General features: G+C 41.2%; 1 protein-coding gene across 2 annotated transcripts; it reads right to left on the reverse strand.

The window, feature by feature from the left end:
• Nucleotides 1-20660: 20660 nt before the first annotated feature.
• On the reverse strand, nt 20661-53974 carry LOC147633728 (uncharacterized). Of its 2 annotated transcripts, XM_086804747.1 has the most exons (4): nt 53867-53974; nt 53431-53781; nt 21465-21874; nt 20661-21375 (listed from the first exon to the last, which is right to left on the reverse strand). In XM_086804747.1, the coding sequence occupies exons 2-4, from the start codon at nt 53593-53595 to the stop codon at nt 20934-20936; spliced, it is 1017 nt and encodes a 338-aa protein (XP_086660873.1). In that variant the 5' UTR covers nt 53596-53781; nt 53867-53974; the 3' UTR covers nt 20661-20933. The 2 variants fall into 2 exon arrangements, with proteins under 2 accessions (XP_086660873.1, XP_086660872.1); XM_086804746.1 differs by having other exon boundaries at nt 53431-53943.
• Nucleotides 53975-72089: the final 18115 nt, after the last annotated feature.

Below are 72089 nucleotides of genomic sequence, written 5' to 3' on the forward strand. Positions count from 1 at the left end.
TCATGTATATCTACTTCATAGAACACTCAAATATATATAAAAGTATAAAAAACACATGTGAAGAAGCATGCAGGAATAGGTCATACTCAACAACATTGACAAGAATCCTGCCAAAAAAAGGAACATCATTGAAGGCCAAATTCTTCAAGTGATGAGTGTCGCCTCAATAAATTAAATGAGGAACTGAGAATCACAATGTCGTTTTGTTGATTTTGTCTATGTTCCTCCAGATCCTTCCTTCTCTTCTCCCCTATTATTAACATCTCTTAGTTTTCCAACTTACACAAATAAGATGTAACTTTGCTTATGATTGCAAAAAAAGCTCATAAAATATAAAAATGCAATCACTAAATAAAAAACCCCCACCCCGTTAGGAATTCTCGCTAATCACTAACCTTCTCATTTACTAACTAGCCTTTCTCATTCCTTCCGGAGGAACAAGGACCATTGAACGTCACTCAACATCAAAAGCCATCAACAAAACTTGTCAATTCTCCCCACACAAAGGTCTTAAACGAGATCAACGAGGACGCGATCGACATCAGGAAGGGGGGAATGTTAACCCATTCCTAGGGTTAACAAAAACTACCACCATTATCTTACATCAAAGAGTCAAGGTGGACACACCAAAAGGGCATACATTCAAGATATGAAGCAATGGTGTCCAAATCTACAACTTTGATAGGCGCCCGTAATGGTCCGATGGAATACTTATGGCGATTTTCGCTTCAAGAGAGTGTGGAAGGAAGCTAGGATGAAGTCCCAAGTGATGTACTTCATGGATATATTATGAGAGTAGTCATTGTAGTAGAATTACTCCTCTTATGAGCCTAAAGTTCCTGGTCGGCCATAGTTTAAGTGAGTGTGAACACTTATGGCCTAAAGTTCTTGGTCGGCCATAGTTTAAGTGAGTGTGAACACTTATGGCCATGTATATAAGTGAATATCTCTCATAATATAAAGAACTCTCCCATTGTGCAATAGAGTCATGCTCTTGTTAATTGTCTTGCTAATCTCTCTCTAATCCATGCTAGTGAGTGTATGTAAGTGAACTAAGGTGAGAAGAGGGACGAGTACACGTAGTGTAACGTAGCGGTGTGACAACGTCGCGGGAGGCGCGGTGGAATTTCTTCTCAAGTTACGAGCTCGGCCATTGGAAATATCCCTACAATGGTTGTTGCTTGCTAGGTAATCTTCTTGTTGGCAAAGGGGGTTTGGGTGAGCCATAACACTCCATTTCTAGAAAGTTGTTGGTGTATTCATAAGTTTAAAATAGCAACATTAAGAATTTATAATGCCCATACATTAGTTTAATTAAAGCATCCAATTATGCAAGAAAATTATATACTTTCATCCCCATGACAAGAATAAATTGTGTGCAAAAACATTATGTTTATATATCAAATTTAATTAAAGATTTGAATTTAAGGAAAATTTAAAGAATTAAAATTAAATTCATTTAGATTTTTAATGCTTTTCTTTAAGTATCCAAGGATAGGTTTATTGATGATAGAGGCTTGAGCACTTGATTTATATTGTTTCTCTTTTGTTGAAAAGGATAAAATCTTTTGATTTAGAGCTGTAGGATTTTATTTATAAAGTTATCTATGGTTTCCCTTTAGGTGGATGTAGTAAAGGTGTTAGCCTTTGTGAGAATGGTCAAGGTTTTGATATTAATACTGAAACAAATGAGAGTGTGGGTAAAGAAGGAGAAGACTTGGTTTTACCGGTTAATTCTCTGTGAGATCCAAGGTAAGTGATAAATAAAAAATTTATCAAATTAATGAAAAAATTAAGGTGCCCATGTGTAAAGAGGTAGGTTGATTTTTTAACCATAAAACCACAGGAGGGGGGAGGAGGCATGGAGGAAAACTCATGTTTTAGTGTGATAGAACCCTTAGTACACATGTTAAAATCATGAGATTTTGTGTAAATGCTACTCCCTACACATGGAGATACTAACAAGGGACACATGGCATCTCACTAGACTCACTTTTCACACAGGTATAAAGGCATCTTATCTCCATGCTCACTTATGCAAAATTCAAAGTTTTCTAACTACAAATATATTGCCCAAATGGATGTTGCAAAGACATCACAATATGGACTAATTGTCACAAACTAAGGTACATCACATGTCCACTATGAAATTCTCTTGATAGTGACAAGTAATTGGTCATTCTAATGTGTTATAGGTGTGAAGAAACCCACACCTAACTTGTATGCACTCCTTTAAGCTCTAAAATATCCAAAACACTCCCACAATAAGAAAATTTATACATTATTTACTTAGTTTTCAAATCATTACCCATAAACTACTTGTCATTTCCAAATATTTCTAATTATTTTATGAACCAAAAAATGTTCATGGTTATTATGGCTTTTATGTAGAACAACAAATAACCAATCAACTCTAAGGTTTTGTTACCATATACAACCTCAAATTCACAAGCTCTTCTTAACCAATCCTTAAATGCTAGACCACAAAGGGGGGCGGGAACGAAGTGAGAGGGTGGCTTCGCCATGAGACTTTTGCAGAGGCCCTACTCTGGGAAGAGCGTGGGAGAGGAAGGCTTGCTTCTTTTCAGTGGTGCTAACTTTGTAGGGGAGGGATAGGACTTGCACAACCCTCTACCATATTCAAAATCATACTCTAGCAAATAATATCTAAATAATTGACTTAAGAACTACACATAACATGCTCTCTTTTAATCCAATGAATTAAACTAATACTTAAGAACTACACATAACATGCTCTCTTTTAATCCAATGAATTAAACTAATACTTAAAACCAATGCTCTAATACCATATGAAACATCCCAAGTAAGAGTCCACTTACATGTGTGTCCGTCTAAGACCGATACTTAAGAACTACACATAACATGCTCTCTTTTAACCCAATGAATTAAACTAATACTTAAAACCAACGCTCTAATACCATGTGAAACATCCCAAGTGAGAGTCCACTTACATGTGTGTCCATCTAAGACCGATACTCATAGCTAAATGCCCAAGAAGCACATCCAAGATAAGTTGAATGCTTGAACCAACTACAAACACACACATCCAATCAACACATGAATATGTGAATAAGAGAACATAAAGGGGTTTGACTTGCTCAAAACCACACACACACACACACACTATGGTAAGCCACCCTTGAGGTAGAGGTTAAGGTATCCCCGACAACTTGCACCCTCAAGGCATGTGTGTCCCACACACTATTGCTCACGAGACTGTCACTGGTGGTAACTAGCTAGTGGGGATCACAAGCTAGGTTCCTTAGGAGGCCAGACTCCTAAGGTAGAGTCCATAAGAGAAATCTACATAAATGAGCCACAAACCTAACTATATAGCCTTATGACCTATAATAAGAACCATGCCCAATCGACCTCTAATACTAGCCATTTTATGTCCTAACATGGACATAACAATAAGGTGTAAGACAAGCTCAATTCCTAAAGCACAAGGATTTATGCAAGATTTTCCTTCTCATGCATCAGAACAAGACTGTAAAGATTTTTGTAAATCATACAAGCGAGAAAGTTTGATAATGATGATGATAGTGTCAACCCTACAAATAATTCAATGCATTTTATGTTTCAATTTGTAGTAGAGAAAGGGTTAAACCTTGATACTTTTACCAAACCTATTTAGCATAATTTTATTAAAGAGCTCAGTAAGATGGCCAAGCTTAACACCTTCTAAGGGGGTCTCCCATTGAGCTAAATGATAAGTTTGACACCTTTAAAAAAATATGCACATTTAAGATAAGGGTTAATGACAATGGATATCTCTTCAAGAGATTAATGATAGCCTTGTTGAAGCTCTTTAAAAGATTAAGATGGAGATTATTAACAAATGGAATTTAGACTATGGAGATTGACAAGTGGAGTTTAGATTATGGAGTGGGAAGTCTTCAAGAGATAAAGGTGGAGGTTAACAATAATAATGGAGTTTAGGCTATCAAGATTTGAGAGAGAGAGAGAGAGAGAGAGAGAGAGAGAGAGAGAGAGAGAGAGAGAGAGAGAGAGAGAGAACAATTCGATAGGACATGGGTACCTTTACTTTACGTCAATTATGGCTTACGGCGGCAGTGGGATACAGATTCAATTTAACAAAGGAAATCATCATGTTTATTGTAAATTACGCATCATTCTACCTCCTCCACTCTGGTTTAGCATGTTAGGACTCCATTTTCTCATTAGATTACGTCCATTTTTAAATTCCTTTTATTAAGTAAAATATTAGCCCCATGTATCTCTAAAGTTCTATAGATATGCCTAATACAATATCAACCTCTATCAGGCCTTTATAAAATTTTACCTATATGTCTTATAAAATAACCATGTCCTTATACTCGTTTACATTGACTTGTAATTATATGTAATGTTGAGCTATGTGAGGTGGCATTAGAAGATCTTTAAGAGTACTTTAACTATCAATGTAAAAAAATAACCCTATGTTACGAGTGTTGTGTGGATTACATTGTAAAAATGATTCCTTTAGTTTATCTTGTTGATGGGAGACCATGATACAACTAAATGGGGAAGTTTGTCAACCCTTTACTATTAGTGGATCTTTTTTATGGGAGGCCACCCTATAGCTAAATTGGGAAGTTTGTCAACACTTTACTATTAGTGATTCCTTTAGTGGATCTTTTTGATGAGAGACCACCATAAAACTAAATGGGGAAGTTTGTCAACACTTTGATATCAATGTTTTACTATTAGTGTAGAGAATAATGTTGCACCATACAGTTAATGAGAAAGGAAAAAGTGTACATCGAAACAGTCTCACAAGCATTAGACATTCACTAGTTCTAAGGTAGTTAGTAGAGCCCAAGCCTACCTTGCCTTTGCCCCACCCCCCCAACATACACACACATTATTTACCTCTTTTTGTAAATATACATGTTTAAACTTTGAATTCAAAAATCCCATTATAACACGATAACATAAAATTTAATAGTCTGAGAGAATATTCTTGACATGATGTTAAAAGTTTAAGTTGGGTAATATCAATGCTAAAAATAAAGTGCTTCTAAGAAAGCACATGCAAATAGGTGCATGCTTGCTTCTTAAAAAAGCACATCTATTAGTTTAAAAATATAAGTATTATTTTCAAACTATGATTCATCAAGTTCATGTAGTGAAAGTGGTAGAGCTCATGAGTTATAAAGCCTCAACCTAGGTTTAAATTCCTATACTCTTAATTTTATGTGTGAGAGTGTGGGTTTCATTAATAAGTGAATGATTGGATACAAGGTTTTTGGGATTAGTCTCCCATAAATCTCATGCTTGTTGGTCTAACTAATAGAATAAGTACAAAAGGAGCCATCTGTAAGTTAAACAATCAATTAATCTATTCTTGCATGTTTACAGCATGTAAGTCCCTTAATTTAAAAAAATCAACAAGAACCATACACTTAGAAAATATAGCTACAAAATCCCATATAGATATTTTGTTTATTCTTTTTAAAAAATTTCTAAAGATATATAATAAGCCATTATGTAGGGATTGACAAGATCATGGTATATGGAGAAATCTCTCACCACTTACTTACAATGATGTACAAATAAATCAACCATGGCAAAATCATATGAAATCATATAAAAGCATGAATAAAATAACACCAGATAAAGCATTGGGTGCAATCTCTCTCTCTCTCTCTCTCTCTCTCTCTCTCTCTCTCACACACACACACACACACACACACAACACAATAACCCCCTCTTCCCTTTCAAACTATATTTAAATGACCATGTGTAAATAAATCAAACATGGAAAAAACATACACATAAAAGCATGAAGAAAATAACATAAGACAAAGAATTGGGTGCAATCCCCCTCTACCCCACAACAACCCCTTCCACCTCGACGTGAGTGGCTCCACTTTCCACATTCGGGTATTTCTTCTAAAATAGCATAAGGATCCATAACTAGCTTTCCTTACAAAATTGGGCTTATTTTTTTATAAAAATAACCATAATTCTGGCAACCTGGTTGCAACCATAAATAATTGCACTCACATGTGCACAAAATATAACACGCCCTAATTATACAAAATGGGTGGCATACATAATAACAAAATGATGCTTGGCCAAATAAATGAAGTAACTGTGCATGATAAATATGTAGTGCTATGTATAACACTGCACCCATATGATGCCCTAGTCGGCTTTGCTAGTGCTCACCACATGTTACTCAACAATGCCAACCATGTTAGGTACATATGATCAATTGGACTGCTCATTCACAATCAGTCCCAAGTTGATTCCCAACATGCTAGCATATGATAGAGGCACAAACATAAACACCAATAACACTAGCATAACGAAATCACCTACAATACTAATAACACTAGCAATTATGTTTCCACTCTTATTGATCTAGTGGTTAACATTATATTTTGTTCTTCTTTTGTTCTCGTATTATGCCCTTAATAATAATTTTGCATTAAAGGATTTCCATTCTTACAAATAATATTAATAAAAGGTTTCCCATTCTTATAAATAATAATAATAAAAGTAAGACCAATAACTACTTGAAATCACAATTCAATGACAAAAGCTTACTTCAAGTAGCATCACACATTCTCGGGGGGTTCACTATATGTAAACTCTCTATATCATGTGCATTCAAGGCCTATTAAAAAAACCCCTTATCTGTAAATTTTTCATGAATAAAACACACCCTTTTTCTATTTAATATATAAATACCCCCTTTCAATGGTACCCTTCTGTATATAAAAAATGTGTATAAAAAGGATTTAAAAAATCCCTTATGTTGAAACTACATGCTACGCTTACATATTTATGAGTGACCTCCCCCCGAGCACACATTACATGGTAAGAGTCATTCTAATTTTAGCATTGTACTTGTATACATGTGACTTATGGTTTCCATTATGCATATATTGATTAGGAATGCAACACATCTTGAAGGCTCATGGTCCTTACTTTGTAAATGAGGGATGTTTGGCAATATGGTCTTTACACAAGGCATGGAGTGATCTCATTCACAAACTTGATGTGGTTTCCAAAAGGCAATGTCTAATGGATGTGAAATAAATGTTGCTAATCCCATGAGACAATTAGTCGAATGGTGGTATGGAGGATAGAGGTAAGGAATGAGGAGAAGATGTTGAAGTCCATACACAATGAGTCAATAGCGGCATACAGAGCAAGGTGTCTTGCCATGAAAGCATGCTATGGGAACTCAGCATCAAGAAAATACCATGCAAATTGGTGGATGACCTAACAAAGAATTTTGGTAACAAATGGAAATGTATAGAACATGATGCTAATGTTTAATAAATGTAGAGAAGAATGTTGTAAATACATTGCTAATTCAAAGTAAAGAGAAATCCAATGATTCTTTTAGCTTGTTTTATAGGTAAGATTTTTGTATGGTAAGAATGGTTTTTCACATTAAGCTTATGTATCAAAGCGAACAACATTTAAGTGTACATATCAATATTCTTGCCTTGGTTAATCATGAAATTTTTTTTTAAAAGCAATGATGGTCAATCATGATAACAAAATTTTTAAAGCAATGCATGATAATAATTTTTTTAATAAACACTTGAGATAATTTATTTTTTGATATTATTGAAATCACTTCTCACAAAAAATGTTACTAGCAACGGAAGTAGCACTTCTTGCGCGAGGCAAGATCCCACACTCGGGGCCTCGCCCACGGTTATTTTGACAGGAGACTAATCCATCGGTTCTTCCAAAAACCGAACCTGAAAAAACTTTCCTTATCCGGAAAGCACGGGTGATTCCTCCAGGATAACTTTTCTCTAATGTAGTCAAAAGCCTTAACTAACTGAACTGATCTAACCAAACCCATAAGTTCCTTAGTCAGATCAGGAAAAAGATTGTACTTGGATCATAGAGACCAACGCTTTTTTCCTCATTGAGAGGCACAGCCGTTGATTCTTTTCCATAGAACAATTTTTGACCGGGATTTACTTTATCTAACGTACCATAACAGAATTGAGTCTCAGCTTAGGGATCCATCAGTGCAGCCTAGCCCCATCCAGTCCCCTGGGTTAGCCAACCGCCCAACCACTGTAGTGATGGGATCCAATTAGGAATTTGGTTAGGTTTTGTCCCGGGTACCAGGGAAAAGAGTTCCCAGTCCCCTAGCTGGATACTCATGCAAACTTAAAACTAGTCACACCACCTACACACCCAATATGAAATTACCTTTTTCACTAATTCAACTGTCTTTAAAACAATCTTTTAATGAAACCATAATATCACTGATCAATAACCTCTAATTATCCAGTTAAATCCTAATTTCCAATTCATTCTTTCATCGGTGTACCTATGGCATCATTGGCAACCAGAACGCTCACCACCTGTCCACTCAGGGGCCTTTTCGATAGTTCCTAGCTCATAGTAACCGGCAATATATTCACATAACAAAATGGAATCTCCGTTGAAGATCAGCAAGATCAACCAACGGATCCATATAAAAGAGCCATGGACTCATCAGTTGAGGACCAGCAAGATCGTTCAACCAGATCCATGCCCGAAATTCAAAAATACTCCTTGTTCCAAATATCTTCCCCGACGTACGTGTGGGTATCTTCGGCGACCCAAAGCCCGAGCACCGTATGGTCAACACCCTCTAGGATCCTTCGCAGGTCACCTAGCGCTTCACTCATAGGTCGCTTCCTTGGTCCCTCGCCCACCGTACCGGAAGCTCACCATTTGGTCAAGACCTCGGCCGACTTTGCTACGCGAGACGTCCTCCATCGACTCTCTGTCAGGAGTTGCAACTTTAACATATAGGTGTCCATGACCTCATTCAAAATGGTCAAAATGCTTCCCTAGCATTCTTGACATAAAACAGTCATTTTAAAAACAGATTTCGCATACAGATACAGTCCCAACAAAATTTCATCTTTTCTCATCATTCCACAATTTATCTTCATCGATCCCTATCACATTACATCATTCCCATATCAGATCACGTCATCCACACATCAATCCATATCATCCATATATCCATCCACATTATCCATACATCCATCCATACTATCCATACATCCATCCACATCATCCACATCACCCATACATCCATCCACATCAATCTACATCATTCACACGTCAAACCGCATCATCCATTCATCCATCTATATCAATCCACATCATTCACACATTAAACCACATCATCCATACATCCATCGACCCATATATCCATCCACATCACCCATACATCCATCCACATCAATCTACATCATTCACACATCAAACCACATCATCCATTCATTCATTTACATCAACCCACATCATTCACACATCAAACCACATTATCCATTCATCCATCTACATCAATCCACATCATTCACACATCAAACCACATCATCTATACATCCATCCACATTAATCTACATCATTCACACATCAAACCACATCATCCATTCATCCATCTACATCAATCCACATCATTCACACATCAAACCACATCATCTATACATCCATCCACATTAATCTACATCATTCACACATCAAACCACATCATCCATTTATCCATTTACATCAACCCACATCATTCACACATCAAACCACATCATCCATACATCCATCTACATTGATCTACATCATTCACATATCAAACCACATCATCCATTCATCCATCTACATCAATCCACATCATTCACACATCAAACCACATCATCCATACATCCATCTACATTGATCTACATCATTCACACATCAAACCACATCATCCATTCATCCATGTACATCAATCCACATCATTCACACATCAAACCACATCATCTATACATCCATCCACATTAATCTACATCATTCACACATCAAACCACGTCATCCATTCATCCGATTCACATGCCGTCATTTATTAACATCCCTTATCATTCATTCATATCACGATTCACATGCCATCACATTCCTTCACATCTTATACCATTCATTCACATCCTAATTCACAGGACATCACATCCATTCATCCGTTTACATTTATCTAATTCATATCACTTCCATCCATCCATTTACATCTATCTGATTCCTATCACATCTCATCACATCTATTTATAGAATGTAAGAGAATTCTAATTTTTTGATATAAAGATTCTTTACGCATCTAATTAGGCATAAAGACAACTTTAGTAGGAATAACACTTTTATAAAAATCCTTTTATGCATCTATTTATGCATAAATTTAATTTTAAGGAAAATAACACTTTCGAATTAAAAATAAACCTTTTATGCATTTTACTATGCATAAATTCCATTTTAATGAGAATAACACTTTCAAAATAAAAATAAATCTTTTATGCATCTATCTATGCATAAATTCAATTTCAATAAAAATAATACTTTCGAAATAAAAATAAATCAAAAATGATGAAAATAACTCTTTTGAATTAAAGATAAAATACTTTATGCATCTTTCTATGCATAAAATCAAAATTGATGAAAATAACTCTTTTGAATTAAAAATAAAATTCTTTATGCATCTTTCTATGCATAAAATTAAAATTGATAAGAATAACTTTTTTGAATTAAAAATAAATAAAAAATGATTAAAAGAATCTTTTGAATTAAAAATAAAAATCTTTATGCATCTTTCTATGCATAAAATCAAAATTGATGAAAATAACTCTTTTGAATTAAAAATAAAATTCTGTATGCATATTTCTATGCATAAAATCAAAATTTATAAGAATAACTCTTTTGCATTAAAAGTAAAATTCTTTACGCATCTATTTATGGATAAAATCAACATTGATGAAAATAACTCTTTTGAATTAAAAATAAAATTCTTTATGTATCTTTCTATGCATAAAATTAAAATTGATAAGAATAACTCTTTTGGAATAAAAATAAAATTCTTTATGCATCTATTTAAGCATAAAATAAAAATTGATGAAAATAACTCTTTTGAATTTAAAATAAAATTCTTTATGCGTCTTTCTATGCATAAAATCAAAATTGATAAGAATAACTCTTTTGGAATAAAAATTAAATTCTTTATATATAAAATCAAAATTGATGAAAAGAACTCTTTTGAATTAAAAATAAAATTCTTTATGCATCTTTCTATGCATAAAATCAAAATTGATAAGAATAACTCCTTTGGAATAAAAATAAAATTCTTTATGCATATGCATAAAATCAAAATTGATGAAAATAACTCTTTTGAATTAAAAATAAAATTCTTTATGCATCTTTCTATGCATAAAATCAAAATTGATAAGAATAACTGTTTTGGAATAAAAATAAAATTCTTTATGCATCTATTTATGCATAAAATCAAAATTGATTAAAATAACTCTTTTGAATTAAAAATAAAATTCTTTATGCATCTTTCTATGCATAAAATCAAAATTGATAAGAATAACTCTTTTGGAATAAAAATAAAATTCTTTATGCATCTATTTATGTATAAAATCAAAATTGATGAAAATAACTCTTTTGAATTAAACATAAATTCTTTATGCATCTTTCTATGCATAAAATCAAAATTGGTAAGAATAACTCTTTTGGAATAAAAATAAAAATCTTTATGCATCTATTTATGCATAAAATCAAAATTGATAAAAATAACTCTTTTGAATAAAAAATAAAAAATTTTATGCATCTTTCTATGCATAAAATTAGAATTGATAAGAATAACTCTTTTGGAATAAAAATAAAATTCTTTATGAATCTATTTATGCATAAAATCAAAATTGATAAAAATAACTCTTTTGAATTAAAAATAAAATTCTTTATGCTTCTTTCTATGCATAAAATCAAAATTGATAAAAGTCACACTTTTATAATAAAAATAAATTTCTTTTATGCATCTAATTATGCATAAAAATCCAATTATGATAAAAGTAACACTTTTATAATCAAAATAAAAATTTCAATATGCATCCTTCTATGCATAGAAATTAATTCTAAATAAAATAACACTTTTATAATAAAATAATTCTAGTATTCATTTTTCTATACTTAGAATGAAAAATAACACTTTAAGAATACATATACGATGGGGATTACTCTTTTTGAATAATAAAAGGTAAAACTTGTTTTACACCATTTTTAGAAAATTTTGCCATAACCTCCTTTGTATGGCTGACCATTTTTTAATTTTTAACTCTCTAAAATCAACTAGAATTTCACCAAGAGTATTTAAATCATTCTAATGTAAATAATTTTTACTTATTTAAGAAAAACACATTATGAAAAACTTGATTCTATCCATTAATCATTCATCTAGGATAAAGAAGGGTTGGATTTACTAAAGAAGAGAGGGGAATTCCTTTTCAATGAGGCATAACATCATTATTCACTTTAAAGAAGACAAAAATCATAAAAACCATAAAATAAAATAGAAAAGAGAAGAATCTCCAACTTACAAAAGGAGAATTTGAGAGCTTTCCTTTGTGTTAATGGTTTGGGGAATCTACTCTTGTTTGAATTAAGAGTGGCCACCAATCTTTAGAAGAGGGAAAGGTCAAAAACTAATGAATTATGAGTAAATTCACAGTTTTTGGCTCGTGGGAGGAGTAGAGTAACAGTGCAAAAACACTATTAAGCTTCAACAAAAGGGGAAGGCTTCTATTTATAGGAAAAGTGAGCTCTAACCAAGCAAACTGATTCTAAAATTTTCCAGATCAGTTTGGTCAAATTTTGACCATTTTTAGGTCAGTTTAGCTCTTTTTTTGGATCTAGTTAAAACAGGAGAGAGGAGAGATAAAAATATCTCATTATTTGGGAGTTTAAAACTCTCACACACATGTGAAATAGGAACCTCCTTCATGAGGGGAATTCCCCCATACTGAGGTGTCAAAAATGCATCATTTCTTCTAAATATCTCTCTTTTTTAACTATTAACCTTGTCCTTAGTCAACTCTTTCCACACGAGCTACAACTTTGTGGATTCCCCGCACCATCGAGCTAGCACACTACATACTCATATTGTCACCAATGTGACTACCTCAATGTTGCTAATATCTCCCTCAAGCATAGGTATAGCACTGTCAAGCCCCCCACATGCACCACACATCCCCTAGACACACAAAAGGTGATGGTCTACGGCATCTTGCTCTGACTTAGTGCGCGCTAGTAGGCCTCCCATTGTTCCAACTAAGGGAATCAAACACGTCATAGTAGAGCTGAAACTCAACATGGTATCCACAACAGCACGTGTCATGTTGATGAGAGTAGTGCACAAAAACCATGGCTCTTGCATCGCTCAGAATATCTTTGGCCAATCTTGAGATGAGGGTGTGCCTCCACAAATTGAGTTAGACCCACATTAAGGTAGCAATCCCATGTTTGATGAATACACCCTTTGAGACTCTTTTTCCCAACACTGACGAGGATCTACAATTCTCCTCCCAAATTTTCTCTAGTAGTGCCTTGGTACTATCGTTAATCAAAAGATTACACAGAGGAGCACGACCACTAGAAGCCCACAATACACGACCACTAGAAGCCCACAATAACCTAGCATCATCTGTATCTAGACTTTGCCTCCTCAAGAACCACCTCTAAGAGTGCGTGGTGCTATGCAAAGAATGCAAGATATAGCTCTTATCTCGCTTGCCACATGTAGGGTCTACATATGCCACTAACAATAGTGCGACGAGCGGCCAATGCACCCAAAGTATTCCTCTTCTTGATGGATGCACATGAGTAGCAAACACATGAGTATTCCTCTTCTTGATGGATGCACATGAGTAGCAAACAATAGTGCGACGAGCGGCCAATGCATCCAAAGTATTCCTCTTCTTGATGTGGATGCACATGAGTAGCAAACACAATTGAGAATCTCAGTGCCTGCTCTCAACTCTCACTAATCCTAGCAATAACCCTACACTCATGATGGTCAATGAAGGATGTAAGAACAACATATTGTGACAAGGATTAAGATCTTGTAAAAAGTTACGAATGATCTTGGACACACAACGATGTATGGCTAGCTTGTCCATGATGGCTTTTACATCCACACTCTCACTAGGAGGAGGAGGAGGAGGAGGAGGAGGAGGAGAGGGAGTCTCACATGGTTCATCCAAACCAAGGGAGGCAATAGTAGGGAGAGGTGGAGGAGGCTCATGTGGAGGAGGTGAGGATGGAGTTGGCCGCCAATATTAGAGACTCGTGCTCTGCACTTTCTTTTCTTCTCGGCAACCTATCCTCTTCCTCTCATCTTCTTGAGCTGCCTCATGAGTGCGGGTTTCCTATTCCTATCAAATTTATTACTCTTACGACTTTGTAAGCCTATTCTCTAAAATACTATGAAGACTAGACATCAAGCTATATGTTATAAGAAAGAACACTCTCCTCTCTTGCATTGTATATTGTATATTCTAATTTATAAGATAAGATTTTACTTATTCAATTCGATGATTATGGATTGATATGTACATGATATCTTTGGTTAGATTTTTAAAATGGGTAAGAAATTTGATATAGATTTTTTTAAAATTATATATTTTAAAATAATATTTCTTAAAAATTAAATATATTTATTTTAACTATAAAATAGTATATATTTATTTTACATATACTATTTTATTTTTAAATAAAAAATATTAAAAAATTAGCAAAAAGAAAAATAACATACCTTAAACTAAATATATATTACATAAAATAACAAATGGATAATTTTAAAAAATATTTTTAATAATTCATATAGGTATAATAATATTTTTTATTCAAATATATTTTACTTTAAAAAATTCAATATTGTAAGAGGATTTTACATAAATATACATGGATTATATCTAAATTAAATGTATATATTTTATATACATGTGAAATTATGAATGGATGCACTCATGCATGGGGTGATGACGACATGGTAACTCAAGTAAAGGACATGGTAGGGTGGATTGCTGACGTGTCATACACGCATATGAAATGTGGCAATAACTCAAGATGATGTGATATATCCACATGGTGGATGTTTTGATGACATGCACTAATGAGAGTGAGAGATGGTAGCTCTCCTTCCTTGATGATGTGTCAATGCATGTAACATGGCATCAAATGAGATGGCATGCCATGTCATCAATAATGAGGTGACATGCCATGTCATCAATAATGAGGTGACATGCCATGTCATCAATGATGAGGTGGCATAATGAAGTACATTGAGATGGCACATTGAGGTGGAAAATGTCATGTGTAGATGGCATAGTGCAGTAGTATATTGAGATGGCACATTGAGGTGGAATGCATGTCATGTGTAGGTGACATGTCAGACATATAAGCACATGTCATGTGTAGATGGCACATTGAGGTGGAATGCATGTCATGTGTAGGTGACATGTCAGACATATAAGCACATGTATGGCCATCCTAGGGGTCTCACCTACCCTTCCCATGCTAATTTCAAATTTGCAATAACCAGAACTTTCTAACCCTACCCATGCTAGGCTTGCCCTACCCTCAAGTACACCAAACTTGACATACATAACCACCAACTTATCTCGACCCTTGTTCTCCACTTGTTGTGCATATGCAATATGTGCATATTGAGGGACAGTATCCCAAGGAAAAAGCTCCACAATTGGTTGTATTTTGTGACCGCATGTGAAACACATAGTCATCCTCCTTGTTGTTAGCTGCCACCACAAGCTTTTAAGATGCAAGTGATGGTCACTACATTTGGAGCAGTCCACCTAATCTTTATAGTAAAGTTTAGACATCCTATTCAAACTATTATAGAATATGGGCCTACAAGATTAAGTTTACAGCATCCATTCACTGTGTTTGTGTCATCCATGGTCTCCCCCTCTTCTGGAACCAATCTTTTCAAGTAGCATGATGTTGAAGCCTTGAATTAGTGTAACACTACACATACATACTTAGTGTTTTAGAAAGTCAATGCGTATATCCACAATCTTGATCAACAAAAAAATAAGATTGCAATCAAAGTATTCTAAGAAAACTTTACATACCATGTCAATGAGTGTATGCTATGCTTAGTGACAATTGTAGTAGTGTAGCTCTACGAGGAAGGTCTTAGATACCCTTGGACTTTGGCAATCTCTATTAGAAGGTCCTCAAATACCCTTGTACTTCAGTAAGAAATGGCAAGCATCCATATATATCATAATAGTGCAGCTCGAGCAAAAGGATACCCTTGGACTTCTGCTCAAGCAATGACAAGCATCCATACAAATTTTCAAAGCAGTACCAAAAAACATACAAAACAACCAGATCATAGTTCGAGATACTAAGTACCCTCTTTTGATTGACCTGATCTGCAAACAAATATATGTTGGGATAATACATTCGTGGATATATAATCCACTGCGAAAGTATACTCGATTTGCCTGCATATGTGTCTGTCAATGTCAGCACATTTGATGGTTGCTATATCGCACAAAAACTCCAAAATTGTAGCGTACCTCTACAAGTACAACAAAAAAGTGTAACTTTATTGAAATAGAGAGTACATATTGTTGACATCTTTCACAAAAAGCACAAACTTCTAAAATGTGGAAAAGTAACATTTCTTAAAACTACTTTTTGAATGAGAGATCTTACCAACTAGGGATCAAAAATTTGAAAGGTTTCCATATCAAAAGCTTCTTTGCTAGCATCTTTTGCCCGACTTCTTCCACTCCTTCTATGACATTTGGAATCCCATAAAGCATATCGTCTCTAGGTTAGCCTTTGCTGGAAAAAATTCTCAAACATGTATCTAGGTTTTTATCAAGTCTATTTTGTAGGATGTTCTTGATGAAAGTTAAGCTACTAAACAGACGCTCATCTTCAACTGAGCCAAGAATCATAGTTTGACATATGAAATATTTTGAGATACGCTGTTTCAAATAAATGTTTAGATCTAGTTTAGTGCATAATCTTGTCAATGCACCGGGCTTTGAGGGCTCCTCCACTTGACTATATTGTCCCCACATTGTTTGGCCAAAAATACCATATTTGTTTTAGGACCGATATGCCCTTCAAAATTGGCACCATGTATCTCTAAAGCCTTTCCAAAATGATTTGAGAGAATTTGAACTCTCTCCTTGAAGTCAACTATGAGAATGGTTTTATCTTTTGTATTTTTCCAGTGTAGCGGGTGAACAATGGCCATAGCTTCAAGCACTTTATCCCTTGGAAATCTCTCTCGAATAGTTGAATGAGCTTGTTCTTTACTTCAATGCAAAGGATGCCTTTGTTGTCATATTGTAGGTAGCTCTTCTCATTACCAATATCTAGAAGCATTTTCCACTCAGCAAATTGTTCTGAAGCAAAGCTTGAACATTCTCCATGTAATTTGTTTTGTTGAATACATGCCGACTTCCTTGCAGTTATGTACTCCATGATGTAGCATTCCCTTTGCTGAGATATCTTAATCAGATGGTTCATCTCTCGCAGCATAGGAAGTAAACCACCCAATAAAAGTAATGTCTTTCCATAACTTAAAAGATCCAAAAAAGTTGTGGCTTTTTCTCTTCCTTTACCCTTGTTTCCAACAAGCTCATTTACCACTCCAATCACCGCCTGTATTCGTCTTACAAGCGCTGCATAGGACCAATAAGAGAGATCCACCTGGTATCAATTTGTTTCTTCAACTTTTTACCTTGGTTGATATCTTCTGCAAACATTTTGAATGTGTTGGACTCTTTGAGAAAAAAGTGTAGGCTTTGCAAACCAACTCCTCCACCTTCTACACCCCATCAAAATTAGAAAGCATTTTATATGCCAAATTTGTGCGATGTGACATGCAATGAATCCCCAATGAATAAAATGCATGCTATACATGTGACAAAACCTGAGGGCTCGTCACCTTCACACTTTAATGGTTGAATAATAGGATACTTTGCTACCCACTCTGCCCGAAATGCCAGCCCAATGTCCCACTAACCACGCTTCCTCTTCCCACTCTTTGAAGTAGTAGTTTTCTTCATATCCATTGAACTTGTTTCAATGACAAGAGAGCCATCCCTGGAACTGCATTGCTTACCATGTTGAGATTGCGGCTCATCTTGCATAAACTCTTTTTGTTGTTCAATGGTTGTAGATAATAAAGCAGATTGAGAAAGAGTGTCGATAACAGATGGGCTTGGGTTTTCTAGGGTAGCACAACCCATATTTTTGGTTGGAAAAAAGTCTGACACATATCACTTCCCTCTTGATACTGCAGCCTCTTTCTTTTTCGAGTCCATGAGATGAGGCTTTTTTTCCTTTCAATATCTGTACAGTTTATTGTAAACATACTCAAAAATTATGTCAAGACCCAAAAATTCACAGAACATCGTAGTGGAAACCTTACCAAACACATCTCTGAATGTGTTGAGCCTCCAAGATGGCAAGTTAACCAGCATTCCCTTGAACACGTTAATGAGACTGCAGACTGCAAGCCAAGTAGAAAGAATAGGTTGTAAAGGAGGCTAGTAAGGCCTTACACCAAGTAGAAAGAACACATTGTGAATTAGGCTAGTAAGGCCTCTACTTGAAAAAAGCCTACACTAGATGAAATATAACACAAAGCTTTAGCCTCAAAGGAAGTCAAAAGGAAACAAGTGCTAACTAATGACAATCCTGCCATCCAAGCACATGCAAGGGTGACAATCGGGTCACCATCTAAAGTAGCATCCAAAGAAGATCTAATAAAGAAAGGGCTTCAAATTGGTCATTTGTGAGTGATCATGTCAAATATACATCTACACCTAATGGATCAACCATGTGTCCTAGAAGACCCAAGAGACTCCCTAACCCAGTGTTGGAAAAATGTCTCATTGAGAAGATTCAAGAGTTGGTCAAAAAGGTCCAAGCGGACTAAACCATGTGGTTGAGCAAGTGCTGTACACATCTAAACCACCATTGAAACCCATCTTATAATCAAAATCCACACCCATGATTCCGATTGCATCTCAATTAGCAGAAACTAACCCCTTTATTACTTTCCTAGAGGTGAAAGCCACTAATCTAAGAATTGGAACCTCACGTATGAAGCTAGATACGTTATACTTGATGCCACCATTGAGGACTCTGAGAGGGGATTTGATTTGATACCCATGAGATAAGATATGCACTTTCCTTTCCTTGTGTGATTGGTGTGTGTGATTGGTGATGACTTCTTATGCTATGCGTTATATATATATATATATATTATTACTATTATCATTATTATAAATAATATATGTAGAGGACACTTGTTCGAGTGGCTCGGTTCATCACAAGCCACACTTACCGAAGAGGTAGTGGGTTCGAGTCTTGACACGATAGGGTTGTGTCTGAGTGGTGTAGCCTCAGGGTTTCTGAATGAATATATATATATAAGGAACTACTTCAAGAACTCTCCAGTCATTTGTGATACGGACGAGTATCTACTCTCTCCGCCACTAAGTGGGATCGTGCTCCTACTGCAGATCAAAAAGACGATAAAGCGGTAGACAATGTTGAGTGCCTTGTCTAAAATCTTCGGGTCCACAATCCCAGCTCACGCCCCTTATACCTTGTGTAGAACACCCCCCTTGACTGCCAACTCGCTCTTCTGCTCTCCAACCACTTGGCAAGAGCTTCACTTCATAATTTTAAAAAAGAAAAGGAGTTTTTCAAGACAAACTGCGTTAAATTGAGCGCCACGTGCTTTATTTGCCAAATGGATCAATGTGATGAATGCCTAGCGAAGGATCAATGTGCTTTATTTGCCAAATGGATCAATGTGATGAATGCCTAGCGAAGGGCCTACGTTTGGAGGAAACTTTTGAGAGAGAGAGGGGTCAATTTTCTTGGTAAACCACTAGGGAACTTCCTTGCATGCAACACACGGTAAATTATTATGATACTAGTAGCAAGGTGGTGAAAGGCTAGAGAAGGTGATGAAATCAGAAGTAGGTGCACTAAGAGCTGAAGAAAGATTAGAGCGCAGATAAAACTCCTCCTAATAATTTTAGTCAAACGGAAATTTGTACTCACTAGTCAAACTAGAAATATGTAACGTCTCTCACACCACCAAGTTGCATCATCATTTGGCCATTGTCTTGTCTTAAACTTTGTATTATCATTTGGGCCATTCTCGTCTTTAAACTGGGTATCATCTGCCTGTAATATAATGAAAAAATGATTTGTGGAAAGGATCCTCTAGCAATTATGGTCCTATATATCATCATTAAAGCTAACTAGAAACGAGACTTACCTTCAATGCAAAGTATGATCGATCAAACCCTCGACCAAGAGTATGTCAAAAAAGTGTGTAGCACTATCCCATCATCGTGCCTACCTGTATGGATCAATTTGCCTTTAAGGACTCACCTCCCATTTGTGTCTCAGCAATTTGTCCTCACATTCTGACAATGGGCGTAAAGGCCAAACTAAAGATTTCATTTACTGTTATGCTTCACCACCACCTCTAGCCTGTCATAATAATAAGGTTTCAAATGAAGGTTTGAGCTTTGGCTCTCATAAACCGTCTCTAAAAATTTATATCAACACTTTGTCTCACTATCACCTTGTCTTCCTAGATCTGGAGATAGAAAAATTTTGAAATCAAACTTCTAAAAAAAATCCACAGTTCAATTTAGCATTTGAATAGGCAAGGGCTACAGACATCTTACAGTGAGCAAAACCATTGGATTGACAACCGTCCTACACAACTAGAATATCTACTTAAAAACTATAGCATGCAAGAGCCAAAATAATCAGAGCCTGCGTATTAGTGAGATACAAAAAGGGATACTTTTGTCCTGTATATTATCCAATAAAAATGCATTCACAATAATCATAAAACTACCAACAAACCTTAACATGTACAAGGTCCAGGAGTAAAAACTGAAATCTTGGTCATCAGTAAGGACACCCAGCCTCCGGCTTTTCATCAGATAATGACAAAATTATGAAAGGTCAAAGTCACAGTGCTTGCAAGTGCAGAATTTAGCACCCAAATGGGAGATCTTCTGTAGCCTGCACACGTGAAGGCAGCTAGGTGCTTCTTAACTTGCTCCCAAAAACCTCTTGACGCCTGCCTTCTGTTCTGCAGTAAGCCTGCTGGGGAACTTCACATCAAATTTGATCCTCAGGTTCCCTTTCTTTCCTGGCTCTTTGGCTATGGGCATGCCTTCCTTGGGTACAACTTTTTCATAGCCTGGAGTGATAATCTCATTGCAAGGTATGGTCAAGGTTCTACCATCAAGAGTATTTAATGTCACAGTGGTACCTGTAAGTGCCTCTGCCAATGGGATCTTCTGAGTGACAATCAAATCGTTCCCATCCCGCTTGTAGACGTTGTGAGGTCTCTCGTCAATCACAAAAACTAAGTCTGCAGGAACAACATTAGGCTGTTCATTGCCTTTCTCAGGAAATGTTATCTTGGTACCCTTCTTCCACCCAGGCTTGACTTCAATTGGCAGTATCTCCTCCACTGGCATTGTTTTCCTGCAGAGTGGGCCAAAAAACACACAAACTCCCACATTAACTAAAACTATTTCATCATGAGACAGACCAATGTAACTCTAAGCACTTACCCACTAGCATCAGCAATGTTCCTAGATATCTTCATCTTCCTGGTAGATCCAGTATATAGCTCCTCTAATGTACAGGGAAGCTTGTTTTCAACTGCAGCTGCTTTCCTTGGACCTGCAGGAGGCCCAGAGTCATTAAATGAACGGAGAACACTCTCTGTGCCACCAAAACCTCCGAACATGCTGTCACTAAAGGGGTTTCGCACACCCCTCCCACCCATGCTGAATGGGGTGGATCCACCAAAGAACTCTGCAAAGATGTCCTGAGCATTCCTTGGGTTGAATCTGAAGACATTTGGTCCGTCACCGCTGGTAAAACCTGCACCACCTGCGGTAGGGGGAGGCACCTGCCCTTTCAATCCTTCTTCCCCATACTGATCATATATGGCACGTTTCTGAGGGTCGCTGAGAACCTGAAGATGGATATAAAGAGAACCATTACAACTCTGCAATTCTTTCTTAAATCACCAATATTACATACCAGAGTGCATCGCGATAAAAACATGACAAAACAGTGCAATGATAGACTAGTGTAACAACACTGTTCCTCACCATAGCTATAGCCTATGACTATAGACTTCACAGCAACAGCCACAAAAGCAGGATACAACGCATGCACCATTAAAATAACAGAACAAGAAGAAACTGGAAAGATTCCTTTACTTGGTAAGAAGGCACGTGTTCAGATCACAGCACACGAGTAATAAAGTAGACTTCTTTTGTATCATCCACAAAAGAGTGGAAATTTACAAATGGATGTTTGACAGAAATGACTGAAGAAATCAATGCCATACAGCTGAAGCCCTAACATGTACATGAGCGGCCCAAATGACACAGGGCATGCTCTCATCAAATCCACAGATACTGACAACATATAAAAGCATGCAAAATAAAAACTACCTACAACCTGGCCCCTTAACTAATCAAAGCAGGGGTCTGCGATCTAAGCTAACTGGCCTATCACTTTACTAATGTTGCGGTAGCAAGCCAAAGATGGGCCCACAACTCAGTCTAGTAGATGGGGATTATGCTCGAGCACAGAGGCTGGTTGCCAAGTGACCTCTCCATCTGGAAGTCATGAAATTCCTCATTATCTTTTAGCACCTTGTCCCTTTACCCAACAATCTTTTCTGGGATATATTCTGTTTGGCCTGGTTCATCCATGGGGGGCAGCACTTCTGCAGTAATTGGAATCTCTGCTCCAACATGCCTATCAAGTATAAATACATGAAACACAATGTGAATCTTGGTGGAAGAAGGCAGGTCCAAGTGAGATGCTGATTCTCCAACCTTCTTTTAAGATTTTCTAGGGACCATAAAACCTATAAAGCCAACCTTGCATTGGTGTTGCCCTTCAGAGAAGCATACCTGTGTTTATGGAATATGAAATATAGCCACTCTCTCTTTTTAAACTCCATGTGCCTTCTTCTCTGATCTGCACCTTCCTTCATCCTTGTTTGGACCTTTTCTAATTGGCCTAGGCCAATTGTAGCCCAGCATGCATTCTTTCCAATTTATTCTAAGCAGTTTGGTTCATCATAAGCTGATCCTTTAGTGTCGAATGAAACCTTAATTGGTATCCATAAAGTGCCTCAAAAGGTGGCATGCCAGTAGAAGTATGCTTGGTGGGATTATAACAAAATGAAAACACAACCATTTTCCCCATGAACTTTGTGTCTCCAAACAGGTATTCTTCCAGCCATCTATTAACTCTCTCAGCTTGGCCATCAGTTTAAGAATGGTAGGCAGTGCTGTGAGTAAGTTTAGTGTCCGTTTGAGAGAATAGCTCCTTCCAAAACCCACTCATAGATTTGGCATCTCTATCACTTGTGGTTTCCTGTAGAATGCCACGTAATTTGAAAATCTGTTCCGTGTATTAAGCTAAAACCTGTGAAGCGCTATTAAGTGATCTTGGTTGGCAAAAATGGGCCACTTTGGTCATTCTATCAATATGTTGTTCCACTCCTTAAAGTGGGCACAAGGTGGCTTTAAATAACCAAATGGAGTGCCCAGAGTTTAGGCTGTCCATGTTAGACATCATCAGCCCCTTCATGTTGGCTTCCTTTGTGGTGTCCTATTTTAGCCTTTAGGGCTGACCATGTTAGCTAGAGGGGATGGTCACGACTCACCCCTCACATCTATTCCCACTTTTCCCCCATTTTATGAAGTCATTAGGTTTTATTCCTGGTTGTGAGGAGTTGGTTGGCTGCCCCTATTTGGGCATATATATAGCCGGGCCTTCCCTCCCTCACATTCATTGCTTTGTGCCTCTTGCATGCCTTAGTGCCTCTGCATATTGGCTTGCTGCAGTCCCTCACATACGAGGTCATCTTCCCTCTTGCTCGAGACTTGTACCAGCATGTGTTTCTTGTTTGGTGATATTGAGAGCAGGTATATACATGTGTTTCTCTCTCTCTCTCTCTCTCTCCCCTGTGTTTCCACTTTCCCATCTTCCGCTGTGCATTCCTTCACGGTATCAGAGCACCGGTGACTTGCATCATTAGTTCCTCCCTCCTCTTTCTTGCGTTTTTTTTTTCCTCAGATCTGCTGCTGGTCAGTTTGCCCTCTTCCAGGTGCTTCACTGCTGCAGTTTTGTGGTCGATCTTCATCAGCATCTATCCCTAGGACTCCTGTAGTGTTGTCGGCCTGCTCTGTGCAGGGCCGCAGCAGTATATTTGCTGTGTTTTTTCTCCTACAGGCTCGTTTTCTTATGTTGGTTGGTTGATCTGAGGCTTGGTGGTACCTTCCAAGATCTGCGTTTTCAGAATCTTCCTTATCTACTGCCCCTTTTACTTCTGCGTTTTCAGATTTGCAGCCCTGTTTTCCTGCATTTTCTGGATTGTTCCTGCTGGTAGCTCTACCTTCAGCTGGGCTTCCGTCATTTGGACCCGAAGGTACCTTCTCTTCAGCGTTTTTTCCTCATCTAAGGTGTGGAAACTGGTCGCGGCCTGTATTTTCAGGTTTGCAGCCTCTCTGTTGGCTGCGCGTTTTCTTCTCCAATGGACACATATCACTTACAGAGGGGGTTTTGTGTGGATTGTGGCTTTGGTGACAGTTTGGTACCTAAGGAGGACACTGAATTTTCTGATTTCAGTCAGCATTTTGCTGATTTTGGAGCATCTATACCTGCGTTTTATTCCTGGCCTACACAGTTCCCCGGTTTCTTCATGTTCCTTGCCTTCTATTGACGATGGAGTGCTGTTTTTTGAAGAATAATAGTGTTTTCGCTGCATTTTGCTTCCCAAAGGAGTTTTCTACACTCAAAGGGGGCCCATCTCTAGCTACTTCACTTGAGGATCAATTTCGGGAGCTGTTTTGTATCTGTGGAGACTTTCTTCTACAACTGGAGTTTGCAAATTTTGGAGGAGAGTAGTTCTTTCTTGACGAGAGTAATGATCTTTTCAAAGATCCTAAGCAGAGTTTATTTTGTCCAGGCCCATGTTCTTTGCAGTGTTTGCAAAGCAAGGAGGTGTTTTGCCTATGAGGTGTGATCCTTTCACAGGGATCATTTGTTTGTTGTTGATTCTTGGAATCTAATCCTATGGAAGAGTCTTCTTCTCTCAGTGATGCTTTTGAGGACTTTGTTACCACTCCAGTTTATATTCCTACTTCCCTTCCTCATTGTGAGGAGTCTACCTTTGCCTCTCTTTGTGATGCTTATGAGGATGCCCCTCCCTCTGCTAGTCCTGCATGCGGCGTTCAGGGATGTTTTGGAGGATGGACTTTCGGACCCGGTGGGATGCTTTGAATCTGTGGTTGCTAGCCGTACCTAGGTCACAGTGGTACTTCCAAAGTTTTCTGGATTTGGATCAGAATCAAGTTGGGCTTGTACCAGTCCGACGATGTCATTTTTCAGAGGGGGATGTGGAGTCCTTTCATCTCGCGATGCCCACCTCAATGGAGTGTGCTTGTGTACAGCATTGGGCAACTCATGGTACGGAGTTTGGGCAAATGGACCCCATCTTTTTTACATAGTCTTTACATCTTGCGATTCCGAGCTTTCAAGAGGATGCTTCTTTTCAACGTTTGGCAACTCTTGTTATAGAGTTTGGGCAGATGGACTCAGAGGGTTCTAGTGAGGAGCAGCCTACTTCTCCCAGGATTGATTATCTACAAGATCTAATCTTGGTTGGTTATGAGGTTGTACAGACCTTCTCCAAGCTGAAAATATGACATTCAACTTCGGGGAGTATTCTTACACTTGGAAGTGGAACCATTATTTGGAGCAGCACGTCGCAACCTACATGATTGTTTTCTTCCAGAGGAGCGGTGTACCTGGCATCTTGTTCTGTTGCTTTTGTAGCTAAGTTGTTGAGGAGATTGCTTGTGGAGCTTTCTTGGTACCTGTTGCTGCAGTATTTCGTCTTTGATCGAGGACCGCGTCTCTGGCTTCTTGGAGTTCACTCAGCATCTAGTGCTGAGAGGGGGTGCTAGACATCACCATCCCCTTGTTGTTGGCTTCCTTTGTGGTGTCCTATTTTAGCCTTTAGGGTTGACCATGTCAGCTAGAGGGGCTAGTCACCACTCACATCATATTCCCACTTTTTCCCTATTTTATGAAGCACGTGGAGTACTTTAGGTACGGTGCAGTATGGTATGTCTACGGTACGAGTACATAAAGTATGCATCAAGATAAATACTTTAAGTACGTTCACGTTTTTTACTATGTATGTATATATGTATGTATGTAAAATAAGAAATATCTAGCATCCATACAAAGATAGCATGAAAGACAATGGTAATACTGAAATGAAAACTTATCTATTAACTATTAAGTAATGACCATTGACTAAAATAATTAAAATAACAGGCCAAATAAGCGTTATACGTTGAACCTCATATTTGGTACGAAGACCTTATCCGTACGAGGTACGGTACGTATGGAGTGGTACGAAAAGTACTGAAGGTACACATTGAATGAGTACGGGTACAGAATGCAACTATGTTATGGAGTCATTAGGTTTTATTCCTAGTCCCGAGGAGCTGGTCGGTTGCCCCTATTTGGGCATATATATAGCCGGGCCTTCCCTCCCTCACATTCATTGCTTTGTGCCTCTTACATGCCTTAGTGCCTCTACATATTGGCTTGTTGCAATCCCTCACATACGAGGTCATCTTCTTCTCTTACTCGAGACTTGTACCAGCATGTGTTTCTTGTTTGGTGATATTGGGCGCAGGTATATACCTGCGTTTCTCTCTCTCTCTCTCTCTCTCTCTCTCCCCACTTTCCCATCTTCCGCAGTGCATTCTTGGCCTTTGCGCCCCGAGCACAACCCAGTGGGCGGTCCAGACTTTAATGAAGTCTAAACACCCAAAGATTATTAAACCTTTAAACCAGTGGGTTAGATAAGATACTTACCACACGTTCACATGCCACAAACCATGTCCGAATACAGACATGGGTGGGCGTCCCTTGTCCATAAATTGGACACATCATAGCGAGCAACCACACGAAAACGAGTCACACAAAGTCGGTTTTAAGCAAGCAGAGATGCGTGCACATGCATTATGCAATGGATATATCTCCCGTTCTTGGAAGCTGTATATAGCAAGTCTTCCTCAGCACATAATTCTTTTAGTGGGAAGCCTAAAACTGGGCTCCCTAACACTCAGTTCACGTCTTGTCTACAAAATAGCTTGGTACGAAATAGGGGAAAGCCACTTGGGCAGCCAAATGGTGAAATCCTTAGTACGAGCGACACGAGCCTCCCTGGCCTCTTGTACCTTGGCACAGAATAGGGGAGAGCCACTTGGGCGGCCAAACGCTAACAGCAACAGGGAGAGAGAGAGTTAGAGAGAGCAGACAATGTTCAAGCGAGAGAGTGTACTACACGACTCAATGATGTGATTGTTATTATTTTGATTCAATGAAGTACTCGTACTAGGTTACAAAGGTTGCCTCAGTGACATTATTACTTATGTCATCACACACACAAATATTTAGATATTATTATAACCCCTATAAGAGGTGGTTCACACACATATACTACTACACTCGTAAGAGTGGGTTTACACACAAGTAAGACCTTGATTCCCAACAGTGTTCACACACACAAAACACTCAGAGAGAGTGTAAACACACACTAATACTCATAGGTAGTGTCCACACACAAGAGACTCCGATTCCCAACAATCCCTCCAAAACACTCGTAGAGTGTGAACACACACTAATACTCATAGGGAGTGTCCACACACAAGAGACTCCGATTTCCAACAATCCCTCCTCCACAGTTAGGGTGGTGTTATGAGGAATAGCCTTCATACTTAAGGTGATTTGGGCTCACTAACACCACGTGATACAAAAGATCACAGTGGCCATACTTGACATGATACAACACATCACAGTCAAGCCTGCACATGGAGCTTGACCACACACAAGTTTCTTCAGCTTCCAGAATCAACCCCCAACCCATAAACATGGATAACATAGGAAACGAGCCTTTTATAAAATAAGGTGTTGCAAACATATAAGAGAGAAGCTAGAGCTCCCCCGACCGCGCACTTGCTCTTGAAATATCATCATCATGGTGGAGTGTGTGTGTGTGTGTGTGTGTGTGTGTGTGTAAGAGAGAGAGAGAGAGAGAGAGAGAGAGAGAGAGAGGCAGTAGAGCTCATGTATGAGAGAGAGATTGCATAACTGGAATGGTACTTGTGTGTGAATGAAGGACCCAAGTACATGCTTCTACAAGCACCAAGGCCTTATCTTTTGACACTATATAAGAGGGTGTTCACACCAATAAGTGTTAGCATATTCATCCCAATATGCTACCCATGTGTTTGCCCATATTATATCCCTTTTATGGCCCTTGGTTGTGGGTTGGCCACCTGTATTTTTCATACATTTTTTCCTTTTTTCCTAGTATTTTTCCCAGGTCAGGTGAGCATGCTTCTTACCTATAAATAGGTGGGCTGGCCTCTCCCCTTTTCATTCATTGATCATTCTGAGTTGTGTGGTTCATGTGTTGACACACTCTCTCTTGTATCCTTCAGTTATAATCTTATGAGAAACTTCGGTCTCTTGCTTGGGATTGCTTTCACCGTAGTATATTTAGCTTATTAGCTTCATATCTCTCTCTCTTGCACTCAGTTCAGCACACTCTAGTGCTCATCTTGCTTCTGCTCTGTGCACACTCTTTCATGGTATCATCGCTCTAGGTTCTGTGTTTTTCTGCTGCCCTGTCTACAGCCCTTTCTCCTCCTTGTTTTTTCAGATTTGCAGCTCTCTAGTTGCTGCGTTTTCTGGACAGTTGCTGCTGATTACTCTATCTTCACCTGGGCTTCATCGCTTTCAGCCTGAAGGTATCCTCTCTGCAGCATTTTTCTCATCTGAGGTGTGGAAGCTAGTCAGCCTGTATTTTCAGGTTTACAATCCCTTTGTTGGCTGCGTTTTCCAAGGCCCTAAAGTTAGAAAAGCAAAACAAGAACTTCTGACTAAAGTTGAGTAATATTTTATTACTAAAAAACAAAAGAGCAAAAGCATAGACAAGATTTTTAGCAAAACGCAAGGGTTCCCCAAGGTATAAAAAGGCTTGAACCTCTCCCTTCTCTTCATGGTTGAAGGTTGGAGTTCTTCATCTCCATCACCAACATCAGGATCAAGGAGGTGTGAAGATTGTCATCTTCAGGGTTATCACCGTCAAAGTAAGGGGCTCCATCTCCAACCTCGTAGCATGGAGTTTTTCTTTTTCTGCCGCCACCTTTCCATGCAGCCTAACGCAGCCATCTTCTGGTGCTACCCCTCGCTGGCTGCAATATCTGAGCAAGTCAACCGCCTGCCTGCCTTCTGTGCACCACCAGCCAGCATCGTTTATCATCAGCACTGCTGCCTTAAACTTCCGCCACTTGTGCCTGTTGCTGTGCGCTATTATCTGCTGTTGCCCGGCTGTGCTACCGCAGCTGGCGCCTGCTGTTTTGGTCGGCACTCCCTGAACTGCCGGGCTGTGCCACGTGAAGCACCTTTAGTACCAGAACAGCCAGCACTACTGGCTGCGCCAGCCAGCACAGCCACCTGACTAGGCCGCCGGCACTCAGCCTCCACCACCTCCTGTCATGGCCCTGTGAAAATGGAACAGCACAAGTGTGGGCATGGTGGTTGCTGAGTCAAAATATTGAATGATTCACATGGGGGGTGCCCGAACAGAGTTAATGATGTGTGGACATCCCTAGGTGTGAAGGGGGGGACTAGAACATTAGAATTCTAATGTTTTATTGAAAGTTGCCCCTAGGCCTTCGTGGCCCCTAGGGAACTTTAATATTTATTAAAGTTGGGGCCCTAGGATTATTATGGGGAGGGGGCAACTCCACTTTTGGAGTGCATGCCTCTCTCTCCTCTCTCTCTCTCTAGCTTTTGGAAAAACGTGGAGCATACGTGCTAGTTCTCATGCATGGAAAGCAAGAGGAGGAGTCAACTGCTGAAGGGTGTTGCTGCTGTTTTCTCTGTGCAAACCAGCCGTACAGCTCTGTACGGACAGGCTGCTGCAGGTACACGCTCTGGTAAAGGCTGCGCACAAGAGCTGCTGCGGGTATATCTGCTGGTACAGGCTGCGCACAGGTGCAGAACTGCTGCTGCAGGCTCTGTTGCAGGTACAGCTGTACGGACAGGACTGAAGCACTCTGACAGAAGCCGTACAGCAAGTACAGTCACCTGTACGACTGCTGACAGGTGGCTGTACAGCAGGTACAGTCGGGTACAGCTGGGAGCAAGCACATCATTACAGCTGCAGGCAGCGTGTTTTCTGATACAGATAGAGCCATACAGTTGCAGGCGGCGCTCTCCTTGGTACAGTGCAGAATTTTCAGGTCTGTACAGTCAAGTACAGCACTGAGGTGGATGCAAAGAGGAAGGTACAGACAAGTACATACACACGTGTGAAGCGGGGTTGTTGAAACAAGTGCCTGCAAGTACCAATTGGTACCGTTACTTCCTCCAGTGCAGATCCACGAGCTGATTTTGGTAAGCTCTGTATTTGTTCATCTATCTCTCTCTATTGCTTTATGTCTGTTTGCAGATTTGAGCAATCTGGCCCCTTGTGAGAGGAGGGGTATGGCAGATTGAAAAGGGTGGAGACAGAGGTTGAACAGTGAATGTATGTATGAGCTGAGATGTTTAATCATGTGCTTGAGATATGCCAGATGTATGCTCATGGTTGCCCTGCTTAGTGGTCTTGGCTGATCAGAGGGAGGCACAGTGTGTTGCTTTGAGACACAGATCTGTGTGCGTGAATCCTCTATGCTAAGAGGGATTGTGGGCTGTCAGATTGGACATACAGGTGTAATCTCTTGGTTGATTTTGTTGTACTCAGCCTTTCATACTTTTGAAATTGAATAAAGAAATACCGCAAGGGGCGCCAAGCTTTGGGGCCAACAGGTGTCGCTTTGTTTTCAGATTTGGGCACTCTAGCTTCAATCTGTCTTGTTTTCACATCTAGACTACAAGTGGACGGGTGACTGCTAGTCTACCGCACTCTGGTTCTATCAGAGGCCGGTTTCAAAGTTCCGTTGCCGGGACCAATCATCAACTTTCTAAAGGGGGTGAGCTCGTGGTTGCCTTGAAGAAAGCCATAGCTGAAAATTTCAGCAAACATGTCTGATACAGAGGATGAGTACTTCTATCATGAAGAAGAAGAGCAAGAGACTTCTCCTGAGAGAGATGTATCTGAGGATAATCTTGCAGGAGAACAGGCTGCAGATATTGAGCATTATGAGGATGTAACACAGCCAGAAGATGTACTTGGTAAAGAGGATGATGATGCTCGGTTCAAAGATCGTTTGGCTAGTGTTATGGATGTATTTATGCAGCTCACACAGAGTGAGAGATTTGCTGAATTTATGAGATCCCGCACAGAGCCCGAGAAAAAGAAGAAGAAGGTTCGTTCTAAGAATCTTCCACAGGGTCATAGTGGTGCCATCCCACAGGAACCATCTCTTGGCCAGTTTCCGAACATGCAGCATGCTTATGGTTAAAACTCTCAGAGTTCCTTCTATGGACAGCCACCTATTCCTCAGCAGAATATGTATCCAGGTTATTTTGGTGGTGGCTCGGTGTTCCAATCTATGACTGGGGGTTACCCTCCGGGAGGCATGGGTATGCACGGGCCTTTTGGAGCTAATTTTCAGCCTGGTATGCAGGGGAATATGTATGGTGGTATGCAGTCCGGTATGCAAGGAAATATGTTTGGGGGCATGCAACCTGGAATGCAAGGCAATATGTTTGGTGGTATGCAGCCAGGTATGCATAATGGAATGTTTGGAAACATGGCTGGGATGTATGGTATGCCAGGTGTGGGAATGGGAAATGTTGACCCAATGATGGGCATGAATGTTGGGGGCAGCAATCTTGCGAAGCCACTTCCATATGATAATCTAACGCCTATGGGAAAGGCGAAGGATTACAAGGAAGGGGAGCTGCAGTGAAGTTTGATACTTTCAGTGGGGCCAATGATAAATTGAAAGCACTTACCTTTTTACAGCAGTTTGATGCTGCTTTTTCTGGTGGGAATTACACAGAGTCCTCTAATGTGAGGAAAGCTGCCACTTTTCTCAAGGGCAATGCTTTGCAGTGGTGGTCTACTCTTCTTTTGCAGGGCATAGCACCCACCACTTGGGTACAATTCAAACAGGTTTTCTCTTCCGTATGGCTCACATCTACATTTGAGGTGGATGTTATGACCGCATGGCACAAATTGGATGCTTCAAAGTGTGAAAATTTGGAAGATTATAACAAGAAGTTTTGGGAAGCTTTACTCCCAGTGACTTCTTATCGTGCAGTGCCATTGTCTGAGCAGGTAGAGAAGTATTGTTGTGGGCTGCCCAAGGAGGTGCGAGATTATTGTATCAAGACAAGAGTAACGAACATGTCACAGATGATTGAAAATGCTATGATAGCTAATGCGTTACTCACTGGAGGATCGTCTGGGTTTAAAGACAGTAAGAACTTGAGCAAGAAAGCTGAAAAATCTGGGCATGCTTCTCGTGATGCTAAAGGGTCTTCAGAGATAAAGTATAAGAAGTTGCCAATGCCCAAGAGGACTTTTGAGGAAAGACAGGCTTTGAGAGATGCTCGTAAATGTTTTTACTGTACTGAAGAGGGACATATGTCATTCAATTGTCCCAAAAGAAAGTCCCAAAAGGACTCTGACAATAAAGGAGAGTCCAAGTCAAAGAAACCAAAACCTTCTGCGGGGTTAGTTCCTGATCTTGTGGGGGAACAGCCAGGTGGTGAAGCAACAGAGTTGTGCAGGACATGGGGCAAAGTGAGAGATCAGAATGCCTTGATCTTCTTTGACACAGGTGCTAGAGCCAACTTCATTTCACCAGATTTGGCTGGCCGATTGGGGATTCGTGCAGAGGAGATGGGGCCGTTACATGAGGCTAATATGGCTTGTCCAAGGTATGCAGAACCCGTTACTCCTATCATTGGGAAGCTTCGGCTTCATTTGCAGGGTTATGTGGACAGCGAAGAGTTCTTTATCATGCCACTTGATGGCTGTGATATTTTGTTGGGGATGCCATGGTGCCACAGAGTACATGCGGTGGTGGATACTTACAATAGGAAGATCACTCTGACTCATAGAGGGAAAGAACATGTATTGGATGTAAAACTCAAAGGGGAATCTGTTCCTATTGTATCCGCTTCGGCGATTTCATCAGTAATGAAAAAGCATCTTTCCGCGTACTTGATTTATGTAAAGTATGCACAAGATGATGAGTCTAAGTCTAATTTGTCTATGTTAGATAAGGACAGGACTGATTTCTTATGTGGGTTTCAACTTTCAAGATTGTTTTTCCAAGTCATTGCCAGGAGAACTTCCTCCTGAGAGGCCAGAAGACCATGCCATTGATTTGATCCCTGGTAGTACTCCACCGAATAGACCGCCGTACCGTGTTAGTGCAGCCCAATAGGAAGAGATTATGAGTCAGGTGCAGGAGCTTTTGAATAAAGGGTTGATACAGCCTAGCTCATCACCCTTTTGCTCACCTGTACTCTTGGTGCAAAAGAAGGATGGTTATTGGCGCATGTGTATTGACAGGGCACTGAACAAGAATATCATCAAGAATCGATTCCCCATACTGAGGACCGATGACATTTTGGACCGCTTACAGGGCTCCACAGTCTTTAGTCGTATTGACTTGAAAAGCAGGTATCATCAGATACGCATTAGACCCGAGGATGTGCATAAGACAGCATTCCGAACCACGTTTGGGTTGTATGAGTTCTTGGTTATGCCCTTTGGTTTGACAAATGCGCCTGCCACATTTAATAGAATGATGGACAGGATTTTCAGGCCTCATAGAGAGTTTGTGGGCACATTCTTTGATGATATGATTGTGCATTCACAAACTGAGGAAGAGCATAGAAGGCATTTGGCCATTGTGTTTTCAGAACTCAGAAACCATAGGCTGGTTGTTAATGGCAAGAAGAGTGAATTTTTCTTGCAAGAGATACATTTCTTGGGGCATATTGTGTCTAAGCATGGAGTCCGTATGGATCCAGCAAAGGTGGAAGCGATTCTTAATTGGCCAGCTTTGAGGACCGTGCATGATGTACGCAGCTTTCTAGGATTGTGTTCCTATTACAGGCGATACATACGGTACTTTGCTGAAATTGCTTTGCCTCTTCATGCCTTGACAAAGAAGGCAACTCCGTTTAGATGGGCTGATCGGGAAATTACAGCATTCAAAAAGCTCAAAGAAAAGCTTACTTCGGACTCAGTATTGGTGCTACCGGACCTCCGAAAGGCTTTTGTTGTCCAGTGTGATGCATGTGGAAGTAGCATTGGTGCAGTTCTCATGCAAGAGGGACATGTCATAGCCTATGAGAGTAGAATATTGCAAGATACTGAGAAGCATTTACAGGTTTATGAGAAAGAGATGTTGGCTGTAATTCACACTCTTTCTGCATGGAAACACTACTTGCTTGGGGCTGATTTCACTGTGCAGACAGATCATCAGACCTTGCGTTATTTCCTCACGCAGACTAAGCTTTCAGAGAAGCATATGCGTTGGGCAAACTTTTTGTCTATGTTTCACTTCCAGATTGTGCATGTGGAAGGCAAAAAGAATGTAGTGGCAGATGCTTTGTCACGCAAGCCACAGGTCTCTGCAGTTTCACTTGCTTATCATCATGAGCTTGATGAAATGAAAGAGCAGTATGCCCATGATGAGGACTTTGAAAAGTTGTATGATCAGATGTCTGAGGGTCAGCGGCATGAGCATTACACTCTCAGAGATGGGTTTTTATTGATGCATGGCAAACTGTGTGTTACCAGGCCATTGCGACTCAAGGTTATGATTGAAAGTCATGCTCCACCGTATGCAGGTCATAGAGGTATTGACGCCACGGTAAAAGCAGTGGAGACTTTCTTTTATTGGCCAACCTTGAGAAGAGATGTTGATGCCTTCGTGAGGCAATGCATCGTATGTCAGAAGGTAAAGTTTGACCGTCAGAAGACACCAGGGTTATTACAGCCTTTACCTATTCCAGATAGACCTTGGGAGAGCATTGCTATGGATTTTATATTTGATCTTCCACGGACACAAACGGGTAATGATGGCATTTGGACTATCATATGCAGGTTCAGTAAGCAGGCTCATTTCATTCCCGTGCGTAAGACGATCTAAGTGGATCATATGGTGAAGTTGTTCATGGCAAACATCTTCAAGTATCATGGCTTGCCTACGTCTATCATTAGTGACCGTGATCCACGGATGACGAGTTTGTTCTGGAGAGGGTTGTTTGACAACATGGGTACAACTCTCAAGTTTTCATCGTCATTTCATCCACAGACAGATGGTCAGTCAAAAGAGGCTAACTCTACAGTGTTGGATCTTCTCAAGTGTTATGTGTCAGAGCACAAGCAACAATGGGAAAAGTATCTTCCTTTGGTGGAGTTTGCAATAACAGCACTGTACATACCTCAACAAGCAAAGCGCCTTTTGAGATTGTAGAAGGAGGGAAGAAGGTACCACCCATTTTGCATACAAAGGATAAGATCTTTGAGACTGATCAGTATGTGGAAAGTTTGGATGAAGCTTATCGGAGGGTTAAGTTGGCACTCCAGAAAACTCAGCAGAAGCAAAAGAAAGCCGCAGACCGTCACAGATGTGATTTACAGTTTGCATTGGGTGATTGGGTTCTTTTGCGCTTTGAAAAGGCTAGACTCAAAGAGCGCTTATTCCCTAAATTGAGCATGCGTTATTATGGGCCTTTTCAGGTTTTGGAAAAGATTGGTGAGGTAGCCTATCGTTTGAAGCTACCAGATCATTGGAGGATTCACAATGCTTTTCACGTGAGTCTCCTTAGACCTTTCCGTGGGGATGTGCCTGAGAATGTATCAGATGAGGCTCAGCCGGAAGTTGAGGAACTTGATGAGGTTCTGATTCCAGAGCAGATACTGGCACATAAAGAAAGGAAGGTACGAGGTAAAGTTTCCCGTCGCTATCTTGTGAAGTTCAAGAACTATTCACCGATGGATGCGAAGTGGATGGAGGAAGGTGACTTAACAGATTCACCTCAGGTTTTGCAGCTTTATCTTGATGCCTTTGAGTTAGAGCCGACTCTTATTGTGGCTCATTCAGGTTCAGCAGAGCATGGGTCTGGAGCATTACCTGATGCTCAAGAGGGGGGTAGCACCTCCACTCCCTTGATACAGACAGGCTCAGATGACATCTAGAGGTCGCTTGGTGCAGTTTTTTATCTCACCCGAAGGTACTGAGGCTGACAGTACATCTGTTTATGGGACTTCTATGATATATGTGTACTAGTCACATGAGATTTTGTGGATATGTATGGTTCACAGTGGTATACACAGTGGTATACAACTTGGACTATTACTACGCCATTGTTTTGCAGTGACTGTTGATACATGTGCATGGCTTAGAGAGATTGGGACGCTGAACTTGCCATATTGTATATTTCACTTTGGATATTTTGCTCTATCACCAGAATGCAATCGAGGACGCTTGCCATTTTTCAAGAGGGGGGTATGTCATGGCCATGTGAAAATGGAACAGCACAAGTGTGGGCATGGTGGTTGCTGAGTCAAAATATTGAATGATTCACATGGGGGGTGCCCGGACAGAGTTAATGATGTGTGGACATCCCTAGGTGTGAAGGGGGGAACTAGAACATTAGAATTCTAATGTTTTATTGAAAGTTGCCCCTAGGCCTTAGTGGCCCCTAGGGAACTTTAATATTTATTAAAGTTGGAGCCCTAGGATTATTATGGGGAGGGGGCAACTCCACTTTTGGAGTGCATGCCTCTCTCTCCTCTCTCTCTCTCTAGCTTTTGGAAAAACGTGGAGCATACGTGCTAGTTCTCATGCGTGGAAAGCAAGAGGAGAAGGAGTCGACTGCTGAAGGGTGTTGCTGCTGTTTTCTCTGTGCAAACCAGCCGTACAGCTCTGTACGGACAGGCTGCTGCAGGTACACGCTCTGTACAGGCTGCGCACAGGAGCTGCTGCGGGTATATCTGCTGGTACAGGCTGCGCACAGGTGCAGAACTGCTGCTGCAGGCTCTGTTTTGCAGGTACAGCTGTACGGACAGGACTGGAGCACTCTGACAGAAGCCGTACAGCAGGTAGTCACCTGTACGACTGCTGACAGGTGGCTGTACAGCAGGTACAGTCGGGTACAGCTGGGAGCAAGCGCATCATTACAGCTGCAGGCGGCATGTTTTCTGATACAGATAGAGCCATACAGTTGCAGGCGGCGCTCTCCTTGGTACAGTGCAGAATTTTCAGGTCTGTACAGTCAAGTACAGCACTGAGGTGGATGCAAAGAGGAAGGTACAGACAAGTACATACACACGTGTGAAGCGGGGTTGTTGAAACAAGTGCCTGCAAGTACAGATTGGTACCGTTACTTCCTCCAGTGCAGATCCACGAGCTGATTTTGGTAAGCTCCGTATTTGTTCATCTATCTCTCTCTATTGCTTTATGTCTCTTGCAGATTTGAGCAATCTGGCCCCTTGTGAGAGGAGAGGTATGGCAGATTGAAAAGGGTGGAGACAGAGGTTGAACAGTGAATATATGTATGAGCTGAGATGTTTAATCATGTGCTTGAGATATGCCAGATGTATGCTCATGGCTGCCCTGCTTAGTGGTCTTGGCTGATCACAGGGAGGCACAGTGTGTTGCTTTGAGACACAGATCTGTGCGCGTGAATCCTCTGTGCTAAGAGGGATTGTGGGCTGTCAGATTGGACATACAGGTGTAATCTCTTGGCTGATTTTGTTGTACTCAGCCTTTCATACTTTTGAAATTGAATAAAGAAATACCGCAAGGGGCGCCAAGCTTTGGGGCCAACAGGTGTCGCTTTGTTTTCAGATTTGGGCACTCTAGCTCCAATCTGTCTTGTTTTCACATCTAGACTACAAGTGGACGGGTGACTGCTAGTCTACCGCACTCTGGTTCTATCAGAGGCCGGTTTCACCTCCTAACTGACACCAGCCAGAGCTGCTGCGTGATCTTATAACCGGTGCTATCTGTCCAGCCGACACCATCATATAGCTGCCAACAGATCTGCTGCCACCCATTGTGCGCTACCACCATACCGCTGGTGTACACCATCACCGCCCACGGAATTTGTGTGCTTCTGCCACCTAACCTCGTGGACATTAAATAGCCCATACACCCCTGTGTGTTTCTTTGTGGACTATTTTCTGCACCCAGATTGGGCATCAAGCTTGCATAGCTGAACACCAAAAGTTCCATCGTTTACAGTTTTCTCTGTATATCCCACCCTATGCAAACTTGAACTTGGACTTGAATTTGGACTTGGACTTGAACTTGGACTTGGACTTGGGATCTGGACTTGGATCTAGATTTGGATTTGGACTTGGATTTGGATCTGGTCTCGGGTTTGGATTTGGACTTGGATTTGGTTTTAAATATGGACTTGGAACTTGGACTTGGAATTTGGATTTGGATTTGGATTCATTGGACTTGGATTCATTGGATTTGGATATTGGATTCATTGGACTTGGATTCATTGGATTTGGATATTGGATCTGGTACTAGCCTGGTGAGAGATTCTTGTGGGTCACCCCCATGGTGTGCTCGGCATTAGAGATCTCGTGCCTGTGTGGGAGAAAGAAGAATTAGGGTTTAGAGATTCATGTGGGAGACATACACAGAGAAACAACAAGGGAGAGAGAGAGAGAGAGAGAGAGTTGTGGGGATAAGTCAACTCATCAATAGCATGAGTGTGTGACTCCCCTATCACACATGTATATTCCACTAGTACACATAGTGCACTTAGTACATTAAAAGTACTAAGTGTACTATGTAGTATAACTTATGGGCTTGTACACACTATAAGGGTGGGCATAACGCCTTTACCCCAACAACCTCCCACTTAAAGGCAAAGTGCCCTTAAGTAAAGGAAAAGAAAAATCAGCATGTACATGATAATATACAAGGCCAAATCAAGGCTGAAACTGGCCTCATCCAATGCCCATCAAGTGTCTGCAATGAGCAAACCGCTCCGGAGGCAAACTCTTTGTCAACAGATCAGCCAGGTTGTCATCCGTATGAATCTTAACAAGCTGAATTTGCTTGTTGGCAAACGGAGTGCACAAACAAATGGCTTGAAGTGTATTTGAGACATTATGCAAACAGCTTGGTAAGAGTGGCTTTATCTTGTTGAATTTTGTTTACAATTTAAGCTAACACTTGAGTATAGGCATGTCACCTTTTGAGACTCTCTATGGGTATCAAGTACATGTGCCATCTATTGCCTTTTTCATGAGGACAAAATGGTTAATCCTTTGGCCAAGGAAGAGTTAGAAAGGATAAGACAGCTTCTTCAACTTTGCAAGGTGAAACCGGCCTCTGATAGAAAACCAGAGTGCGGTAGACTCTGACTGTCACAATGCAACAATGGAATATCCCCTATATAACCCAAATCAACCACTAACCGAGATAGCCATAATGCCTCCTTGCAAGCCTCTGTGGCTGCAATATACTCGGCCTCTGTAGTAGATAAGGCAGTGCACTTCTGCATCCTGGATATCCATGACACAGCACCTCCTGTGAATGTAAATACATAACCGGTAGTAGACTTCCGGTTATCTGGATGACCGGCATAATCCGAATCCGTGTAACCATGCACTAATGCATCCTGTTTGCCAAAGCAAATGCACATATCCTGTGTGCCCTTCAGGTATCTCATGACACCTTTCACTGCTTCCCAATGCTTCTTGCCAGGGTTGGCCATGTATCTAGAAACCACTCCCACTGCAAATGCAATGTCCGGCCTAGTAGCAACCATGGCATACATGAGACTGCCACAAGCTGAAGCATACGGAATCTTGGCCATATCAGCCCTGTCTCTATCTGACTGTGGGCTGTCCATAGCACTGAGTTTCACATATGGAGGCAAAGGAGTATTAGTCTTCTTCCCCCCGTCCATATTGAACCTCTACAAAACTTTGCCAATGTATTCCTTCTAAGACAAATACAACACATGCTGATTTCTGTCCCGAAGTATCCGCATACCCAAGATGTGATTTGCATCACCCAAATCCTTCATATCAAAGGTTTGATGCAGCCTCTGCTTCAAGGTATCCATCTCCTTACGAGATTTCCCGGCAATCAACATATCATCAACATACAAGATGAGGATCAATAGACTGCCATCCAAAGCTTTCTTGGTGTACAAGCAGTGATCCATGTCACTTCTCCTGAATTTCTGGGATTTCATGAATGTATCAAATTTATGATACCATTCCCTTGGTGCCTGTTTGAGCCCATAAAGACTCTTTTTCAGCTTGCATACAAGCTTCTCCTTTCCACTCACTGCATAACCCTCTGGCTGCTGCATATGTATCTCTTCATGGAGATCACCGTGAAGAAAAGCAGTCTTCACATCCATCTGAATCAAGTCCAGATCATCATGCGCAACCAAAGCTAACACAGCTCTAAGTGTGGTCATTTTGACCACTGGAGAGAAGATCTCATCAAAGTCCACACCATATTCCTGCTTGAAGCCCTTAGCCACTAACCTGGCTTTGTATCTTGGCTTTGCATCTGGTGCAACTTTGAGCCTGTAAACCCACTTGCATGGCAAAACCTTCTTGCCTGCAGGCAAATGCACCAACTTCCATGTTCCGTTTTTGTGCAGAGAATCCATCTCTGACTTCATGGCACGCTCCCAAAGAGCCTTGTCTGCCCTCTGTAAAGCCTCCTTGTAACATGAGGGCTCCCCACAGTCAGTAAGCATCAAGTAGTCAACCCCTGGAACAAACCTGTCAGGGGCTCTGGAGGGTCTTGTGGACCTCCGTACCCAATGACCATCATTTGCAGGTTGCTGTCCAGCCTGCATATCACCCATTGGTGGCTCCTGTTCCATGCCATAAGGCTGAAAAATCATGCCCGGTATATCCTCTAACTGTGGTATATCCATAGGGATATCTTCTGCCATCTCTGGCTGTCCATTTGGACCATTTTCAGCACCATTTAAGGGCTGGTTTACCTGCTGTAATGGCTGATTTAGCCCTTGGTTGTTGTCCATGATGTCCATCATCATCAAAGATGGCTCTGCCAGGCTCCTGTTGCCTTGCAGGCTCCTTATGCATCCAGTTTCTCTCAGACTTGGACGATCTTGTTCGAGTGGGAGAATTTTTGACACCACACTCCTCTCAGATAGGCGAGTGTTTTGTACTGTACCTTCGAGCAGTGTTGCAGTTTGCCATTGCTACAATGCCTTGAGGATTTGGCACTTGGTTTTCAGCTTGTCGGATCATCTTGTGGACAGTCATGGCTTCGGAGAGTGCCCACCATGATGCAGTCAGTGTAGATGGTATAGCTGAGAGTAGAGGTACATGTATGGCTGTTGTTGAGACACCTCGTGTGAGAGGTAGTCGGACTCGATCTCGTAGAGACATGGTCTGTTGGCATTGTGGTAGACGTGGCCATATCAGACAGGGATGCTTCCGTCGTATGAGACAGCAGAAGAAGCGACAGCTTCTTGATTCACGGATGGCAGATGTTTCTAGCAGAGAGGTTGTACGGGATACCTCTTGTGCAGTCACTACAAGTCCTTGCACATTGTCTCAGAGATTTTTGTTGGATATGGATGCCTTGTGCCATGTTGTCCCACATAGGGATTGGTTTAGCACATATTCAGCTGGGAGACATGGGTGTGCTGAGATGGACATGCTGGGTAGTGATGTTGCAGGTGTTGGAGATATACACCTCGTATTTGCCACTGGTGGTTGTTTGCTGCTACGCGACGTGAGACATGTGCCGAGTATGACACAGTGCTTAGTGTCTGTGGCACAGTTATGAGACGAGGGGTATGCTTTTACGCATACAGAGCATGCCTGGAAGCTACATAGGGCTTCGCTTGTGATAGCGAGAGGTGCCATGTCAGGCACAAAGTTCCCTTTGTACTTCATGTACTCTCGTGATGGTAGAGTCTGTGACTCCCTTGCCTTGTGGACAGGTTGAGACGAGGAGAGTACACTTCCAGGATGCTGGAGCATGTGAGATGCATGCGAGAGGTCTGCGATTGTCAGATGCGCAGACAGAGCCTGAGGTGCATAGTTTGTCCAGTGTCGGACTTGTGGAGCAGGATAGCTCTATGGATGCACAGGGCGAGTCATCTTGTGTGATAGCGGAGATGACTGGTTTGGATGCTGACAATGCATCAGTGATACAGTCATTTCTTCAGATGCTGATGTCAGATGAGATGCTACCGTCAGAGCTTGAGGATGACTCTGACATGGTTTCAAGACAGATGCTTGAAATGCATGTTGACGTTGGTCACTTGGATGTGGGGACTTGGGCCAGTACCCCAGATGTGACGCAGTCAGATAGTCCGGAGGAGTCAGCTGAAGCTGACTTGGTGAGGCTATGCGAGATAGCCAGAGTAGCATCAGCGTTCGGGAGTCTCATGTACGAGATACCCGAACTTGCATTTGCCGTGGGTGCATTTGCAGTGGGAGTTGTAAGCCGTGCGATGGCTGACTCCACGAACATACAGCATGGGGGAGAGATGCAGGTCATTGCTACATACCTGCATGAGTGCTTGAGCTCTAGTAGGCGAGTTGCAGAGATGGGTGATACCTCTGCATTGCTTCCATTGCGCTATGGTCTACCTGGAGAGCTGGATGCACTCAGACACAGCAGTGAGCCCGTAGGTGTGGGATGAGATCCGTCGTATCTCGTCCATCTTGTACATACTAGTTGTAGGCTAGTAGGTAGTGGGTTCTCACTTGAAGGCACATTGGCCTTTAAGTGGGAGGTTGTTGGGTTAAAGGCCCCTGTGCCGTCCGGGCGGTCTCCCGTGTCCGGGCGCCCACATGTGTATACACTTATTCATTACATATAGTGAATAAGGGGAGGGCTCACTGTACCACTACTGGACTACTTTGGTACTCTCCCCACCATATCGTGTCTCTCTCTCTCTCTCTCCTATGTGCGTGCTCCGCCCCGGTCCTCTTGAGTGCCTATACATCGACATCAACTTGGATATCCTACATCGGCACATTTGTTTGTTTTGTATTCATTGATTGTATTGATCCTAGCCAGCGTGCCCGTGGATTGTTCCTGAATAAATTCCTGAAAGGGGGCACGGCCTGTTCCCCAGTCAATGTGTACTGTGTAAGATCCCTTTTCCCCTCTCTCTCTCTCTCTCTCTCTCTCTCTCTCTCTCTCTCTCTCTCTATATATATATATATATATATATATATATATATATTTATATATTTATCTTTTGGATACGTGGTTGAGTCTGACATGGCACGCCACGCTGGGCTTACAGCTGGCTCCAACTATACATTGTGCAAGGTGAAGGTGACATCAGCCTTGCGTGGAGTGGATCTTTGGGACTACCTCATTACAACTGCCACTGCCACCCCTCCCACTCTTTCTACAGTTGGTGTGACTCAGGCACACGTTGATGGTTGGGTGGCAAATGATCATCGTGTTTTCTCCTTTCTCATGTTGAATTGTCAAGCTAGTGCTGCAGCACTTGATGTTTGGAAGACCCTTGCAGAGCTTTACGAGATTAAGTCTTCGGGTCGGATTTTGGCTTTGGACAAGCAGCTTATGAATCTTTCGGATTCTACCTTTCCATCTTTATCTGCTTTCACCACGAAGATGAAAAATCTCCGGAATGAGCTTGCTATATGTGGCATTGTGGCAAGAATATCTCTACACAAGATATGGCTATTCAGCTTCCCTACAAGCTTCCAAAGACGTTTGATGCTTTCTTTCAGTCTCTTGTTTCTTCTGGGCAGCCAAAGCTCCACCAGAGGTGTCGGTTCGCTCCTCAAAGCGAGACTCAATGGAGGGAGAACTTCCTCCCAAGTAATTGGAACAGCATGAGGGAGATAAAGGGAAGAATCGATAGAAGAAAGGGAAAGGGGGTTTTGACAAGAACTCCAAGGACAACGACAAAGATAAATCTTCTAAAAACAGGGACGTGGAGTGTCACTATTGTGGCAAGAAGGGTCATAAACAGTCCCAATGTTACAAGAAGAAGCGAGATGAAGAAGGAAAGGACTCTACCTCTACAACGGTGTCCCAAACCAAGAAGGATGATGGTATTCTTATATTAGCCGATGCTTCTCGTACACTGGCTCTTGTGACTTCTTAGTCTTGGTCTTGGATTGTGGATAGCGGTGCTACTACTCACATGACACCTCATCGGGATTGGTTCGAGAACTTTACTGCTAGAACAAGCACTATCACTTTGGGTGATTCTTCTTCCGTGCCAATTCACGGACAGCACCATCCCCATCTTCCGCTCCTCTGACAACAAGAGGTACAATTCCTCCTCTCTGCAACTCCATCATGTGCTGTAGTAAGCTGTCACCTAATGCCCTGTTCCTTGCAATATTACTGGCACTCTTGGGATGTAAACTCACCCCCTCTCTCAATCTTGAGAACCTTGACTAAAGAACCAGTCTCTTTTTCCACCTTAGTCCTCCAATCACAGAAGTGTTGAAAAGCCTCATCCTCGGTCTTCAAAAAGAAAGCCCAAGTAAATCTAGAGAAGTCATCCACCATCAGAAGCAAGTACAACGCTTTACTCAAAGACGTGGTACTCATCGGACCACGTAAGTCTGCATGAACAAGAGCAAGTGATGTCGAAGATGTGTGTCACCTCCTTCGGAAAGGTGGCTTGGTGTTTCTTCCCTTGTAAACAAGAGGAACATATAGAAGTTGGAGCCTTGATGGTCGATAAACCCTCGACCAACCCATCCTTTGAAGGTCACTGAAGAAGTTGATAGCTCAAATGGCCAAACCGAGCATGCCAAAGAGCTGAAGAAGAACCATGACAGAGCAAAGCACTTCCAATTTTTGTAAGTATTGTATAAGGAGCACAATACCTTGGGCTTAACTTTGGAGCTTTCCACTTTTAAAGTTTATGACTTTTCAGAAACCTTTACATAAACTAAATCACCTTCCTCAAAATTATTTGGTCTTTTTTTACCTTTCTCATATCTAATAGAACGATCTTGCGCTTTTTTAACGTTGCTTCTTGCGCAATGTTTAACATGTCTTTGAGAAAGTCTTTTACACTTTGTAATTTTTCTTAATATCTTCATGAGAGAAGATTACCTCCGCACCTTGAGCTGGAAGAGCACTTTCTGACAAAAGGTTAAATAACAAATCTGGAATGTACAGAACGTTAGAGAAGTACTATCATGGAGATGGCCCGTGCTATGCTTGAGCACTCCTCTTTACCTCGACGTTTCTGGGCTGAGGCGACTTCTATTGCTACCTATATTCAAAACAGGTCTCCTACTGCTACTCTTCCAGATAAAACTCCATATGAGTTTACATCCCAAGAGTGTTAGCAATATTGCAAGGAACATGAATTTTGGAGACAACTTACTACAACATATACTCCACCTAATGCAGTTGCAGAGACGAATAATCAAGACGGCCCGTGCTATGCTTGAGCACTCCTCTTTACCTTGACATTTCTGAGCTGAGGCGACTTCTATTGCTGTCTATATTCAAAACAAGTCTCCTTCTGCTGCTCTTCCAGATAAAACTCCATATGAGGCTTTCCATGGTGAGAAGCCCTCTCTTATTCATTTGTGCGTATTTGGTTGTTCCACGTATGTACATGTGCCTAAGGAGCATCGCTCCAAGTTGGACTTGAAGTCTTAGCGTATGACTTTTCTCGGATATAGTTCGGTGTCCAAGGCATATCATCTTTACAATCAACAAGCCAACAAAAAAGTTGTGAGCCATGATGTGGTGTTCGACAAGACTCCTGCATCTTCAGAGGGGGGTGATGAGCTTTTTCTTCTCTGCCTCCTCCTACTTCTCTTACACCTCTGACTGTGGATCCTCATTTAGATAACGATGATGATGACTCTACTCCTCCCCCAACGAGCTCGAGTAGACCGGTGCTTGGATGGTATTTTCAGACAGTTCGTGATTTTGGGTTGAGAGCGCTTCCTTCTGCTCCTCCGCCTGGTTCTCTTAGGCAGAGTTACACGGAAACAGATTCATGAGGGCAACGTTTTTGTTAACTATGCTCTTATGTCCTCTATTATTCATGGTCCTTCTCATCAAATTTCTGTGAACGAGGCTCTTTCACATGAGCCTTGGTGTCACGCTATGCAAGCAGAGCTTGATGCTATAGAACAGAATGGCACTTGGATTTTGGTGCCTAGGTCACAGTAGCGTAAGGTGATTGTGTGCGGGATCTTGCAAAAACATTGGAAAACAAGCTTCAATCTGAGCTTCTAGAGATAGAGGTACATGGACAGCCATCTGATCTCCGTCAAGATCTGCGTTAGACACACCACAAACCAATGGGTGCAAACGAATGGCGCGTCCTTCTATTAAAATGGATTGAAATGCCTATATACCCAATCTGTGTGATATAGGTGCTAGATGGCAGCTTGGACAAGCACAAGGCCCGGTTGATTGCCAAGGGCTATGCTCAACGCCTTGGAGTCGACTTCGATGAGACCTTCGCTTTGACGGCCCAGATGACTACCATTCACACCATTCTTGCTCTTGTAGGACATCATAGTGTCAGAATACAAACGAAAAATCAGACCACTGCTGTGAGAAACAAAATACAAAAGTGTAGAGAGAGAGAGAAGCTGTATAAACTCTGCTATATACACGAAGATCCGATACAAAAAAGAGTGTGGGGGGCAAGGGTGGTATTTATACCACCCTACAGTGCTGGTCGGCCAGCCCAGAAATAGCCGATAGCAACCACTCATGTCCACAATTGGGAAATAGCCAGTCGGCCAACACAGAAAGAGTCAGCTAGCACAAGATAGTCCCCACGAACAAAAACAAGAAAAAATACACGGAAAAATGGAAAAAAATGGCCCTCACTAAATTATATGGTATAGACAGGAGATGACTACTAACACCCCCTCTCAGCTTCTGGATGTGGAACCAACCCCGGTGAGCTAGAGTGCTACCAAGGCATCGCGTTTAGTAGAGACTTTGTGTTTATTGTCCTCCATCGAACAATAAACAAGCAAGATGTCACCAGCCAAAATCTTCTCAAGAACAAAGTGATATTGTATCTCTATGTGCTTGGTCCAGCATGGAAGACCGGGTTCCGAGTAATAGCTATATAGCTCTCCTTATTGCACTAGATGCTTGTGGGTTCCTTTTGTGGAAACCCAATCTCGCCAAGTAAACTCCGTAGCCACACAACCTCGCAAGCAGCACCACTAGCAACCCGATACTCTGCCTCTGTAGAAGACAAGGTAATAGTTAGCTGCCTCTTGCTGCTCCATGAAATAGCTCCTGAGCCAAGGGTAAATCCGTAGCCTGATGTAGATTTCCTCATGTCTGTATCTCCTCCCCAATCCGATCACTCCACCCTTGGAGTCTGACTTGTTCAGTCGTTCCCCTGTCAGAATATGCAGTGGAAATGATAACCAAACTTGGGTAGACAAGAGCAAGTAGACTGCAGAAAATAAACAGCACAAGAAACACAGAGAGATACGTGTGTAAACTCTTCTCTATACACAAGATCCCGCAGAAAACTGAATGAGGAAGTGGTGGGGGCAAGGGGCCTATTTATATGCCCCTATGAGAGGGGTCGGCCAGCAGAGAAAATGTCCACGACTGCATGTATCCAATCGGCCAGCAGTCCAGTAGCCCACAAATGATCTGTGAGCAGTCGGCCAGCCACCCACAGGACTGCAGTTGGGACAGTCGGCCAGCCTTGAAGTGCTCCTGCCAACCTCTGGCATCCCTCCCCACCACTGGAAAAAAATGGGAAAAAAATAGGAAAAAATACGGGGAGTGAGGAAAAATGATAAAACACCTTATACAGGGCGGGCACACCCACAACAGAGGCCCTAGTGTATAAATATAGACAGGAGATGACTTCTAACACCCCCTCTCAACTCCTGGCTGTGAAACCAACCCAAGGGAGCTGGAGTGCCGCCTGAGCGTAGCCTGAGGTAGAGACTTCGTGAAGAGGTCCGCCACATTGTCCTCCGTCGAACAATAAAGTAGCAAGATGTCACCAGCCAAGATCTTCTCACGTACAAAGTGATACTGTATCTCTATATGCTTGGTCCGGGCATGGAAAACCGAGTTCCGAGCCATAGCTATACAACTCTAGTTATCACACGGGATGACTGTGGGCTCCCTCTCAGGAAACCCAATCTCGCCAAGCAGCCTCTGCAGCCATACAACCTCACAAGCAGCACCACAAGCAGCCCGGTACTTTGCCTCTGTCGAAGAAAGGGCAATAGTTGGCTGCCTCTTGCTACTCCAAGAAACTGCTCCTGAGCCGAGGGTAAAACTGTATCCTGAAGTAGATCTCCTCGTGTCTAGATCTCCTCCCCAATCTGAGTCACTCCAACCTTGGAGCCTGACTCCATTCCCTCCTGTGTAAAAGGGTCCCAGATCCTTCGTACTCTGCAGATACCGCAAGATCCGCAATCCTGCGTCCCAATGAGACTTCAATGGCGTCTGCATAAAAGAGCTCAACAGCCCCACAGAGAAGCTCAAGTCCAATCTGGTGTTCAGCAACCAGATCAATGAACCAATCAACTTCCGGTACTACGAGGCATCAACTGGCTCACAAGGATCAATAACGGTTAACTTTGTGTTCGGGTCCATCGGCGAAGTAATAGGCTTGCAGTTCTCCATCCCAAAGGACTCAAGCAACTCATGAACATGAAGGAGCTCTGAAGAGCTCAGCTGTAGAGAGTTAGGGTTTCATGTGGGAGACACACACAGAGAAGAAGGGAGAGAGAGAGAGAGAGACGTGTGGGGATAAGTCAACTCACAGTATGAGTGTGTGACTCCCCTATCACACATGTATATTTGCTCTAGTACACATAGTGCACTTAGTACATTAGAAGTACTAAGTGTACTATGTACTATAAAACTTATGGGCTAGTACACACTATAAGGGTGGGCATAATGCCTTTACCCCAACAACCTCCCACTTAAAGGCAAAGTGCCTTTAAATGAAGGAAAAGAAAAAACAGCATGTACATGATAATATACAAGGCCATATCAAGGCTGAAACTGGCCTCATCCAATGCCCATCAAGTGTCTACAATGAGCAAATCGCTCTGGAGGCAAACTCTTTGTCAACATATCAGCCGGGTTGTCATCCGTATGAATCTTGACAAGCTGAATCAGCTTGTTCTCTATCACCTCCCTGATGAAGTGATACTTCACATCCACATGCTTCGTCTTTGCATGAAAGACAGGGTTCTTTGCCAACTGGATGGCACTCTGACTGTCACAATGCAACAATGGAATATCTCCTGTATAACCCAAATCAACCACTAACCGAGATAGCCATAATGCCTCCTTGCAAGCCTCTGTGGCTGCAATATACTCGGCCTCTCTAGTAGATAAGGCAGTGCACTTCTGCATCCTAGATATCCATGACACAGCACCTCCTGTGAATGTAAACACATAACCGGTACTAGACTTCCGGTTATCTGGATGACCGGCATAATCCGAATCCGTGTAACCATGCACTAATGCATCTTGTTTGCCAAAGCATACGCACATATCCTGTGTGCCCTTCAGGTATCTCATGACACCTTTCACTGCTTCCCAATGCTTCTTGCCAGGGTTGGCCTTGTATCTAGAAACCACTCCCACTGCAAATGCAATGTCCGGACTGGTAGCAACCACGGCATACATGAGACTGCCACAAGCTGAAGCATACGGAATCTTGGCCATATCAGCCCTGTCACTATCCGACTGCGGGCTGTCCATAGCACTGAGTTTCACATATGGAGGCAAAGGAGTACTAGTCTTCTTCCCCCCATCCATATTGAACCTCTACAAAACTTTGCCAATGTATTCCTTCTGAGACAAATACAACACATTTCCTGATGTGAAGCAATGAAGAGCTCTCACCTGTGGTGGTTGCCATAGCAATATGCAACCTTTGTCAATGCCTGACTCCCTGCAAGATGTGCAAACACTGCACCAAACCACACAAAGTGCTCACAGTTGTTCTCCCAAAATTTATCTCCCACTGCGGAAGCACGAATGCAACTCTCCTCCCACTGAATGTGATAAAATCACCAAAATCTGGTTGCTGCAGATTTATGACAGCACCTTAGATGTGCTCTGTTCCCCTTCCAAAACACTGTACAACAGTACTAAGTGCTCACCAATGATGTACCAAATCTGTACCGACAAGTACAGCAGCTGAAAATGAGCCTTTTCCTCATTGAAATCAAATGTACAGCCATGCCAAAACTTGTAGAAAGTTGTACCAAATCTGTACCAGCAAGTATAGCAGCAATAAATGCTCTCTTGGCTGTCCAAATGAGTGAAAATCAGACTTTGACAGTCCTCACCACTGCATACAACAGTCCCGGACAGAAATTGAGCAAAAGCCCCTGGCCCCCTTGACTGCAAGTGGATTTCTGAGGGTTCAAGGCATAAATGTCTTCCCTGCTGCTTTGCCAAGCTCAACAAGCACAAAATCTTGAAAAGCCCCTTGATTCAAGATCAATTTCTGATCGTGAATGGTACATTAATGCACATGAAGGCATCCAGAGTCTTCACAATGCTTCCCCCTGGCCACATATACATCCAATACATAAAAGCCCCTTGATTTACTGGCACATTGAGTGCTTGACAGGCATCAACACATTGCCCAAAACACCAAATCCCAGTGCCTGCATGCAAATCAACCCAATTGGCACAAAAGCCCTTTGATTTGAACTCCAATTTCTTGCAATTTAGCCCCGAATGTGAGATTGCTCACATCATACAGCATGTATGAATGCCCAATGGCACAATTACATCAAAAGCCCCAAATGTTGACATCCAATTTTCTGCAATTTTGGCCCGAATGTGACCAATGTCACCCAATGTTGCCAATTGTGCTCAAAATCTGAGCCATTTGGACCTGTACCTGCTCAATTGATGAAAATGGACAAACAAATTCCAAAATTGAAGCAAATACCTCTGAAATCAGCTGATTTCTGTTGTAGAAAAAAGGGGGGGAGGGGGCGTCGTATTTCAAGTTCTACGGGCTTCTGATTTCTATTGCAGAAAAAGGTTTCTTGGAGGACTCATGCGTGCTCCAGGTGAAGCGCGGGTGCGCGCGGGTGACCTGCCGCAAGGAGGGCATCCACACCAAGTTATGAGCTGCTCGCTTGCAAATCTGCGCCAGCACTCTCAGTGCCGGAGGGCCTTCACAGAATCAACGCGAGAAGAATCGCCCTTGTCCAGCCCCAACGTGGCCTGTACCTGCGTTATCACTTTCTGCGTCTCGTTCTTGTAGTCCTCCTCGATGTCAGCCAACACCCACGACGTCTCTGACAGCAGGTATAGCATCCCGGCTATGCCAGACAGAGAGGCCATGGACCGCCTGCTGCAAGAAACAGGGGTGCCATTACCGGAAGAAGATGACAACGAAGATGCAGAAGTTGCGTGCGTAACGGATATGGACGAAGAGGGCAGGATAGGCGACACAAGCACAGAGGGCTTCGGAAGAGGGGAGATGAAGCTCGAACACAGAGAGATGGGATGACGGATGGATCTGGAGCTACCGGAAGTTCATTGGCGACGACATAGCTACAGTGTGCCGGACGGGGACTGCAGATTGATGTAGGAAGCTGCTTGGCACCGGAAAGCAGCGCACAGTCAAATTAGAGGAATCCTTGCCAGTTTCCAGGCATATGATGTCCACCAGCTTCTGTAAGCGCACACACTCAACTCGTTTTGAGCTCTTCTACAGTCAATTTCCAACTCTACACCCTTGAGAACAAAACCCTAAAACCAATGCTCTGATACCAGTTGAAGGAGCTCTGAAGAGCTCCGCTGTAGAGAGTTAGGGTTTCATGTGGGAGACACACACAGAGAAGAAGGGAGAGAGAGAGAGACGTGTGGGGATAAGTCAACTCACAGTATGAGTGTGTGACTCCCCTATCACACATGTATATTTGCTCTAGTACACATAGTGCACTTAGTACATTAAAAGTACTAAGTGTACCATGTACTATAAAACTTATGGGCTAGTACACACTATAAGGGTGGGCATAATGCCTTTACCCCAACAGAACATACCGCTGTTGAGAGACGAAAAACCCCCTCTGGGTCTGCCAGATCTCCAATCCCAAAAAGAAGTGGAGTAAGCCTAAGTCGGTCATCTCAAACTCATGTGACAAGGCAGCCTTCGTCACTCTAATGTGCTCCACATGACCGCCAGTGAGAATGAGATCATCCACATAAAGGATGATAAGTGTGACCATGCCGCGTTCCCGAAAGAGATACAGGTTCGAATCTGCAACCGATCTCTGAAATCCAATCCGAATAAAGAAGGAATCAATCTTCTGATTCCAAGCCCTGGGAGCCTGCTTAAGACCATACAAGGCCTTACGTAACCTGTAAACCATCCCTTCAGATCCTGGAACAATAAAGCTTGGAGACTGCTCAACATACACCTCCTCCTGCACGTCACCATTAAGGAACGCAGATTTTACATCCATTTGATACACGGGGGAACGCAAATTTTACATCCATATGATGTACTGAGAAGAGGCAAGAGCAAGAACTGTCCGAATCGTGGTCATCCTCGCTCTCGGTGCAAAGGTATCCTCATAGTTGATGCCAAGCCACTGACCCATCAGACGTATACTTGGTCTTAAAGATCCACTTGACACCAATGAGGAAACATTTTGACGGCCTCGCAACCAACTCTCAAGTGTTATTCTTCTCTATGACATCCAGTTCCACTTGCATAGCTTTCCTCCAAGTCTCCTGGAAAACAGCTTCCTTTAGAGAAGTGGACTCTTTGTCCTGAATGATACGAGACACAGCGTACGGTCTTCCTTGTCCTTGCATTGGGCAATCATATCACTTGTTCTCAAGCATTGTACAACATTCTCCAAAGGCAAATACTCCCGCTTGCAAGAGGCTTCAATGGATACTTTGGGACCCAACATGTGTCGTCTACTTCTCTTCTATTCTCTTCTCTCTCTCTCTACTCTATGAATTGGATGCTAAAGATCTCACCACATAAAGGTGTAAAGAAGGCCCTGTTGTGCGTTACCACGATCAACCTCAGTGCATGTCATCATCCTCATCATCCTCATCATCAACATCATGGAAGACATGGGAACCTAGTCGACAGCCTCATACCACAGTCGATAGCCAGTAGGGAGCCAACCGACAACATCAATGTGAAAGGCAGCAAGTTCGGGCAAAGCATGGAAGAAGGCGCAACAATTAAAGGAATAATTTATGATTATTTTGTCCAAGAACTGGCCCACAGTAACAGCACCAGGCCGACCAGCTTCACTAGCATATATATATAAGCATAAGCCATCATTCATCATTCATCATTTGAAATCAGCATAAGCATGTAGAAGGGACCAGAGATCACCACTTTGGGGCATACTTTTTAGTCACCTTTTTGTACCATAAAATACAAGAAAACCCTGACACCAACTATTCTCTCTTCTTCTCTCTCCTCTGAACAACATACGAAAGGAGCAGGATTCAGATATTCTGTCGAGGTTACCTCGTAGGCTTCAGAGATCTGCTTGAACTTCGCCTCGGCCTCCTTCTTGTTGGTAGGGTTCTTGTCGGGGTGCCATTTCATGGCAAGCTTTCGGTAGGCCTTCTTGAGATCGTCATCTGAGGCGCTCTTCGGGACGTTGAGTACGCTGTAGTAATCGACACCCATAGCAGGGCTACGCAAAGAAGATTAGGGTTTTCAGGATAAAGCGTCAGGGAAAGGGCTTACAGAAGAACAAGATGGAGGATAACAGGAAACGATGAATTCGCGTCTGTGTGAGGGCTCTGGCTATGGTGCAGACGAGGAAGTTATGGATGCTTTCTTGGCTACGGCCTCTGTGCTGATGATTTCGAGCTATAGCACCGCCTGTGTTACGATTAGGGTTTTGCTATACAGATTGTTGGTGTTTCTGAAAAATGAAGATGAAGATGCGCCGTACCTGAAAGCTGAGAACATTCGAGGGCCCTTCGAGAGATTATTTTGGGGGATAGTCTTTGTTTGTTTTTTGGGGGGAGGAGAGAGACGAAGAGAGAGGGTACTAACCAAGCCAACAAGGATTCACTTCCAAAGTTTCACCCCAGCCCCTATCAGATCCTCGACGGGTGTGATGTCTCACCCAAACTCGCTCTTTTTTCATATCGTGATCCCTCGGACTCATATGCAAAAAAAGAGTGGTTAGCAACGTTGTGTCACATCTATATGGCATCCGATAGGATGAAACTTTGTAAGTGGAGAGGGAAAGCAGACCCATGGACCATAGGCATATCAAATCGGTATGAAGATGAGGGAGGAGAGAGAGGGAGAGCCATATATGAGTTTTAACGCCGTAACCAAGCCAACATATATTGGAATTTGCCTTAAATCAAGAATGTCTTGATCGAGGACAAACCATTACACGAACAAATCACAAAACACCCGCACACACACACCTGTCATTTTTTAGGAAGGAATGGTGGTTTCCATAATCTTGGACAGTGGTGTTGGCATCAGTGTAATCACCAAAGGATTGTTGGGAAGCCCCCACCACTTGTACAAATCTCATGGTTAAGCTTGCTAGTGGGAGCAAAAACTAAACCATTTAGGCATCCTTCAACATGGGAAAATCAAGAACTTTGGGCTAAGCGTCCACCACTCATTCGTGGTGATGGATTTCGAGAAAAGAAGGTGTAAGAAAATACACTTTCAGAAGCAAGATCTATATAATACAAAGCAACAAACTGGTGGTTGGTTGTCTGTCCACCCATGTGAGGTTTATCAACAGACCCAACACAAGCGACTCTCTAGGTCCACTCAATGGCTATGATTGTTGACTTGCATTCTGTGCAATCACATTTCTAGTTACATTAGCCCCAACAGCATCTTTTTTAGCAGCATACCAACTACTCATTTCATCAAACACAACATCTTTGCTTACCTACAACTCACGTGTAGAAGGGTTATATCATCTATATCCCTTTTGGTCAAGGGAATATCCAATAAGTATACCTTTTTTTGCTTTTGGATCCAGCTTCATATGCAACTCATCTGGCACATGCACATAGGCAATGCATCAAAAAACTTTCAAGTGAGACAAATTAGATTTCTTGGGCAGTGAATTTCTCCTCTGGCGTTATATCATGTAGGGCTGCAGAAGTAGAAGTCATGTTCATGATATAAACTATTGTAGAAATAGCTTCAGCCTAATAGATATGCAACATATTCTTCTCTATCATCAATGCTCATGCTATCTCTGCAATGTGCCTGTCTTTTCGCTTAGCAACCCCATTTTGCTGCGAAGTGTATCTACATGTAAATTGTCTCTGAATGCCATTCGTTCGCAAAAACCAAAGAACTCATTGGAGAAGTACTCTCCCCCTCCATTTGACCTTAGGCACTTCACATGCTTTCCTGTCTACCTTTTAGCCCGCCGTTAGTCTAAAATTCTAAAAATGAGTGAAAACTTCACTCTTCTCCTTCATGAAATACACCCACACTTTTCGTGTGTGGTCCATCAATGAATGTTACATAATACTTACAGCCACCCATAGACGTAGTTTTTGCAGGACCCATACATCTAAATGCACAACATCTAATACATTCCTTCTCACATTTCTATCATGTGAAAATACATGCTTTGTCTGCTTTTCAACTTCACATACTTTCTACATTCCGTCATCCTTAAACTTAGGTAGCCCTATCACAATTTCTTCAGTGTGCATAAACTTCATTCTTTGCACTGTTGCCATATACATAGGCAGTGATGTGTGTGAACACACTTAGGACCGCCGGGGCACTTTTTTCCTCTTTAGGAGGTTTTTTCCCCCGGCTTGTATATACGCCCATCCTTCTAGGACTAACTTATCTTTTGTACATTGACACAATCTAATACACTTTGTGTTGTGTGCATTCTTGCTTCTTCTTCTCCAAGCTTTGTGTGCTTTCCTGCAACCCTAATTCCAACAATTGGTATCAGAGCAGGCATCGGCTCCCAGGGCTACGCCGCCAGCACCATCCGACTCACGTTCTCCGATTGAGGTGCGTTCTCAGAATTTGCATCTAAGGTCGTTTCGGGCTCCGTTTTTGCATTTCAAGTTCTGCACAGGTGTTTTCGTCATTTTCTGCAGAAATTTCGACAGTGCAGTTTTCTGCAAAACAGGCATACGTGTTCTATTATGGACCGTGCTACATAGCACAAGTTGTCTTCCGTTCAGTCTTTGCTTCATTACAGGTAGCTTTTGCATCAGTTTCAGTCAGTGGCCATGGCTGATAACAGCAATGATGTATTTCGCATGTTGTCTGCTGAAGACAAACTGGATGGAGACAACAACTACCCACTTTGGGCATACATGATGCAACATGTTTTGGTTGCAAAAGGAGTGTGGAACATTGTGCAGGGTACGGATGTACGTCCAAGTTTTGTGGATGTAGGATCTGTTGAGGATGTTGTAGGTTCTAACAGCTCTACTGTTGTTGCTGTTTTACCCACTGCTGAACAAGCTCGTTGGGATGGTAAAGATGCGCAGGCCCATGCCTTGATTGCACTTTCTGTCAAACGTAACATCACCCCGCATATTCGTTCAGCTAAAACAGCAAAACAGGCTTGGGATATTCTAGCTGGTTTGTATGCAGGTCGTAACGAGGCAAAAATCGCTTACCTACGTAAAGAGCTAGAATTGAAGATTATGCAAGAAGATGATGACATGAATGTTTTTCTTGCTGAGATTAAAGATCTCAAAGAACAATTGATTTCTGCAGGTGAGATTATTCCTGATCATTCTCTTGTGCAGACTGTTCTTGATGCTTTACCTGAGACATATCAGACTTTTGCTTCCACGTGGAGACTTCTTAATGAGGACAGACCTGATGCTGTCAAGTATGATACTTTAGTCAACAAGCTCTTGCAAGAAGCGCAGTCCAGGCAAAACAGGGCCAGGCATCGTGCAGTTGATCAAGCATTTATTGCTGCCCAGCAGCAGAGAAGAAGTGGTAAGGGAGCCCCTTCCACTGTTTCTTCTCCTATTAGTAGGTCTGCAACTTCTTCTCCTTCCACAGGTAGCAACAATAAGTCTGAGAAGGCTCTTGATAAAGGCAAGAAAAAGACCAGGTGCAACTATTGTAAAGCAAATGATCATGTCATTAAGAATTGCCCTAAGCTAAAGGCTAAAGAGGCAAAGAAGAAAGAGTCAAATGCAGCCACAATAGCGGATGCTTCTACAAATGCAGATTCTGCAAATGTTGTACAAGATACAGAATGGGCGTTTAGCGTGTATTGCCAGTATGACCCATCTGTACATGATGCATGTTTGGCAGTTTCTGTTGACTCTCATGTATGGTATTTTGACAGTGGTGCTACAAAGCACATTATTTACAGGTGGGAATTCAAATGTAAGTCCTAATGAGGCAAATATTCAGCCTATGCAGATTTCAAACGACATCATAGATCAGCCTATTTCTGATGCAGATTTACAGGATGTAATTCATGAGGATAGGGCTGAAAATGAGCAGGCTAGAGGTATGCCTAAATGGCTGGTGCAAACCTTGCGTGATAGTAAGATTGATGCACCTATGACTAGTCGTACTCGTTCAGGTTTTCAGCATGCCTCTTATACATCAGATTGTTATGCTTTGGCTGTGTCTAGTATGTGTGAAGAGGAAGAACCTCTTTCATTTGATGAGGCACAAAATTCAAAAAATTGGTTGGCTGCAATGCAAAGTGAATATGATGCTATAATGAAGAATGGTACATGGTCTTTGTGTGATTTCCCTATTGGTAAAAAGGCCATTGGATGTAAGTGGGTTTTTAAGTTGAAACGAAAGCCAGATGGCAGTGTTGATCGCTATAAGGCTAGACTTGTTGCAAAGGGTTATGCTCAAGAAAAGGGCATTGATTTTGATGAGACCTTTGCTCCCACTTGTCGTATGACTACCATTCGTAGCATTTGTGCATTGGCAGCTCATAATGGTTGGAATGTACATCAGTTGGACATAAAGACTGCATTCTTGAATGGAGATTTGCATGAAGAGGTGTATGTATCGCAGCCTCGTGGTTTTGTTCAAAGAGGGCAGGAAAACAAAGTGTGCAGGTTGAAAAAGGCTTTATATGGTTTAAAGCAAGCTCCACGAGCTTGGTATGAAAAAATACATGCATATTTGACTGCACATGGTTTTCAGAATAGTCCAACAGAAAGCACTTTGTATGGTAAACGTGTGGATGATGTACATCTAATCATTGCTCTCTATGTCGATGACATGCTGCTCACAGGACCAAATGAGAGTCATATTGCTGATTTTAAGGCTGATTTGAATGCCTCTTTTGAGATGTCAGATTTGGGACATTTGCATCATTATTTGGGGATACAATTTAAGCAGTGTAATGGAGGTATTGCTTTGTGTCAGACAAAGTATATTGAGACATTGTTGCGGAGATTTGGCCTTGAAGACTGCAAGCCTATTGCTACTCCAATGGAGACAGGTTTGAAGTTGAGTCTTCATGATGCTGGAGATTACTTTGATGTCACGCTCTATCAGACAGCTGTTGGTTGTCTCATTTATGTATGCATTACGAGGCCGGACATTCAGTTTGCAGTCTCACAGGTGAGCAGGTTTATGCATAGCCCAGGGTCTCAACATTGGAAGGCAGTTAAACGCATCTTTTGCTACGTGAGTGGCACCATACATCTTGGGTTGTTTTATCCCAAGGGGAGATCGTTGCCACCAGATTTGCATGCTTTTTCGGACTCAAATTGGGCTGGTTGCTATGACACAAGAGTGTCCACAAGTGGGTTTTGTTTCATGCTCGGTAGCTCATGCATATCTTGGTTGAGCAAGAAGCAACCTACTGTGGCCACTTCGAGTTGTGAAGCTGAGTACAGGGCAGCTTTCCCAGCTACGGTTGAGTGTGTGTGGCTCAGACGGCTTATGGCTGATTTGGGTATTGGATAGGAGTCTGCCACCTCTATCTACACTGACAGTCGGAGCGCATTGGCAGTTGCGAGAAACCCAGTTTTTCATGCTTGCACAAAGCACATTGAGGTGCATTATCACTATGTCAGGGAGAGACTCTCAGCAAGAGAGATCAGCTTGGCCTATGTGCCAACACAGGACAACCTCGCCAATCTTTTCACAAAGGCGCTTCCTCGTGAGAAGTTCGAAGCTTTCCGCAAAGCTTTGGGCTTGCTTCCCTTTGTAGATTGATCTACTTCGGGCATGGCACTCCCCTATACATGAGTGCCAGCTCTCGTTCACACCATCACTCCCAGGGGGGATTTGTTGCCATATACATAGGCAGTGATGTGTGTGAACACACTTAGGACCGCCGGGGCACTTTTTCCCTCTTTAGGAGGTTTTTTCCCCCGGCTTGTATATACGCCCATCCTTCTAGGGCTAACTTATCTTTTGTACATTGACACAATCTAATACACTTTGTGTTGTGTGCATTCTTGCTTCTTCTTCTCCAAGCTTTGTGTGCTTTCCTGCAACCCTAATTCCAACATGCACATTTACATGCCTAATTCTCTTATGCCAAATGTATATATCTATAACAACTGTTGATCCCTATGCAGACATTGTAGCTTTCACTTCAGGCATATCTACATCTAGTGTAAACATTCTAGTGTAAACATTATGCCCACTCTATTTCCTTTTGCAGTCAGTTTCCCACAACTCATATGAATGAAGAATAGACCTAATCTTAAACTTATAGAGTGTAATTTTGTCCCATCCAACTTTCCATCAGCAAACAGTGGAGGATAAGGACGAGCAATGGCATTATTTGCAGGTCGGACCATCTCTCCAAATTTACCTTTAAATAGCAAACTGCTAAAATAAGCTTTATCTAAAGCCTATACTTTGATACTACGTAAGAAAACACAATAATGAAAGCATGATTAACACAAAATACAAAGCATTGAATTTGTAGGAAGAAGTGGAGAGCAAACAATATTATTGCTTGATTACAAATGGATGTCTATCCATCATGTGCTCCAGGGGTAAGGAGATTTGATAGCAATCTAGACACTCTAGACAGAGGATGTCGTTCTTACAAGAGTTCTTAAACACAATGAGCTTGATAGTAAATTAAGGTTGCTAAACTAGTCTCATAGTTGACATGGATGTAGGTTGACTGTGTCGGCGAACCCACGACTTGGTCCAAAAGGACCAACATACCATATCATCTAAATGGGATCATATTATACTACAATAAACTCTCCATTGGGTTTTTTGTACCTTCCACGACCATCTGTTACCATCTTGACCCTTAAACAGGCCTTGTAACTTGAAAATAGTGTGTCCTCGATTTGTTGTCTATCACTCAGTAATGAGATCACATAACCCACATAAGCATGCAACCTACTTGGTAGAGTGCAACTCTACATAAGTCATCTTCTAACCATTTAGTCACATTTTTTGCCACCATCCATTGCCTAAACTAAGAATTAAGGGGTGCTTGGGTCCTTAGCACAACGGCTACTCCTCATATAGGGGTCCTTACAAAAAAATAGGGCTCATCTATCACCCACAGTTGGCTGCTACCAAATGTGCCTACCAAGGAGAATTTGGAGGTGCTAGTAGAGCTAAAGGCTAGAGATAAATGCTACGAAGGTGTTGGGATCATGGTGTGCTAGCCTTGATTCCATCCTCTTGGGTTTCTTTAGTTCCAATAGTGAGAACTGTTGTGGATTCCATATCATTGGAAGCACAAAAGTGTGGGGTCCTTAGTCTTAGCATGAGACATTGTGCACTTATATGATTTTAGCAATACATTATAGCACGCCATATATCTTTATGGGCATGTCCATGCTCATATCTCTTTGTGGGTATGTCCATGCTCGTATCTCTTTGTGGTTGGCCTTGGGGTTGTCCCTTCTAATGCTAGCCAAGATGGTTAAGTAGGTTGTTGAATAACTCGTCAATGCTCATGTCTTTAATTAGAGCTCCTTTCTTGCTTAGGTTGCACCGCTTTTGAATTGGATGCCTTGGAGGATGTATCCCCCGATTATTGCACCAATCATTGATTGGGATGGATGATTGTCCACTACGTCAATTGCCTTGTGATAACATTCATCAAAGATGTAGTATGTGGACCTATAGAGGTGATCATTTATTGCCCCAAGTAATTAATTGGGATGGATGATTATCCACTAGGTCGATTGCCTTGTGACAACATTTATGAAAGATATAGAATGTGGACCTATAGAGGTGATCATGGAGTTTTTTTGTAGTTTAGCTTTTCATGAGGATTACATCTCATATGGAGATACTTGACTTTTGCAATGTAGACTTGAATGGTTTCTTTACCCTCTTGCTTGAGATTGTAAATTTCTGTGATGGGGCACCATCTTACTATGCTTAGAGAGAGTCTAACTGTAAAGGCATGTCTCAGGACATCATATATGGATTTTCTAGTGGATTAAGAGCTCTAAACCATAGATCAGCTCTACCACCATTGAGGCAAAGGCCAAAAGCACTAAACTTTGTGGGGTTGTCAAATCTCATAAACACTTTACAAACTTAATCAAACTTTTTCACAATATCTCTATTCCCATCAAATGTGGTCATTAACTTTGAGAAGTGCACTGACTTTATTTGGCCCTAGTATGGGGTTCTATACATGGGTGTAATGGCCATTATAGCCCCCCTTTCTATCCTCAACATATCTTTAACATATATGATGATTGGATGTAGTGTTGTTGTTGTGTGTATGGCCCTCAACACCGAGGATAAGACTTTCATGCCCCATGGAGTTAGGTGATATGGGATCCAATGATGGGACTTGCCCTTGGCTTGGAATTTCTGAGTGTGGAGTGCGTAAAAGAACTCAATAGGAGGTTACCCTTTGAGTATTTATTGTGTAACTCTTGCCTTTGGCCCTTATCAATGTTTTCCTCCTCTTGTGAGCAGAGTGGAAATGAAACTTGCTACTAGTAATGAAGTGTCCAAAGATGAACTTACACATTTTTTTGAAGCTTCTATAAAGGAAAGAGAGCCAAAGTTCATGGTAGCTCTCCTAAGTTTATAAATTTTGTTCCCAATTTATGTCATGAGAAGTTTATTAAAAATAGCTTAATAAAGCTACCATCATTAAAGGCCAATTTTCAAGTTTTCCAAAAGATCTTGAAAAGCATCTTCTATATAGTAGCCATGCACATAGCCAAGTATGGAGACTTTGATGGTTTTATGCACTTCAATGACTATGATGTTCTTTGAACAATTGAGTATCTAGGTCTAAATATTAGTATGTTTCTTACTAGATTTAATCAAAACTATTATAAATAAGATTAATATTAAATTTGACCTCTCAAATTTGCTTATAATAAGTAGTCACTAATCGCCCTTTTTTGAAGCACCAAGAATCATTTCCCCCTCTTTAGAAGCTGTATTTGAAGTTTGATGTGAGGAAACTTAAAACAAAGCTTCCAAAGAGGGGGAAAATGATGCTTGGGCGATTGGCACTGAGCATCATTTTCCCCTCTTTGGTATAATGAAGCTTTAAAAAGAGGGTGGATTTGGCCATCTTTGGAAGTGTCATTTTACGTCCACTAAGCGGACTTAAAATGAAAGTGTCCAAAGACGGCTGAATTGACTCTTTGGAAGCCTCATTTTAGGTTTGTTTAGCCTTAAAATGAAGCTTCCAAATATGGTTACATCAACCCTCTTTTGGATCTTTTTGATGGCCCACATTCATTGACCCTCTTCTGGATCTTTTGATGGCCACATTGACCCTCTTCTGGATATTTTGATGGCCACATTGGCCCTCTTTTGGATCTTTTAGCCTTCTTTGCAAGCTTCATTTTAAGTTTGTTTAGCTTAAAATGAAGCTTCCAAATATGGCCAAATCAACCCTCTTTTGGAAGCTTCATTTTAAGTTTATTCAATGCAATTAATCTAAAGCTTCATTTTAAGTTTATTCAATGCAATTAAAATAAAGCTTCTAATAATCATGGTTGACTTTCAAGTTGTGGTCTAATTGACTCTCAATTTATTTATTCACGACCATGAAGCCAAAACTAGGGGTTTTTGGCTTTTGCAACAAGTTATAGATCTCCACTCAAAACTATGAATTTATAGGTTTCGCATGATGTTCCATGGCCTATATGCCTCACATAACCATACAACATGGGTTCATGAATATAAAGGCTTGAAAATAGCATATGGCCAACATAAGTGTATGACCATAAAGCTTTATGGCCAAAAGGAATTTAAAGGCATATCTCACAAGCATATGGCCTGACCATAGAGGCAAAGCGTATGGCCAAAAAAATACACATCAGCTTCACAACCTTGATAGAAGAAAATGGCATATAAGCAATTTTGTGCACCTCAATCTTCACAACCTTCACCAAGTTATTCATAAGAAAAAACATTCCAAAGCATCATTGTTCATAAGGCATGAATGAGGCCTTTTTTTGAAGCCTCATTTTGAGTTTGTTGGAGCAAACTTAAAATTAGGCCTCTGAAGACAAATCTAGCCTTTATGGTGTGTCATCTTATTGTGGGTTTCTTTACCATGGATAACATTTCATAGAATACCACCATGGGCTACCAGGGAGCTACAGGATGTAATGAGCCAATTGGGAAAAGATGGCAACCACGATAGGACCTTATAGATTCGTCTAGTCATCATAAGGAATTTTGGTGGTTCTCTCGATCTAGGAAAAAATTTCTCTTACTATATACTTTCCTAGGTATAAATGAACGTATATAGGAAAAGTTTGGACTGGGGAAAATTGAACGTTTCCTACATAAACAAACTAGGAAAACTAGATAAATTAGTTTTTTATGTAGGAAAATTTTTCTACATAACAATTTTTTTCCATCCGAAAAGTTTTACCTATATAGCAATTTTTCCTATGTGTGGATTTTTTTCCTACATAGTAAATTTTACTATGTGGGGGTTTTTCCTATGTGGAAAATCTTACATATATAATACTTTTTCCTATGTGGGGATTTTTTCCTATATAGCAAACATTTTCTATAATGGTTTATTTAAAATTTTATATGTTTGTTAACCCATTCCTAGGGTTAACAAGAGCTACTTCCATTATCTTACTGTAGATACACCAAAGGGCCATACATTCAAGATATGAAGCAATGGTGTCCAAAGCTACAACTTGAACAAGTGCTCGTAATGGTGTGACGGAGTATTTATGGCAATTCCCTCTTTAAGAGCGTGTGGTAGCATGTAGGATGAAGTCCCAAGTGATGTACTTCATGGATATATTATGAGAGTAGTCATTGTAATAGCATTAGGCCTCTTATAAGCCTAAAGTTCCTGGTCGGCTATAGTTTAAGTGAGTGTGAACACTTATGACCATGTATATAAGTGAATTTCTCTCATAATACAATAGACTTTCCCATTGTGCAAGATGTGAGGTGAGAGGAAGGACGAGTACCCGTAGTGTAACGCAACAGTGTGACAACGCTCGCGGGAGAGGCGGTAGAATTACTTCTCAAGGAGTTGTAGAGCTTGGAGACCTCAAGGGTTATGAGCTTCGCCATTGGAAAGATACTCATGACAGTTGCAATTCACCATAGGTAATCTCTTATTGGATGTATTTCAAGGGAGGTTAGGGTGACCCATAACATTTTTGGCGCCACTCTGCCGGGGAGCCATCCCTTGGCTTTTTCCATTGTTTTTTCTCTAATCTACACATTACCCATTGCCCATTATCTTGATTAATGTTTTCCCATGAAAAAGAGGTGGATTTGATGGTGATTTGATTTGGTGTAGAATAGCTCTCTTTTTTATTTTTGTAAAGAATGTTTTTTGCTTAATTTGTTGTTTTTGTTGTTGTTAATGTGGATTTTAGTGTTCTTAGGGCTTGCAAATAGTTTGTATTAGGCTTAGTTTGTATCCATTGCATCAAATAATACAATAGAATGCAATTTTTAGTGAATGTTAGCTCTCTTTAGTGTTAAACATAGAACTAAAATCATTATTTTTAGCTTAATTATGTGTTTTTTATTTGAATTGTTTGCATTAGAGTGTTAGCAAGCATTAGGAGTAGCTTAATCTTTCTAAAAATTTCTCAAAACCATGAAAAAACCCTTGATTTTGACTAATTTCTTGTAATGGACTGGTTTTTGTCATTAAGGGTGATTAATCTTGTTCAAGTGGCTCAAAAATTAGAAAATATGTTAATTGGGGTCTAAATTGTCATTAAGGGTGATTAATCTTGTTCAAGTGGCTCAAAAATTAGAAAATATGTTAATTGGGGTCTAAATTGATCATGTGAGTAGTCGAAATTAGTGTTTTTGAGTGTTTTGAGAGCATTTAAATGCATCAAAACACCTAATTACATCAATTTCTTCATTAGTTGGAGGAATTTGACTCTCTTAGCTTAATTTTGCCTTGAAAGAGGAGACCAAAATTAAGAGATATTAATCTCCTATTTTAGATTAATTTATACATTTGTTGATGCACATAGGTTAGAATTCCCTTGTTCTATCCAATGATGTGCTCAATTGTGTGAATTAATTAAGGATTAGTGGTGGTTAATTAGAGTCTTTGATTATTATAAAAGAGGAAAAGATTAGTGAAAGATTAATATTTGATTAATTTTTAATCACTTTTTTACATAGCTCATTAAGGCTAATGTGCATTCAATGTGAGTAGATGGTCATGAGTTATCAAATTATCCAATTTGGGGGTCATGTAAGGGGTGTCATAAAAAGGTTGACTTTTTTGATTCCCACTTGCTTTTTAGGAAAAATGCCAATATTTCCTTAAATTTAAATTAAAAAAATCCCCCCCAAATAAAGAAATTTGTATTTTCCACTAGACAATTAAAAAAATTGAATTTAATTTTTCTGTCAAGTCCGGTTCACGAGACATCACTATGTGAAACAAGTTTTATGCAAAAAAAAATAGATTTAATTTTTCCATGAAGTTCACGGCGTGAAACAAGGTTCACTCCAAAAAATAAATAAATTCCGTGAAGTCTGGTTCACAGCGTGAGACCCTAAGTGTTTCACGACGTGAAACAAGGATTACGTCCAATAAAAAAATCAAATTTAAATTTTCATAAAGTCCGCGACGTGAAACCCTTAGTGTTTTACGACGTGAAATAATTTTTTGTGAAGTTCGGTTAACGGCATGAAACACTAAGTGTTTCATCTCACGGCATGAAACACTAGCATTTCACGGCGTTAAAAAAAAGTTGATAATATTCGTGAAGTCTACTTTATACCGTTAACTGCACCCTGCTAGTTCACGACGTGAAAAGGGGTTCGTCGGCCAAAAAAAAAGAGCTCTGGAAAACACCCTTGTTTGGAGGATCGTATCTCCTAAACCATAAATCCGATGAAGGCACTCTAGGGCTCATTAGAAAGCTGACATCGAGCTCTTCAACTTTGGTATTGGCCGTTCTGAAGTCAAAATCGATCGTTTTGACATTCGACTAGCAGCCTCAAAATTCGACCAAAAAATCGAGGCAAAAAATGGCCCGAAAAGCACGAAAAATTATAAAAAATAGCACGAAAACGATGTTGAACCATATTTGGGTTACTTTTTGAGGGTCTAAACGACAAAATCACGAGGACTCACGAAGACAAAGTTGTAGTACTCCAAAAATACTACAACTCTTTCATATAAAGGTTTTCAAAATTCCTTTTAGAACACTCTAAAAAACGTGCTGCAAAAACAGGGAAAAAATTCTCAAATTTTTATTGGTCTTGAGACAGTGATGGAAAATAGGTTTTTGGACCTTCTCTTCCATTTGGGAAGTTACTAGCATGCATTTTTTTTCAAAAAATGATCTCTAAGAGGTTCACGTGTGTATAGCGCCTAAGCTAATTAGGGCAAACAGACACTCGTTTGACCCAACGAAGAGTATGCCAGGCCTCTTGAGTAACGGGCTGTGAGAAAATATAAAAAGGAAAAAAAAACGTGTGCTTGCTCATTAAGGAGCATTTAGGCAATCAGACATGGCAACGATAGAGGGATTACTAACTAGAGATCACACAAGGACTGAACCCAATGGCTGACATCTTTAAGCCATTGAGATCTATGCCCCAAATGCACCTCCCAATACCATTGGCCATGCCTAGAACAAGCATGTCATCGGGTTTTATACCCCCTGTGACTTCGATCCCACCGGGCTTTGGTACCTTACTTCATATTCCCACCAATCTTATAGGTGCCAACCCGTTTCAACCCCTGGATGCCCACACCTTAGATATACTGACTAGTCTAGGAATGGGGATTGTCCAAGGACTCAGTGAGTCCCTACCATCATGAGCGCTCATGTATGGCCTCAATGACTCATACAAAAATACGACTGTACAAATTTCCAAAATTATAGGCAAATACGATGGCACAATTGATCCTGTTTAATTCATACAAATGTTTGAATAGCAATGCACAATCTTTGGAAAACCAAACTGCCCCACCAAGGTACATGCGTTGAACTTATGCTTAGAGAGAAACGCTAGTCGATGGTTTATCAGATTGATGTCGGCGATCAAGACCAACTTTAGAACCTTGAAAATAGCCTTTATCCACGGTTTTTCAAGACAAGGTGATCGGTGGAGTGCAGCAAAAGAACTCTATTCAATTGAGAGTAAACCAAATGAATCCATTAGAGACTTTATCCTACGGATAAAACTCTTGGACTCACGATGTGAGTTATATAAAAAAGTAAACGATTCTCAAGTGAAGAGATGTTTCATGATGGGCTTAAAGAATAACAACTTACACAACTTGATCATTGTATCCAATTCGGAAACATTCGATCAATGTTGTAAAGAAGCAATACGTTTAGATGATGACAATGCTGGAAGATGATCATGCTACAATATGTGCCTTCATCTAAACCAAGTGAAGCAAGGGCAAAAGAAAGATTGATCTCAGAATTGTCATTCCCTGAATTCTATGCAGCTTTGCTTAAAAGCTTTCGATCAACATCTCTAAGAAGATCCTTAAAAATTAGCCATCCTTAATGCCTCTGTAAGTGAGGAGCCAAATGCCTTGTGTTAAGTGTAATCACTACGACCATCCCAATCCCCATTGTGCATACAAGGCACCTATTTTTTGTACTGCATATATTGTAAATCCTTTGATCGTGATACTACAAAGTGTCCCAATTCATCGACAATTGACTCAAAACCTCCATCGACAAAGTGTACAAAATGGGCAATCGTCCACGGTACCCTTTAATGTGCTTACAAGCCAAGGCACGATGAGAAACGGTAAAAAAGAACGCAAAATACAATACCTCAACATGGGTAGAAGAACATGCTTTAGAGCAGAACCCAAAAGAGAAAACAAAACCTTAAAAACCCAAGAAAAACAAGGGACAACAAACTATCGAAACCAAGGTTGAATTAAAGGACAGGGAAAAGGAGTCTGTGGAGGATATAAACCCAAAAGGAGACATAAACCCAAAAGAGCCAAAAGCTACACATGATGCAGAAGCATCCACCTCAAAAGCCACCACACAAACCACAAAAATCCGTATGTGTGACACAGAATACAAAAGCCCAAAAGACAATTCGATCTCATCGCATGGATAAACATAATGAAAAATTGTCGATCTAAAGAAAGTCAGAAGATGAAACAAATTTTAGTACGTCACTTTAGTGAGGATAAAACAAGTTCTGATTCATCACTTAGTGCACTTAATAGACTAATCAAGAAACTAGAACCCACCCAACCACCCCAAATTGAAAATCATGATCATATGACGTATGTGGAATGCAAAAAGCAAGCTCAGGAGAGGAGAGCATGCTTAGCTTGGTTGAGTGTCTTACAGGATCACCGGTTGTGATTGAACCTAATAATGCCAAACTTAAAAAAGCAACCAAAATACAAAACCCATAGGAGTACTACTTCCCCTTTCAAGAGGAAGAGATACTCTCTACAGAAGAGTCATTTGAGACAGATTGCACACAAATTATGTGGTTAAGAAAGCACGTGAGGAATTCGATAATTCCCTTACCAAATTAAAGCAGTCTCTCAAAACCTCATTTGGAGGAATGCTCTTCTCTCATGGACAACATAACATTAGCACTTGCACCTTTAAGGGCTCAACATGAGTTATACCAAGACATAAAGAGCTCCATAGAATAGGACTATGAGGACCTCATTTAGAATTGTCCGAGGACCAAGTGTGCCAGCGTACACATTGGTTACTCTTGAAAAAGTTGAGAGCCAAAAGAGGATGAAAGTGAATCGAAATATGAAACAGAAACGGGATCTGAATCTGAAACAAAAACTAAAACATCCATGGTTCCTCTTGAAAATTCTATCATGGTATGGTTAGATTTCCTTACATGCAATGATGTTAAGCGCAAACACGCGTTGATTAGCTCTCGAGCTAGTCATAACATCATTTGACAATAGACACTTGGGTGTCATTGGGATAATCTAAACTCATCCCTATAGACAATGGTTTTGCAAGAGGAGCCAATGGACAAAACATTGAAGTTCTCGGTTATTTTAGCTATGCTACTCAAACAATCGATGGAGATGTGGAATTTGCATTCCATGTTACCCTAGATTCCCTTGAGTACGATGTCATCCTTGGTGGAACTTGGATACTTGACTCGTTATATTCAATTGATGAATCCATGCAAACAGTCACCTTTAACAATCCTAGAAGAATTGTACAATGGCTATTACAGGAGGAAGAGACCTTGGAGGAGCTGGAACTTCCAACATATCTTACTGAAAAGATCCCTAGGATTCTAGTTGGATTGGAAATTTCAAATCAAATCACCACAGCTCAAGCACAGCTTTATCCAACACAAGAACACAATCTCATGACCCTCGAGTTATGGGATTTGTTAGGTCAACCAAATCTCATGGCTCATTTTAATACTTTGAACATACAATGTATATTGGAACTAACCCCCTTACTTGCAAGTTTTTTGTGGTTGAGTATGTGTTGGAAGCAGATTTGATCCTGGGGCATAAATGGTCTATTGCTGCCCAAGCACCATTGTGCTTTGCTAGCGATAGAGTCATGATGGTCAACAACAAAAAGTTGACAATATCATACTACAAGGAAGAGAATCCAAATTTAATGGATTTCTATGATGCTGAATACAAAAGGTTACAAGCCTCTCTACACAATGACCTACCATCTGCGTCAATGACCGACTCTGATAAAGCATCTACTCCTTCAACTGCATCCTCACCAATGAAGTTCGATGCCAAAACCTTGCAATCAACAGTCATTCCTAAAGAAGTCCCCCCCACGCAACCATCTATCTCTAACAAGGAACTCAAAGGAAAAGCCCTAGAGCCTATGCCTCTTCATCGACAAACCTCACCAAAGGAGACAACCACATTCTCGAAAGCCTTATCACATCGACAACCACTCCACAAGGGACTCTAGCCTCATCATCATCAAAAATCCCCACGAGTCTCAAACCAGCAGTCTCAACGCTAACTAATGTGGAGGTCCCAAAACCTTCCACTTCCGCCAAAAAGAAAACTCCACCACCCAAGATAGCCAAGATCAAGGTATCTTAATGGTATCAAGATGTGGCTAGAGAAGCAGCTACTTGTAGCTCAAGGCTACTACGAAGGCGCCATTCAAATTTGGGCGCCTTGATAGTCAAAGCCTCTTCCTCAACGCAGCACTCAGAGGCCAAGGAAAAAGAAAAGTAATCCACAACATCGTCCACACAAAAGCCTATGCGAGTTCCTCAAAGAACTCCACCAAGTCATCAAGTGTGGATACCAAAAAGATTACTGTAAGCACAAGGGTACTACCAAGGAAATACCAACGCTTGGATTTCCAAGCGCAGCACAAAGCCCCCTAAGCTTGCACAAAGAAGGAAACCTCAGCACCGGTTAATGTAGCAACTTCTCCCACGAGTACATATCCATACTCATGCACAGGAGGACATTTGCACTAGAGCCTCACCATTGATAACTTTCAGGTACATCTTTGGATGGGGGGGCCATGGTGGAAAAAATCATGGTCGATGGTACAACCCATGGCCTGGAATTTTCCTTCAAATTATAAATCTCTCCAAACGACGCTACCATCTTCACAAATCAATGATCTCCAATCCTTAGTGAAGATATCTATATTAGCCTCACAAATCAACGTAATTCTTTCAATCTCGCCAACAAGTGATTACTTCAACACAGAGCAATTCAATAAGAGTCTATTTGGCTCAATTCTTGTACTTCAACTTCATAAGAGCACTTAAATATACATAAAAACATAAAAAGCACATGGGAAGAAGCATCCATGAATAGGTCCTACTTAGCAACATTTGAGAAGAATCCTATCACATAAAGAAACATCATCAAAGGCCAATTTCTTCAAATGATGAATGTCGCATCGATGAATCAAATGAGAAACTGAGAATCACCATCTCATTCTGATGATGATTTCTACGTTCCTCTGGATTCTTCCCTCTCCTCTCCCATTATTAACATCTCTTAGCGTCTCCACTAACACAAATCACATGTAACCTTGCTTATGATTGCTAAAAACAAAGTGAGCAAAAAATTTTAAAAAAACATGCTCACATAAATATAAAAATGCAATCACTCGCAAAAAACCCCACCCCACCTTGTTAGGAATTTCCAATAAACCACTAACCTTTTCATTCAATAAATAGCTTTTCTTACTCCTTCCGGAGGAACTAAGACCATTGAACGTCACTCAACATCAAAGCAATCAATAAAGCTTGTCCATTCTCCCCACACAAAGGCCTTTAACGCTATCACAAGGATAGGATCGCCATCAGGAAGGGGGGATGCTAACCCATTCCTAGGGTTAACAAGAGCTACCACCATTATATTACATCAAGGAGTCACAGTAGATACACCAAAGGGCCATACATTCAAGATATGAAGCAATGGTGTCCAAAGCTACAACTTGGACGTGTGCTCGTAATGGTGTGACGGAGTATTTATGGTGGCGATTCCCATTTCAAGAGCATGTGGTAGCATGTAGGATGAAGTCCCAAAAGATGTACTTCATGGATATATTATGAGAGTAGTCATTGTAATAGCTTTAGGCCTCTTATGAGCCTAAAGTTCATGGCCGGTTACAGTTTAAGTGAGTGTGAACACTTATGGCCATGTATATAAGTGAATTTCTCTCATAATACAACAAACTCTCCCATTGTGCAATTGAGTCTTTCTCTTGCTAATCCTCTTGCTAATCTCTCCCCCTAATGCATGCTAGTGAGTGTGTGTGAGTGATGTGAGGTGAGAG

Source organism: Cibotium barometz, chromosome 11 (genome assembly GCF_041138505.1).
Source record: "Cibotium barometz isolate CiBa-2024 chromosome 11, ASM4113850v1, whole genome shotgun sequence".
In the NCBI taxonomy this organism is placed as follows: domain Eukaryota; kingdom Viridiplantae; phylum Streptophyta; class Polypodiopsida; order Cyatheales; family Cibotiaceae; genus Cibotium; species Cibotium barometz.

Excerpts from the sequence above, each read along its gene's own strand:
- LOC147633728 (XM_086804747.1), bottom strand. The coding sequence starts at position 53,595 with ATGGGTGTCGATTACTACAGCGTACTCAACGTCCCGAAGAGCGCCTCA. Across the intron at positions 21,875-53,430 it reads AGATCTCTGAAGCCTACGAG|GTTCTCAGCGACCCTCAGAA; the intron begins GTAACCTCGACA and ends ATCCATCTTCAG. Across the intron at positions 21,376-21,464 it reads AACATTGCTGATGCTAGTGG|GAAAACAATGCCAGTGGAGG; the intron begins GTAAGTGCTTAG and ends CCCACTCTGCAG.